This window comes from Pleurodeles waltl, chromosome 5 (assembly GCF_031143425.1).
Source record: "Pleurodeles waltl isolate 20211129_DDA chromosome 5, aPleWal1.hap1.20221129, whole genome shotgun sequence".
NCBI classification, from domain to species: domain Eukaryota; kingdom Metazoa; phylum Chordata; class Amphibia; order Caudata; family Salamandridae; genus Pleurodeles; species Pleurodeles waltl.
In genome coordinates, this window is record NC_090444.1 from 284,727,355 (window position 1) to 284,799,443 (window position 72,089).

Consider the following 72,089-nt stretch of genomic DNA (forward strand, 5'->3'; position numbering starts at 1 on the left):
TAGTGTTGGAAATTCCTGTCTTGCCTGTGATTGAAAAGTAGTAATAATAAAGATAAAAATAACCATATAGCCCTGAGGAGTGCCCCTGACCAACTACAAGCATTTTGTGTGGGCTGAAACATGTTGACACATTTCGAGAATGGTGGGGTCATTGCATCCTAGAACATCCGAGTATTGATCTTTTAATGTTTTTAACCATACCTAAGGTAACACTTAATAAAAGATATGCCTGTGGTATACCTTAAGGTATTCATAACTTAAACTGGATCCCTGCCATCTTCAGATGATTAACTCTCAGTGTTTAAGAACACCCTAAATTTTTGAGGTTGAGTCCACCCTGGTAGTATTATCTGGCCAGGGTGACATGAGGTGGCCAATTATGAAGCATGCCACATTACATGGGTGAGGCCTCCTCATCCAAATACATAATGACCCACAAAGGGGGCTTAACACCCAGGGGATGATTCATTCTGGTCCCCTTTATGATTTGGCCAGAAGAAATAGAATGCTTCTACTACCTCAACCTGTACTGCCCGATTAGGCGTGTGGGGGGTTCAGAGTCAAGTGGGTCTGCTAAAAGAAATACTGACAATAACTTTACCTCTGCTTGCAAAAAAACTCATTTTTGCAGCTGAGTCCACCCTGGTAGTACTATCTGCCCAGGGTGAGATGAGGTGGCCAAATGATGAAGCATACCACAATATGTGGGTGAGGCTGCCTCATCCAAATATATAATGACCCACGAGAGGTCTAACACCTAGGGACACTTGAGTAGGAATAAAAAAATTGCCCTCCTACACAAAACATTCAACATAACATTTGTGTTTTGATATATTAATTTAACATATTTAATATACATGTATAGTTTTCGTAACTTACCTGGATCCTCTGCTCCTTCAATGCCCTCATTGCTGTTGGGGTTTATAATCAAATTTACTGCCTCTTCCTAGGGCTGGTGGTGATACCTCTCGTGTGGCTAGACAGCCTTTTCAGGGTTTTGAAAGCAGGTCTCCTGCTCCTCTTTTGAGATAATTAAACCTCTTTTTACAATCATCCACTGAAGTTGGCTGGGTGGACACTACATTCATTTGTCAGTAATGTCTTGCCACAGACTTGTCCTCATTTTGGTGCTGTTTTCACTATGGGTCCTCCCATGAGGCATGATTTCTTCAGCCAAAACCAGAAGCTCCCTCTTTGAAAATGTATGCTTCATTATTCTTTCTGAAGCCGTGGTGTGAAATTCCAACACATATCTGGATCCAAGCTATCTCCAGGGAACAAGATGAATGTGTATTGAAAAGACAAAATTTACCCTTGAAAACAAAGAGAAAATGACTGCCAGTTAATTACTCTGCGGAAAAAACACATTCAATTTTAAAGCACTTGTTAATTCTGGGTATCGTAAAATTGTATGCGGTTTTACCGGTTCATTTCCTCACCCGGTAAATCCTGGTGGGAATTGACCGCCCTTCCTTGTGGAACCACTGTGATTTTCACCCACTTCCTCTCTGTCATGCATACTTCATAGGGGAAATAATACCTGATGTGTGGCATTCAGGAAAGAGCCAAAGAAGGGGCTGTCCCAAGTCATAGGCCACCACAATCCGAGTGAAACCACTTCCACCAGGTAGTGATCCCACTCAGGGCCACCAAAAGTCAGACAGTGTTTTCTATCTGCGTCATAGAAAACACAAAACATTCATTTTGTGAGCTGATAAAATGTTGCATTAGATTTTGTGACAAAATCCGAATTGGAAAGAAGCTATTGGATTAGGAGTCCTAGATCCTTTAATGAAATACATCGTTTTATATCACTGTGTAACAACAGCGATGTATATTGGTAATTTAATAAGGCTTCCACAAGTTCCTTATACTGAGTATCTTGGAATATGAATAAGTATGTGAAATGTAATTACTTGTGTTGCTGTTTTTTTGTTACTTGAAAGAATTCTTATTTTTGTGTGCATATGGCTTGATTTAAGATGTCACTGTTTTTGAGGACATTGGTTTACACACTTTGACCTATGGGATTAGCTTGATTACTGCCAATAACCAAGCCTTCGGCTTCGCGGTTTATAATGCCACAAGAACCCACTGATGGCAATTTCTTGCCATATTACACAGTTACTCATTATGCATTATCTCTACATATAAACTACTTCAAACATGCATAAAAACTTTCCTGATCTGCGAAGGTAAGTGTATGTTATGAACTCTGTAAATGATTCCCACATCCATTCATACATTATGTCTGAGTAGGGTATTTACTTAACCCCCTCCCCAGACTGGCATAACTGAAATCCAATTTACTAAAAAAAAAATAGTGGTTCCTGTTTTCCAGTGTTTGAGTGTGCCAACTAAACGCATTGGGAAAAATACTCTCTAGGGTAGGAACCAATATCCATTTTTTTTATTACCATTAGAAATTATTTCGTTTCTAGCCATGTTATCTTTTTCTTCACTCCCTCTAAAAACACGGATAATTGGGGCTGTAGAAAGTATGTCTAAACCTTTGAGTTAAAACTTAAGTATGCAGAACATTTTTCTTCCTATGCATTTTGCTACATTTGTTCTGTTTAAATGTGAACATGAATAATTACGAGATGTGCAGTTTTTCATTCACAATGTGGAATCCACATTTGGATCCATACTTCCATTTGCGTTTGGATCAGGATTAAGACATGACTGTGAATGAGCACCCGAGATTTTATGGGGGCTACAAATAGGGTTTGATAACATTGTCCGCTGAGAAGCCCCAAAACACAGGGAGTTGGTGGTTCTTAGTGACCTCCTTGCAGGTCCTCCTCACTGCCTTCTGGTCCACACACAGATTTGAAGTATTCCAAATATGTTTCACTGGCATCTTTGCATACTGGTTTGTCAGATGGGAGAAGGAATACCTCAAAGAAATCCTATGCTTTCAAATTTTCCATCAACGTAATCCTAGTTTGTGAGCAAAAACCTGACTGTTGAACCAAATAAAGAAAGATATCAGATAGCTGTTGTAATTGCCTCTGAACTTCCTGCACATGGACTGAAAGATGAAGTGTATTTTACTTGTGAAGTTCAATTGAAGAATAGACTGGTCGACTCAATGAGTCTTGTCAAGTTATTTCTGGCAGCTAAACTTTCAAGGAGACCACAAAACAGTGTGATGATAAGATTGTTTTTCAGTCTTACAATAGCCTGAGCGAAAGTCAGAAGTCATTGTACTAGGCAATGCCCCCCCAGCCCCTCCCCTTTCACTATACTCTGAGGCCTTCAACAATCTTCCTCCTCCCAAGGACCAGGTAAAAAGCCTTGGTTTTTGGGTGGATTCTCGCCTGACCATGGATTATCAAGCAAAAAGAGTTTCCTCTACATGCTTTGGCATTTTAAGAGTCCTTAGGAAAATCTTTAATCTTCTTCCCCCTATGGCCAGAAGAATCCTTGTTCAAACTCTGATCCTTTCCCGTCTGGACTATGGGAACTCACTTTTTCTCAGCGCCCCGGCTTATGTCATAAAAAGGCTGCAAACAGTCCAGAACGCAGCTGCCAGGCTTCTTGTCAATCTTCCCAGACATTTATCCGCTAAGCCTGCTTTTTCCATACTTCACTGGCTCCCTATTAAGCAGCGTATTTATTTCAAGACCCTATGCATTGTTCACAGAGCCCTGCAAGATAAGGGTCCAATGTTCTTTAGAAAGCGGCTATATCTTTATGTCCCCTCTCGAAGTCTAAGGTCCTCCTCCTCTCGACTTGTGACCATCTTGCGGTCTAAGAGAGCCTGAGGGGCCAACTCCTTCTCCACCAAGGCCGCTCGTCTCTGGAATGATCTTCCCTCTGAACTCCGTCATGAACACTCAGAACTGCTTTTTAGAAAAAAACTTAAGACCATTCTTTTCTGTAGGTAGCTCTCTGAATTCTCCTATTGCTAGCACTGGTCAGGTTAGGTTTAGCGCTGGGATGCCTTCGGGTCACTACGCGCTTTATAAATCCTTAAAACTAAACTAAATAATATAATGTATATTGGCTTAGGAAGTTTCAACCACACTTTTGTGGCATGCATCATCATAGGTATCCTCATTCCACCCTCATAAGTGCTTGTGCTCTCTCTCTAAAACATGATAAAAATGACCTACACCTAATTGGTATATTTAATTTACTTATAGGCCCCCAGTAAAGGGTACTATACGTACCCGGGCCTGTAAATTAAATGCTAGTAGTGGACTGCAGCACGAATTGTGCCACGTACTTAAGTAGCCTATTAAAACATGTCTCAGGTTTGCCACTCATTCTGTAGTGCAGTTTTAAATGGTCACTTTGTCCTGGCAAAGTACATCTTTTGCCAGACCTAAATCTTAGTACTTATAGGTCAACCATTATGTAGGCATTAAAGGCTCATATGGAAGGGTGCATGTTATTTAAAAAGTGGGTCTAAGTTTTACATGTCCTGGCAGCGAAAAACTCCTAAAGTCTTTCTTCACTGCTTTAAGGCAAACCCTCCCATACACCTACCCACTGGTTTACCTTATTACACTTAATAAGTGCTAACTTAGGTTTGGGTCAAGATGGAGATATGCTGCTTACACTCAAATTAAATGTAATTTAAAATTCTTCTTACAGGTAAGAGGGCATTTTGAGTTACTATTCTGCAAATCCAACTTTTAGAAAGTTGGTATTTTTCTGCCCACAACAGCTGTGTGTTTCTGCCAGTTTCCTTTCTTACATGACTGTGAATGGCTGTGCTGTTGTGAGTTGTGTATTGCTTCCAGACATTAAGACAAACGAGACTTACATGTGGAGGGAAAGGGTCTTCCTTACAGAATGGCTGGGGGAAAAGTTGAGCCCTGGCCTGGTTACACATCAAAAGACCCTGCTTGCAACACACACAAAGGGAACTGACACCAGGACTGCCCTTGCCTTTGTCACCCTAGAAAGTTGAAGACAAACTCAGGCAAAGTACTGACCATAACCAGTTTTGGAGTAGGCCTGGAAATCCCATACACAAAGGCTGGCACCTTGTATAGAAATGGTACCTTCAGAACCTCTCATTAGAACAGTCCTGGCCGGTGGAAGATTCAGAAGAAGCACTGCTTTGCTGTCTAAGGAACAGGGACTGCCATGCTGACTGACGAAGGAAGATTGGGCCTGCTTGCCTTGAACCCAAGCTACCCAAACTGACTTCAAGAGTCAGTTCACTGACCTCCTGGCTGTGCTATGGGGGCACAAAAAGCTTCCACAGAGCTCCCTGCAGCTGACCAGCACCCTCTGGACCTGCCTGAGTCCTGCTGCTGCCCTCTGCTGGAGTGATTAAGATCCCCAAGAGGTGTCCCCCAGGTGCTGGACCATTGTCTGCCATCAATGAACTACTCCTGAAGAAAAGGTGAAGATACAGATGTTTGGGCTCCTCGCAACCATGAAGTGACCTCTTCGCACCAATAATCTACCACCTGCAATGACCACCAAAGTGAAACTCCAGTGGGACCTACTCTTCACACTGACCTACTCTTGACACTGACCGTGACTGTCTGTGGTGACTGGCAACACAAAGCTCCAGTGACACCAGCTCTTTGTGCCAAGTGCAACAGCTAATGTCGACGCCCGAACGCAAATCTCCAGCGATGACTGGTTCTTCTTGCTACATCAATGACTGCCCACAACACTTGATCTGCTCTTCTGATCAACATCCACCTCCTTGCTGCTCCCGCCAAAGTGAATGTCACTCTTCTCACAAACTTGAGAAGCTAAGTCTTCAGCAGGACTAACCTGGTCTCTGTATCCAACCCACGCTCCATCGCAGTCAATCTGAACTTGTGTCTTTCCCCAGGTACAGCACGACCAGATAACCACAAGTGGCATTTTGTGCTTTTGGTGCTATTTTCACCTAAAACATTCAAATGTCATAACTATATTTCTACAGAATATATCTTTTGTCATTTTGGTGTAATTTTATTTATTAAAAATTAACTATTTTTCTAACATGGTTTTGCAATTTTTCTTGTGTTGTGTTTTCACATAATTATTCTATGAGTGCTGCATAAATACTTCACACATCACCTCTAAGTTAAGCCTGGCTGCTTTTGTGACAAGCTACCAAATGGTTAAGCACACGTTAGTTTAGTGACTTTTTGTAGTTTACTCGGTCAAGGATCGTGTTTATTATTTGGGTGGGGCTTTCTCCCCTTTCAACTAATAACCCAATTCCCTGCACTGGGGCTCGACATTTCAGGTTTTACAACATGCTGCATTGCAGAAATATTATTGCTTTCTTCTGAATGGCGTGTTTCAGTACTGTTTCAAGTCACATATGACCCCTACATAGTAGATACTGTGAACTGAGTTGCCTGCTGCATTCCAGTTGTTGGTGGGTATTCAAGATGGGGATCATCCTTTTGTGCTTTACGTAATCCTGCATTCCATAAAGCTTTTGTTTTTTCTGAATTGCGTGTTTCCGTTTTGTGTCATGCCACGTGTGACCCCTGCACAATGGATACTGTGAAATGAGCTGCATGAAGTTGTGATGTTGTTGGTGGGTGTTCATGGTGAGCCTCAAAATATCATACTTTATGCCATCCTGCTTTCCATAACATTTTTTGCTTTTTCGGAATGGCATTTTTCTGGAACTTGTAATATGACAGGTGGGATATCCGTCCCATTTGTGAAGGAGTAACCCCACCACCAAACTCTAAATCAGGCCCTATAAGTTTATTCAATTTTTGGCCTCTCTACCGAACACAATGAGCAAAGAACCCACATGTGCCAATTGCATTACCTTTTTGTGTGAAAGTGTGTGATGGTAGGGACAGTTTTTGAAATAATTGCAGCAGCTTAAATTGTGTTTCTACTGTGCTGCTCATGTTAATTACATTGCAACTGTCCATGTTGTGTTTGTAAGTGCTAATATATGTATATGTTTTTTTAGTAAATTTTAAGGTGGTAAGTTGTATTTTGTTAATGAGATGGTTTTTGTAGGCAAGAGTCTTTTGGCTGTGTTTAGAGTCCTTGTTATAGTGTTGTTTTTTTTGAGGTTTTGAAGTTGTAAGAATAATTAAACTGTTACACTTCATTAAATTGTATTTTGTTTAATCACCTCTTCTGTGAAGGTTGTATTGATCTTTTTCCATCACTACTGTTAGGAAGGTCTGATTGTGTTTTTGCGTTGAAACAGCGTCAGTACTTTTCTTCAGTAGATTTCAATGTGTTTCTTTTTCGAGATTTTCCCTTTGAATTCCTCCTATCAATTTTCAAATATGGCTTCATGCAGCATGTCTGCTGCTGCAGCATCGGAACTGGTTCTGGAATCCCGTTTACAACTGGAGCTGATTGTCTTATTTAGAGACTGACACAGCATCTGATGTTGAGGGTGGAAATGACAGTGGTTTCTCTGTCAGAGAGGATTTGTCAGAGGAATCTGATGATGGTGACACATCTTTTGTCAAAGAGTCAAGGTCTTTGTTGAGCAGAAAGTGGAAACTCTGCGGGTAATGGTATCCCGAGCTAACCCACAATCTCTTCGACTCTTACAGTTGTGCCTGATGGTGCAAGGTTCCAAGATTAGGGTTGCCTTTAACTGTAATCACTTGTTCTGTGGACACAACTTCACTATTATTGATTAATTTAAATGATGCATTTTTTAGAAAAAAAAAAATTCAGACAAACCTCTGAGCCAAACAGCATTAATCGCAGCACCAGAACAGACTTTGGCCCCATTCAATAGTGCACCAGTGGACTTCAGCCAATATTGAAAGATTGAGGACGTTTTGGGGTCTTACTCTTCTGTTGAGCATTATATACTAGGCAGCAGTATCCTCTTACAGGTCTCATGACCCAATGTGGTGCTCGCCATTGTTCTCTGCTGCTTAAGTAGACCCCACTTTTGATTCTGCAGCACATGCTGCATTCCAATGATAACACCTAAACCCTTCTTAGAGACTACGCAGACTGATTGGCTTGTCAAAGTTTGTCCTGTATAGGAACACTGTGTCGGGTGTTTCAAAGAAATTTATAGACTGGATAAAAACATAGCTGTGGATGGGTCCTTAATGTTATACAAAGGACGGCTGCAGTTAAGAAATATATCAAAAGCAAAAGCATGGTATGATATAAAATTGTACCTACATTGTGAAAGCTGTACTGGCTATACCTATAACCTACGTGTATACACGTGAAAGGACTCCAGCATTTTAACACCTGATTGTCCTGAGACATTAGCTGCCAGTGGAAAATTGTTTGGGATCTTTGAGTCCTCCACCGAACAATGAGCACCACTTTTATCTAGACAGTTTATACACTGTCATTCCAATATCAGGGAGTTGCTTTCCATGGCCAAACCTGCTTTTGGTACAATTCTTAGCAACAGAATAGGGTTTTCAGAGGAGCTGGTTAACAGGAAGGTAACAAAAGGGCAGTACCTTACGTTGGGAGGAACTTCTAGCCCTTAAATTCGAAGAGTGCAGGCAAGTTTAACCATTGACCGCCATACATGATGAGACAATGTCCTCAGTCCCCGTACATGGTCAGATGGCTAAAGTCCAGAAGCCTTAGTGCATTCTGGACTACAACAGATACATGGGTGGGGGTTTACAAGCATGACCAGATGCTTCAGCACTACAGTGCTGCAAGTTAGAACTGCATCTGATATAAGAAGCTGGCTGTGTACCTTATGCAATTGGCAGCATGAATACTTATGTTCTGCATTGCTGTTCACTTCCAGGATGCAAGATTTGTTTTCTTGACTTTGAAAAGGCAGTTGTTAGACCTGGCATCCTTGACGTGGTCTTCCTTGTCTGGCCTCTTTACCACTGTTGACCAGTGCTAAAGTGCAAGTGCTCCTATGTAAATTGTATGTGTAATTGGCTTTTCCATGATTGCCATATTTGATTTACAAGCAAGTCCCTAGTAAAGTGCACTAGAGGTGTTCAAGGCCTGTAAATCAAATGCTACTAGTGGGCCTGCAGCACTGGCTGTGCCACCCACATGAGTAGCTCTGTAAAAATGACTCAGACCTGCCACTGCAGTGTCTGTGTGTACAGTTTTAACCTGCCAAATCGACCTGGCAAGTGCCAAAACCTTCCCTTTTTTTACATGTAAGGCACTCTAAGGTAGGCCCTAGGTATGCCCTAGGTAGCCCCATTGGCAGGGTGCGGTGTATGTTAAAGGTGGGACATGTACTTATGTGTTTTACATGTCCTCACAATGAAATACTGCCAAATTTGGTTTTTACTGTTGCACGGCCTATCTCTCTCATTGGTTAACATTGGGCTGCCTTTAAATATCCTTAAAGTGCTGTTTCCCTTGGAGAGCAGCTAAAGATGTGGAGTTTGAGGTCTCTGAACTCACAATTTTAAAATACATCTTTTGGTAAACTTATTTTTTTAATTGTTTGTTTGAAAATGCCACTTTTAGAAAGTGGGCATTTTCTTGCTTAAACCATTCTGTGACTCTGCCTGCTTGTGTATTCTCTGTCTGGGTCAGATTGACAGTTGGGCTGTTTGTGAATCCCCTCTAGACAGTCACACAAAGGGAGCTGGGGTGTAGTCTGCATATCTTGATGACCCATCTGAACTAGAGTAGGGGGAAGAGTGGTCACTTACACCTGAATGGGCTGTGCCTGCCATCACACAATGCAGTCTCCAACCCCCTAGTATGTGTCTGGGGCCAGGCCTGAGCAAGGCAGGATCTTGTGAACAGCAGAGACTTTCTTTTGACGTTTTCCTACTTCAGAAGCAGAAAGGGGTATAAGTAGTGGGCCCAAAACCCCAGATTTGTAGATCACTTCTGGATTCAAGAGGAACCTCTGCCAAGGAGAAGAGGTAAGGAGCTGAGGAGAACTGCTACCCCTGCCTGTGACTGCTTTGTTGGGCTATCATGCAGTTGCTGCTTCTGCCTGTGAAAGGGGACAAAGACTGGACATTGTTGTGCATTTCTGCTTGAGAAGAATCTCCATGGGCTTGGACTGAGCTTGCCTCCTGTTTTGAAGTCTCAGGGACAGCAAAGACTTCCTCTGCCAGCACCTGGATTTTCTGCTGAGACTCCTGCCCTGCCAAGTGGTGCTAATCCAGTACCTGGGCCCTTGAAAGTTGAAGTTGGCAGAACAAGGACTGAAATCCATGCACAGAACACTGTGCGGGGAAATTTTCGAGGCACCACCTGCAACGCAGCTGAGAAACGATGCACCACCTGCATCGCAGCTGGGAGATCGACGCATCGTAGCTGGATAAACAACGCAACACCCGCTTGCGGCTCCTGATAACAACGCAAACCACATGCAGTCCGGTTTTCCATCACTGTGTGGCCAGATTTCACAAACACCATCCCTGGGCATCAAGAATCAGCGCAAGCCTGTGTGGGTCAAAGGTGCCAGTCTGGAAATCGATGCATTGCTCTCTTGTGTGAGAGAAAAACAACTCTTCACTGACCCGACCGGAGAAGAAAACGACACACGACCTCACTTGCGAGTAAGGAATCGATGCACCGCTGACTTTTCCGATGCACGCTCACTTGTGCGGCTTTATTTTTTACACAAACCAGGTACTTTATGTAAAATCAATAGTTCCATTGTTTTCTATGAAGTAAGACTCTTATTTGTTTGAAAATGTATGACTTGTGTATGTTGGATTTTTGTTGTTCTGGTCTTGTTTGATTTAGATAAATATTAACTATTGTTCTAAACTTGTGTGGTGTCCATTTTGCAGTGTTTCCACTGTATTGCTGTGTGTGTTGGTACAAATACTTTACAGATTGCCTCTGAGATAAGCTTGACTGCTTGTGCCAAGCTACCAAGGTGGTGAGCAGGGGTTGTTTTGAGTGTGTACCTCTATTGCCCTGACTAGAGTGAGGGTCCCTGCTCGGACAGAGTGCAAACTGACTGCCAATCAGAGACTCTATTTCTAACAGCAGTCATCCGCAAACTTGTTACAGTTAAAGCTGGAGCTGTTCCTACTGAATTGGAGTGTTTGTCACTCTCCCGAATGTTTTCATCCAACATAGAAGAAACACCAACACTACAGAAGATGTCAAGTTTTTGACGTGAAAGGAAGAAGAGAGACCAGGAATGACTGTCACGAGCGTCCCTCATATCCTTCCCTATGCCACCTAGAATGTATTTATTTCACCAGTCATCAGGATTTTGTATTACCATTCTGGCCATACTAAATATGACCTTGTTATTTCTTTCAGATCAGAATCTACCACTCAAACAGTATATGAGGGTAGCCCTAATGTTAGCCTATGAAAGGAGCAGGCCTCACAGCAGTGTAAAAACGAATTTAGGAGTTTTACACTACCAGGACATATACACTTCACAGGTACATGTCCTCCCTTTTATCTACATACCACCCTGCCCTATGGGTTATCTAGGGCCTACCTTAGGGGTGACATATATGTAGAAAAATTGATGTTTAAGGCTTGGCAAGTACTTTTAAATGCCAAGTCGAAGTGGCAGTGAAACTGCAAACACAGGCCTTGCAATGGCAGGCCTGAGGCATGGTTAAGAGGCTACTTATGTGGGTGGCACAATCACTGCTGCAGGCCCACTATTAGCATTTAATGTACAGGCCCTGGGCACATGTAGTGCACTTTAATGGGGACTTACAAGTAGATAAAATAAGCCAATTGGGTATAAACCAATGCCACCATGTTTAGGGTAGAGATCATATACACTTTAGCCCTGGACAATTATGGGAAAGTGTGCAGAGTCCTAACACCAGCAGAAAAATGGAGGGATGCAGGCAACAATTATGTGCAGGGTGATCACCTTAAGGCTGTAAGGTCTAATACAGCTGAAATCTCATCTAAGGTGAACGGAGAGTCAAGGGAGTTCTTATCTTCTTCAGTGATGGTAGGTAATTGTATATTCTTTAAGTACTGCCTACATTTATTGGAGATGACTCACAATCGTCTTTATACAGAGACTCATAAAGCTCTCTAAAGACTTTTAGAATCATCTGTGGGCATCACGTTTGAATTATCTTTAAGTGCGGTGATACCCCTTTGACTCTGTTTATGTTTCAGATAAGACGCCAGCATTTACCCGGGTTTATTGGCTTCACACAGTTTCAAGCTATTGTATATATTATTCCAAACCCCAGCCTTCTTGCTCAATATCCTATTGTATTCACATTTTTTATTTGTTAGGAGGGACAGCGTGTTGAGATCTGAGTTGGAGAAATGGCTGGTTCCTAGGACCTTGATTTCTTGTTCTAAACTTAATAAGGGTTATGGCCCTCATTACGAGTTTGGCAGTAAATACCACCTACCGCCGTGCTGACGGCCGGCAAAAAAACACCGTGGATGCAGGAAACTTACTGTCGTATTACAACTCTAAAATAAAAAAACACCAGAAAATATCGAGGTATCCGACCCTGCCAGGCCAAACGGCGGCGGGAAACATGTGGCTCTGAACCCGCCACAGCAAGAATAAACCACCCTCCCAATTACGACTCATAAATCAGCACACCGGTTGTTCAACGGCGGTATGCCATTGGCGATACGGACCACCGCCACCACAAAATGGACTCACTAACAACAACAACACCCCTCATTGGACATTTTGAAAGTCCCACACCTGATACACATAGACACACTTCACACATCCACACACACCACTTAAACCACACACCCACAATACCCACAATCCCTAGCTATGTCTACCTGCTGCCACACAACTCCCGGCCAACTGGAAAGAGACACCACAAACTCAAGACACAGTTTTGCACACCCTACATGCCTCATACAACTCACAAACATACAAACACGCATCCCACAACAGCACCTTCAAATATCTTCACACCTGTCATCAACTCACTCACACACTCCACTACCCCAAACACCACCACCCCGCCACAGCACATATCTCCCACATAACCCACTATGACACCCCCTAAAGATCCCTGTTTCACTGACAGGGAGTTGCAGACCATAGTGGAGGAAATAATCAGGGTGGAACCACAGCTGTTTGGTGCACAGGTCCAGCAGACATCCATAGCTAGGAAAATGGAGCTATGGCAGAGGATAGTCAACAAGGTGAATGCAGTGGAGAGCCATCCACGCACAAAAGCTTACATCAGGAAGAGGTGGAACGACCTGCGGGAGAAGGTACACTACATGGCATCACAACATCAGCCTGCCATCCAGAGGACTGGTGGTGGTCCCCCACCACGTCCCCCCGAGTTGACCAAGTGGGAGGACAAGGTCTTGGACATCCTGCATCCATAGGGCCTCACTGGAGTCACTGGAGGACTGGACTCTGGTAAGTCACTGACACACCCCTTCCACCACCTGCACCTGAAATGCATGTTTCCCCTTCCCCTTTTAACTACCCCAAAGCACTCTATCCCATCTCCAACCCACCCCATCAACCATCTACACCCATCGCCTGCATGTCCACGCACCCCACTAACACCTACCCAAACAATGTGCACGCAACTCCCAGTCCCTGCATGTAACGCATGAAACACTACAAGTCCAACAATGCATCACCTATCCCACTAATAACTATGCACTGCACCCATTCCAAAGGGAGTCCTGCATGCAGATGTATGGGGATGAAAGCACAAGAAACAGGTGGCAGATGCTGACAGGGACATGGGAATGACAGAAGGAAACACATGCTCCTGCTAATGTGTGACAGCATAACACATATGCAATGTCCACCATCGACAACTAACTGACTGTCAATGCCATATCCTCTGAAGCATGTGAACACTACTGCCACCCAGCTGACACACAGCCAAACACCCTGCAGGACACTCAATAACACTTCACAGGTACTACTGCTCATGGCAGCCACCAGGAGGTGGCAGGAAGTGCCAGTCCCCCAGCAGAAGAAGTCCCCAGTGATGACAGTCCAGCGGGATGTCTAGATCTGGATGACCACCCTGGCCCATCGCGAACCTCTGGTCAGTCACCCTCCAGAAGCTCCACCCAGCCCACCAGACAGTCCGCCACCACTTAGCCACCACCCACAGCTGTGGCCCAATGCCCATAACCAGTGTCCCTGGGTCAGCTACTGTGTGCTCACTTGTACAGGGACCGGAGTCACCACCCATCATCAGGCAAGAAGATAAAGGTCCAGGTGCAAGTGGGAGTGGGCACACTGTAACGGGGTCACAGGCACAGGGGTCTCGGCCTAGTGGGACGAGGGGCAAGCCAGGGAAACAACTGGCCAGGAGGGCATTTCCTAGGTCCTGGCAGCATACTACCACTCCCAGGACAGGATGGACCAGATCCTGCCCACTTTGCAGGAGATTGAGAGGCTACAGAGTGAACACCATCAGGAGGCCATGGAGGAATGGCAGGCCCACAATGCCACCATGGCCTCCATCAAAGGGGTGCTGCAGGACATGACAGCAGTCATGCGTGAGAACTCCACCCACATGCAGGCCCCTTCCACAAGCCATGAGACAACCCAGCCCTCCACATCTGCTGCTGGTAGTGGACTGGTTGCCCTGCCAGGGCACCAGCACCCCTTCCTCTGTAGCCCACGAACCCCCTCACAAAAATGGCCAGTGAGCCAGACATCCCTCAGAGACTGTAACCAAGACCAAACCCACTTCCATGAAGTGATCCTCTCCTGAACTGTCTCCCTTGTGTGCCACTGACACACCTTGTTGACTTTCTACTGTCATTGCTCCATTTTCCAATGGCCCCATGGACTCTGAACCAATACTACCAACAGCTGTGAACACTAAACTGACTATTTAGTCCACCATCTGTCAACTCTCTTGCATTTCCCCATCCCTTATGTTGATTCACTTAATAAACACTGTACAATCACACCCAATGTATTTGTGCTTTATTCACTATGCATGCATGTGATGAGCAACTTTATCAATGTAATATGTTGAAACAGTACCTGGCATTGGCTAGCTTGATAGTCTGCAGGTATGTTTCATTCCAAATCTGTGAAATGGGTTCCTAACAATTGCACCAGGAATGTCCAAATCCTCAAGGCATGGCAAAGGGAATCCCACCATAGAAAGATCTGTGAGGAACAAATTTAGGTACAGTTTGTTACTTGACACATGTAGCTGCTTTGTGACCAAAGTGTTACATCATTGCCAGAGTACTGTCAAGAAGTGACTGACCAGTATTACCATATGTCAGCTGCACTACTCACCAGTAACTCCAAAATGCAGCCTTGCACATTAGTACAACTGTAACGCCATCTACATCAGCTGAGGTTACCTCTACCCAAATTGTCAGGGACTCTACTTGGTGTGCAAGTACTGAGGAGATGTTGATTGACAAATACTGTCAGCACAACTGGCCCACACCCACTATCCACACAGCATGTCCAAACAGTCCATACATGTGAAGGCAGGAAACACATTTAGGAAAACATAACTTCTGTGTGTGAACTACCTTTGGGAGTCCTCAAACACATGAAGCAGTAAGGAGTATGTGACAGTACAGACATTGCACTACACACACACTCCTGTGTCTCCAGCACTGATTGTACAATATGTCAATTAAACACAAATCTATATAGGCAATTTTGTGGAAAACATTAGGCAAGATGTACCTTCAACTCATTGGAAGTACAGCTGAATGAACTGAGTTCTGGTGTTCACATCATCCTCCTCCCCTTCTTCATCGCTGTCCTCTGTCTCCTCATCTTTCACCGGTGGATCAGGTCGTTCCTCCTCTTCCAGTAGAGGTACATACCTTCTTAGTGCCAAATTGTGCAGCATACAGCAGGCCATCATGATCTGGCGAACCTTGTTTGGGGAGTAGCACAGAGATCCGCCTGACATATGCAGGCACCGGAATCTTGCCTTCACTAGACCGAAGGTCCTCTCAATGACTCTTGTCCTGCCATGTGCCTCATTGTAGCTGTTGTCACCCCCTGCCCTGGGATACCTCACTGGTGTCAACAGCCATGACAGGTTAGGATAGCCAGAATCACCTGGGAAGAGAGGGTACACATAGCACATTTCACCATTGTGTAGAGGGTAAAGAGTAGGAAAGGCAGGTTGTTAGCTACTGCACTCTCACATCTCACTCACCCACAAGTCAGGCTCTCTCTCTTTGTAGCTGTGCCATCAGGTGTGGGACACTGCTGTTTCTCAAAATGTAAGAGTCATGAACAGATCCAGGGAATTTTGCAATCACTTGGGAGATGTACTGGTCTGCAAGACACACCACCTGTACATTCATGGAGAGATACTTGTTCCTATTCCTGTACACTTGTTCATTTACTCTGGGAGGAATGAGGGGAATATGGGTGCAATCTATGGCCCCAATCACATGAGAAATGTGTGCAATTGCATAGAAAGCAGATTTTACAGTGGGCCAGTCAGCAGTTTGGGAAAATTGCATGTAGCTGTGGAGGTGTTTCAGCAAGGCAGTCAGGACATCCCTTAAGATGTTACTGAACATTGGCTGTGACACACCTGCTGTCAAGCCTTCTGTCACCTGAAGTGACCCAGTGACCAAAGAATGTAGCACAGACAGCACCTGCACAATAGGGAGATTACGTAGATATGGCTGTAGATCTGGTTCCATTTGGGCACACAGTTCACGTATAGTCATCCGGTTCAGACGGTAGGTCAGTAAATGTGTTGTTCCTCCATGGTTGCCAGGTCAAACAGGGGCCGGTACACCGGTGCATTCCTCAGTCTCCACATGGGTTGGTATCTAGGGAGGGCCAACACACATATGTCACCATAACAACTCATTACGAATCATGTATACGCGCACACAACTGCACTAACGTAGCCTTCCAATCATGGAAGGGTTGTATACAGCTTACATTGTGACAATCGACGAGTGATCACAGTGGTATTCAACCTACATTTGCATCCAACTAATGCCACACATCACATATGGCATATGGCATGTATAGCTGTGTCTGACTGATGTTCCTAAGATTTCCAATCTAATATGTTAGAATGGACGGCGTGTAGAGATTGAACTCTAACACATTTTGCACTTCAAATGGTACTCGCCTGTCCTATATGCACAGGACAGATAGAAGTGACATGACTCAGCTCGTGTTAGTCATCATGCCGTTAGGCGGTGTGTACCGCCCTGCAATTCCTCATTGGTTAATACTGGTGTCTTTGGGGAACAGGTACCAATCATGATCACCGCCGGCGGTGACGGGGAAAACCACCGCATTTGTCACTGCCATTTTGATTTCCCTTTGCCACTTGACTCCTGCACTCAACACAACCACAACTCCACTGCATGTGCTGCTGTGTCCTGCATCTGGTTGCGAAGATGGCACATGAAACAGGGAAGATGGCCCCAGCCTTCACCAAGGAGGAGCTGACCAAGCTTGTGGACGGGGTCCTACCCCTGTATGCAAAGTTGTATGGGCAACTAGAGGAGCAGGTGAGTGGATTAACAGTGTCCTAGCAGTGAGTGTGATTGCTGGGGGTGCGTGTGTGTGTGTATGTAGGGTTACCAAGCGTATAGGGTTAGTGGAATAAGCTATCAATGTGAACCTGTAGGAAGATGATGGAATGTATGGTGGACTAATGTCAGTATGATTGTACCCTATGTCAGCATGCGTGTGGTAAGTCTACATAAATGTGTTTTTCTATGTGTCTCCCATGCAGGTCAGCGCCCATCAGAAGAAGGGGTTATGGTGAGCCGTCACCAAGGACATGCAGACCCGGCAGAGCACCCACTGCAGGAAACGGTGTGAGGACCTGAGATGCTGGGCCCGGAAGACAGTGAAGGCCTAGGTGGGGACGTCCTCCCAATGAGGAAGGGGTCCATGTCGGACCCTGACCCCCCTAACAGCCCACATACTGGTGGTGGCCAACCCAGCATTGGATGGGTGCTTGAATGCACCACAGCAGCCACAAGGGGTTGAGTTCTCACACTGTCCTTCATGCCAACTGTATTGGGAGGATGGTAGGTAATGTGAAGAAAGGATGCTGTAACAGTGACTCATAGTTGTCAGGGTATGAAGGTGTTCAGCTTCTTGACCGGGTTTCATTACTTAGCTGTGTGAGTGGCATTTGTACCCAGGTAAGGTGAGAATTGGGTAGAACAGTCAGTCAGGTAGTGTTCTGTTGTCTTGCAAAGTGACGTAGTGGTACTCAAAACATCTGAGCACTTAATGGATTCCTCAGTTGGATTTGCAGGACACGTATAGTGAATCTGTAGGGCACCACTGTCAGTGTAGTGTACTCCAAAGAGGCAGGTGTAATCCCTATCAATGGCACATTCCTGTTGTGTAAAGGCTATGGTAAGGCGAGGCCTTGGACTGAGGTGTAGTGCATATGTGCCTTCCTGCATCATAGTTGAGTTACTCACAGCCTGCATACCTTTCTTTGTCTCCCCCCTCTGTTTTTTTGTGTCCTTGTGTGCATCAGCATCATCAGGCGACGGAGCAGAGGCACCAGTGTGTGGGGATGCTGCATCCCACGGGACCCAGGAGGCACAGTCCACCAACACGGAGGGAACCAGTGGGTTCGAGGGAGAGGGGATCACCACGGGGAGCCTACTACCTCTGCAACATCAGACTCTGATTCCTCCTCCGATGGCAGCTCCCTGGTAGTGGCTGACCTCTCTGGGACCACCCCAATGACATCTTCATCCGCCACCCCCCACCCCACCAGCACCGCCCTCCCAGTAGCTCCCCACTGAGTTGCCTGTGCTCACTCACCCAGGAGGAGGGTGGGCGTCTCCTTCGCCGCAGGCACCTCTCCCCTGCTCCAGTCAGCCCTGCTGCCCTCAGTGAGGAAGCTATTGGCATCCCAATAACCATCTCTGTGGGACAGACAACCATTGTGAATGCATCTTAGATGCAGCAAACAAATGCCTACCTGGAAGGCATTGAAGGTGTCTTGTCTGGCCTCCAGAGATTGTTTCAGGCTCTGGCCTCCTCTTTGATAACAGCCAGTGTCCCTAGTACATCCGACTCCCCTCCAACAACCTTTGCCCCATCCAGCACTCCTCTGCCCTCACCCATCCCAAGCACACAAGCCAAAAAGCACGCACACAGAACAACACGCAAGGCACACAAGGCACACATGGACACATACAGCCACCACAAGCCACACCACAGCTATGCACACACTCAACAGACAGATGCAAACACGACAACAGCCACGTCCTCCACTGTTTTCCCCACCCTGTCCTCCCTTACAGTGACCCCACCACACACACCTGCAAGCACTGCATCCATGCTCCCAGATCCTGCCCCCATTGACACATTCACCACAACAGAAGTCACCCAGACATGCACCCCAAACACCACACCACACCCGCACTCACCACAACAACCATAACAGACACCTGCAGCACACACACCAGACCTGCAGATACCACCACAACATCCATTCACACGACCTGTTTGTCCTCTCCCACCCTTTCTCCCCCCTCCCAAAACACATAAACGCCCCCACTCAGGCACCCATCAATCATCCACCACACAGAAGCAGACTACACACCCACCTGCATCCACATCCAGAACACCTACACGTCCTACGACCACTCCCTCTATCTCCACTCCCACACCTGTTTCCACAGCCCCTCCACATGCTCCTAAAAATATTTTCCATTGCCGCATTGACCTGTTCGAACCTCCTGGCCCACCCTGTCTTGTCCCTGCGCATTCCCATGGCCTCCCCAAACCCAGTCCCTCCACTTCACAATCCTCCCTAGACCTTCCGTCCGATTCTCATGTTCCTTCCCACTCCAAGAAGAAACTTGTGAAGAGGCCTGATCCCGCTCCCACCCACCAGTCTAAACCCACTCCCCCTCCATCCAAAGCTAAGGCCAAGCCCTCCCCTCCCAATTCAAAGCCCAATCCCTCTCAACCTGTGTTCCCACCACAAAACCCTCCTCCTACACCCTGAGGTGCCTGCCCCATTGATGCCCCTGCCCTGTGGAGACCATGGTCGTGTAAAGAGTCAAAGTGGGGCCTTGTTGGCACTGCTGTGCTACATGGACCTATGAACTGCCCAATGGGTATCTTTGTACATAGTTGCTGTTTCCCCTTTTGTTGTTCACATTAATATATCTGCCCAACCTGCCCAGTTGGTGCAATTTGGTTAAGTTGTCCTGCGTTTGACTATGTCTGCCTCGTGTACACAGGAATGTGGATCGTTTTCCTCATCTGTGCACGTGTACTGTGATTGCGTGGCAACATCACTTCTGTTCCTAGCTTTGCCCATGTCTGTATTAGTGTGTGAAATGGTGTATGTGTGGTGGTGGGTTTTGGAGTTTAGTGTGGATGGTATGTTTGGGTGATTGATTGTGATGTGTGTTCAGTTCTTGTGCATGATGTGGATAGCGTGAGTGGTATGGACGTGGGCGTCATGGTATGGTACCAGTGTATCTGTGGATGGCACTTGTGGACTTGTGGTTGTGTGCCGTATGTTTGTCTGGTGTGCCTGCCTTCATGCTGATGTCTGTGTTGGCTGTGGTTTTGTGATCAATTTGTGTCTGGCTCGGTATGAGTGTTGTGGAGTGGTTACGTGTGGTATTGTTTGGTGTGTGAGTGATGTGTGTTGGGCGTTGTGTGTATTCTGGTTGTGCGTGAGTGTAGTGTGACTGCGTGTGTGTGTGTGGGTGTGTATGTGTAGGGGTGTTGCTGTGTGTGTGTTTGTGTGTGGCCGTGGCAGTCATTGTCGGGTGTCTGTGTGTAATTGTCCCATTCCCTCCCTTGCGTGGTAGGCGGGGTACTCACTGTTGTCGTCTTCGTTGGCGCTGCAAGTGGTGGATTGCAAGTACTAGCATTGGGAAGATCTCCAGTTCACACTCCATGTCGTCAGCAGCCTCCTCTCTGTCCCTGCGGTGAGTGTTTCCTTATATACTGTTCCTTTCCGCCAGACTTTGGGTGGCGGTCAACCCTCCCCAGAAATCATGGCAGTGTGCTGAACCATAATATGGTGGGAGGTAAGGTCCTTACCGCCGGCCTGAAGATGGCAACCGCCGTCGGCCAGCCCACACTGTCGGTGCAGGCAGTGAACTGGGTCTGTTCCGCCCTGTTCACTGCTGCGGTCATAATATGGCAGTCTGCACCGCCAGCCTCTTGGCGGTCAGATTGCCACCGCCAGCGTGGCGGTCCTGTCTCCGCCAAACTCGTAATGAGGACCTATGTGTTTTGTTCAATTTAGTTTGTATCTCAATTAAGGAGCCTCTGACGGTTGCCTTAAGGGCATTTCAGTAAATGGTAGGAGAGACATCAACAGCTAAGTTATCGTTAATGTAGTTCTGTATTTTGTTTTTGATGATGTCCCTGGATGATGCTGGAAAGACTCATCATTGAAATGCCAGGCTCTACAAGATGTTCTCAAATTAATCCTCAATAGGAACAGAGACATATGAGTGATCGGGGACTAGTCTAGGGAGGATGTCTGTTTGATCGTTGAGATGCACATGAGCGTTGAAACTCAGAAAATAATAAATTCTTGAGCATGATTTGTGTGGATTGGAAAAAAAAGGTATAGTCCCTGGTACCAGTGAGTTGTAGTCTCAGAGAATCACACAGTTTAAATCTTGGTGTAAACTGTGCTTTATCAGACTTTGGTGTCTGAAATTAGGACTTTGATTGCCTATCTAGAGTAGCTTCTGGGGGAGATTAGGATCACCTCCCATGATGATCAATCCTTTGTCTGGAGCATGGCTTAGTGGGGTAGATAGGGTGTCCCAGAAATCCAGATCAGTGTTCAGGCCATAGACATTCTGGATATGAAAAGAGTTGACATTTTTGGAGAGCTTTGCTAGGATTCATCTTGCCTCGTCACCTGCTGCATGTGAGTCTACACCTAATCCCGATTTTCTGGCAGTCAGAGTCACCACCCCCCTTTTCTTGTTATGTGCGGGAGAACATAAAGTGTCACTGATCCAGTTATTCCCAAACAAAGCTATCTCTTTAGGACTGATCTTGGTCCCTTGCAAGAAAACTACATCAGCTTTGAGATTATATAGGCAGTTTTATCTTTTTACATTTAACTGGATGATTGATCCCTTTAACATTTAGCAAGATCACCTTTAGATTCTCATCAAGGGAAGAGCTAGCCATGTTGCAGGAATTAATGTACGGTTGTGAAACCCATGGGCTGAAGGAACAAATGGGTCTTGTCCTGTAACCAGGCGAGCAGGGTTCTAGTCATATCAAACAGACTTAGGCCCTCATTATCACATTGGCAGTAAATCCCGCTTACCACCATGCCGACTGCTGCCAACATAACACCGCTGCGGCGGATAACTACCAAGCATATTATGACACACACATACCAATCCATCACTATACAGCCACACACACAAGTCGCCAGCCGAAAGGTCAGTGATAGACTGGCGGTAGCAAAACCCACACCGTTACACCAACAGAACTACGCCCACAGCATTATGACCCACGAATCACCGCAGCGGATATTCAATAGCGGTAAACCATTGGCAGTACATACCGCTGCGCTCAAAATACACTCACGCAAACAAAACTACACCACATTGGACAATTCAAACTACACACACCTGACACTCATACACACACCGCACCCACATACCCACACCACTATAAAACACACACCCACACTACCCACAACCCTTTATGACTAGAAAGAATTGCGACCAGAGAGAGACAGCAAGAGCACACACACAACCAGAGCCACATAACCTCATCACCTATACACCATCCACGCACCTTACATCACACACCCCAACACATCACCCCACACACCCTCACCCTCACCCACACCACTCACAATACACCCATGGCACCACACGACACCCCAGATTCTCTGAGGAGGAGCTGAGGGTCATGGCAGAGGATGTCATCAGGGTAGAGCCACAGCTATTTGGAGCACAGGTGTAGCAGACATCCATTGCTAGAAAGATAGGGCTATGGCGGAGAATCGTGGACAGGGTCAACGCTGTGGGACAGCACCCCAGAACAAGGGACGACATCAGCAGCAAGACACCAACTAGCTGTACAGAGGACTGGCGGTGGACCCCCACCTCCTCCTCCACAGCTAACAACATGGGAGGAGCAAGTCTTGGCAATCATACATCCTGAGGGCCTGGCAGGAGTAGGAGGACAACAGGACTCTGGTAAGTCAAATCTCCATTACTATCGCCCCCCCCTACCTGCATGCCATCACAAACCCCCAACCTCACCCTCACTTCCATCACTTCACCACCTCTCACATACCCCACCATCACAACCCACTCATCCCAATACCAAGCCCTGCATGTAACACCAATGCATGGACATCACTCACAGACCTGCATGGACACCTATAACCAATGCATGCACACTGGAGAGAATTACCTAGCCCACCAAATAGCTACTCATTCAAAGGCAAATCTGCCAGGGCAACAACAACCATAGAGGGCACCACACCCATGCACAAAATGTCACACTCAGAAACAATAACACTGCATTTACATCCCCTCAGATCCCCCACCCAATGTCACAGGAGAAGAGGTGCCAGGAACATCCAGTCCCCCCCAGAAGAGGCCCACAGTGATGAAAGCAGCTCTGCTCGCTTGGATCTGGATGACCAACCTGGCCCATCAGGGACCTCCGGACAGTCGGTTACCAAGGCACACTCTCACACCACCACAAAGCCTCCCACCTCAGGAAACACCACCACAGCACCCACCCAGCGGGCCCATACCTCTGTCCCCAGGACACGTCAATCAGCAGTGTGTCCACCACTACAGGGACCCCAAGCCACCCCACAAACACAGGACGATCAGGGACCTGGGGTCTGGCAGTGGGCACACGGTTCAGGGGACAGAGGCACAGGACAACAGGGAAACTGGGAGGACTGCTGTGTGCCAGGGGGAGGACCGGCCCAGGGAACCGACTCTCCAGGAGGCACTCACTGCGATCCTGGGAGCATACCACCATTCCCAGGAGACGATGGGCCAGATACTGGACAAGTTGAAGGAGAACATGCGGCTGCAGGAGGGACAGTACCTGGGGATCAGGGAGGACTTGAAGGACATCAACACCACCCTGGTCTCCATTGCAGGGGTGCTGGCAGACATGCCCAACACTATGAGGGAGGCAGTGGCACCCAACCGGGCCTCTACCACTAGCCAAACTGATGAACAGCCTTCCGCCACCGCTGCCGCTAGTGGACAGGAGGCCCTGCATAGGAACAACAGGCCACCAGCACCCCTCCCCCTGCAGAAGGTGAACCACCCCGCAAACATTCCCTGCGATCCAGGCAGTAGCCAGAGACTATTGCCAAGACTCCTGCCAGGAAATAAGACTCTCCTGATTGTCACCCTAGTGTTCCACTCTATCACCCTGTCCACCTTGAACTCCCAATGCTCCCCTTCCTATGCCCCCTTGGACAATACACCTGTGATACAAATAGACTAGACTCCAACCTGGACTTTCCTCCATCATCCCCCAGCCCATTGCACATCCCCCTCTACATCTTAGCGCTTAAATAAACACCCTTCGAAAAAATACAAGTATGGAGTATGTCAAATGATTTCAGTATGTATTCGTTAAGCAAGGTTTAAACATTGAAAATCAACTTTACAGAAATGTATACATAGGAATGACCTGTAGTTGGCTGCAGTCAACACACCAGGAGCGATAGTGGGCCACAAATATCTGCAAATAGAGGTGCCAAAGGCTACAGTGAGTGGCCATAGAAGTGGGAAAATAAGCCTGCCAGTGACAATGTCAAACACAAAACTGTCAATTAAATGTGAAGTTACACTGCCTTACCTGTGTGTCATTGGAAGTATTAACGAATGATTGCACTTCTGTTGTCCTCATCCTCTTCCTCCTCATCGTCACTGTCCACAGGGTCCACTGCTTCCACACGGCCATCTCCAGCCTCATCCTGCTGCAGAAAAGGCACCTGGCGACTTAAGGCAAGGTTGTGCAACATACAGCATACCACGATGATCTGGCAGACTTTCTTGGCGAGTAGTACAGGGATCCACCTGTTAGATGGAGGCAACAAAACTTGGCCTTAAGGAGGCCAAAGGTCCTCTCTATAATTCTTCTTATTCGCCCATGTGCCTCACTGTAACGTTCATCTGCCCTTGTCCTGGGATTCCTCGCAGGGGTCAGTAGCCATGAGAGGTTGGGGTAACCAGAGTCACCTGCAAATATCGAGGGACAGCTGTTAGCCACACACCAACCCTGCGGGCCCACACCATACCCATACACCAACATCAATTAGGTGTGAACCAGGACTCACCTATTAGCCACACCCTGTGCCTCTGGAGTTGAGCCATCACATATGGGATGCTGCTATTCCTCAGGATAAAGGCATCATGCACAGACCCAGGATATTTTGCATTGACGTGGGAGATGTACTAGTCTGCCAGGCACACCATCTGCACATTCATGGAGTGAAAGCTCTTTCGATTTCTCCTGCTCATTTCACTGGGGGGGGGGGGAGAGGGGGCAAATGCTATATGTGTACCATCAGTTGCCCCAATAATGTTGGGGATATGTCTCATTGCATAGAAATCAGCTTTCACTGTGGCCAAATCCTCCACCTGAGGGAAAACGATATAGCTGCTCATGTGTTTAATCAGGGCAGATAACTCTCTGGTCAGCACTATTGAGAACAATGGCTGAGACATTACTGCTGCCAAGCCCACTGTCACTTGGAAGGAGCCAGTTGTCAGGAAATGGAGCCCTGATAGCACTTGCACAAGAGGGGGAATCCCAGTGGGGTCATGGATAGCAGATATTGGGTCAGGCTCCAATTGGGCACACAACTCTGTGATTGTAGCCCTGTCCAATCTATAGGTGAGGATAATGTGCCTGTCCTCCATTGTTGCCAAGTCCACCAGGGGTCTGTACACAGGGGATGTCTCCATCTCCTTTTCACCCGCAGCGGTTGCAATCTATGGGGCAAAATGGTGAGCAGCTGGTCAGTATCTCCTATTTCCAACCACTACACTTAAATGCATGTCGTTATTGTAACATTATTTTGTTGGAGAGGTCCAAATGGTGCATATGTGTACTGTGGTACATTTAGGAGCCATGGCCTGCACCTGCCCGTGAAATGGCGTCCGCCTGTCCTGTTTGGAGGGACAGGTGGAAATGAGGTAATTCCGCTGACGTTGTGCGCCGTTGCGGGAGGGGGTCAAAAACTGCTGTGCAACTCCTCATTGGTTAACCTTGACCCTATGGGGTACAGTGACCAATGGTGATGTACGCCGGCGGTGACGGAATACACCGCCGAGGACTTCACCACCATTTTCTATCTGTTCACTCACTTGTTACCTGACCTTCAACAGGAGAGGACCTACACTGCAAGTGCTGCTGTGACCTGTGCCTGGAACTGACCATAGCTGGTGTCACTGGGGAAAGGGCCCCTGCCTTCACCTCGGCGGAGTTGGAGTGACTGGTGGATGGGGTCCTAACCCAGTAGCGAATGCTGTAGGGGCCTTCAGACCAACAGACGAGTACACCGTGAGTACAATGCATGGGACGTGAATGCATGGAGTGCTGTGTGTGAAGGTCTCATGTGGGGGGGTTGGTGGATGGGCCCTGGGCAGCATGCTTCATGTATGGTGGGCCATGTCTGTGCTAATGGGAAGGGGCATGGTGGGCCATGAGTGTAACAGGCAGGATGGTCGGACTAATATCTTTCCATGTGTCCCTGTGTCCATTTCCCGGCAGGTCAGCGCCCATCAGAAACAGGGTATATGGTGTGGCATTGCCAAAGACGTGCGGACCCTGGGGGGCTACGGCAGGTGGAACACCCAGAGTCGCAAATGGTGGGAGGACCGGAGACGCTGGGTACGGAAGACAGCGGAGGCCCAGCTGAGGATGGCCTCCCAATGAGGAAGGGGTGCCCATCGAACCCTGACCCCCCCTGATGTTCCCCATACTGGCGGTGGCCTATCCGGAGCTGGATAGGCGCTTCGGGGCATCACAGCAGCCACAAGGCGATGAGTACAGTGCCCCAATATATTACCTGCGCCTGGTGGGGTGGCATCCGGGTGGAGGATGTGGACCTGTGGGTGCCCTTAGGCCAGGCCTGACATTGCAGAGTAGGTCCCATGTTGGGCAGGGTTCTGATATAAAATACCTCCAACCAAGATAGTAGGCATTCACTACGGGGTCTGTGGGTGTCAGGTATGCTGCAATTGGCATTAGGTGTCCCTATCCATGGGCTGGTGACTAGCATTGTGACTGGTAGTGCATTGCCTAGTGCGTAGGGCTGTTCCCTGTGTGTCTGTGTGTGTGTCGTGTACGCCAACGGTGGTGTTGTTGCTGCCATTGACCAAGTGTATCCTTTGTCTCCCCCCCCCCTTTTTGTTTTGTCACCCTGTCCTTATGTGCATTAGCTTCATTGGGCAGAGGAGCTGAGGCACCGGTGACAGAGGAAGCTGCATACCACAGGGCCCAGGAGGCCGAATCCACCGACGGTGAGGGCACCAGTTGAACGGAGCGCGAGGGGAGCACCACGGCGGAGACAGGAGGGGACAGTTCAGGCACGGAGTCCTCCTCCGATGGAAGCTCCCTGGTGGTGGCGGACACCTCTGTGCCCTCCCCAGCTACAGGTACATCCGCCACCCCTGTACCAGCACTGCCTTCCCAACAGCCCCTCAGCGTGTTTCTCGTGCCTGCTCACCCAGGAGGGTGGGCATCTCCTTTGCCCAAGGCACCTCAGGCCCTGCACCAATGAGCCCTGCTGCCCTGAGTGAGACTATTGACCTCTTGTGATCCATCTCTGTTGAGCAGTCAACCATTGTGAATGCCATCCAGGGGCTGGCAGCCCAAATGCAACAGACAAAGGCATTCTTGGAGGGCATTCACACTGGCATGGCGGCCCAACAGAGATCAATCCAGGCTCTGGCCTCCTTTCGGATGGAAGCCATTGCCCCTGTTTCTAGCCTCCCCCCTCCAACTTCCTCTACCCAATGCTATTTCCCTCAAACACAACCTATCCCAAGCACAGAGAAAGACGAGCAGGCACCCAGGACAACACATAAGAGTGGACATGACAAACACAAGCACCACACTTCATCCCACAGGCACTCACACAAACACCATCCAGATGCAGACACGACAACATCCACTGCCTCCACTGTGGTCCCCTCCTCCTCCTCGTCCACCTCCCTCCCAGTTGTGTCTACACTCACACCTGCATGCACTACATCCTCATCCACTACCAGCATCACCAGCACACCTATCAGCACCCGCCCCTCACTGGCAGTCACCACCCCCACTTCCATGCACACGTCCCCTGTGTCCTCTCCCACTGTGTCTGTGCCCCCTCCTCCCAAAGTACACAAACGCAAGCACTCAGACACCCAACAGCCATCTACCTCACAACAGCATCCAACCCATGCACCTGCACCCAAACACAGCATACAGACACCTCCTACAACCACTCCCTCTACCTCCACTCCCAAACCATTTCCCTCCTCCCACCCCAATGTCCCTAAGAAGCTTTTCCTCTCCGCCTTTGACCTCTTCCCTAGCCCTCCCCTGTCCCTCACGTCAGGCCAGGACCTCAGCCACCCAGTCTAAGGGCACATTAGTGTCCACAACTACACCAGGTGGGAGAGAATCCCGGGCACCAGGCAGCCACACTGATAGGGTGCCTGCACCAAGCGCTGCAAGGAAGGGCAAGGAGGCACCCCCAGCTGCTGCAAAGAAAGGCAAGGAGGCACCCCCAGCTGGTAAAAAGGAGGGCATGGAGCAATCCCCGGCTACTGAGAGGAAGGGCAAGGAGCCATCCCCAGCTGCTGGCAGGAGGGGCAAGGGGCCTGCACTAGCAGGCAAAAAGGACAAGAGGCCTGGTGCTGGGACCACCACTGCTAGCACCGCCACCAGCACCACCGCCAGCAGCAGCAGCATCAGTGGGCAGCGGTCCGATGCTGCAGGGGATGGGCTGGAGCCTCCCCTCACCACTGCCAGCACTGCCACCAGCACCACTGCCAGCAGCAGTAGCCCCAGTGGGCAGCTGTCCAAGGCTGCAGGGGAAGGGCTGGAGCCTCCCCCCACCACTGCTAGCACCGCCACCAGCAGCACCACCACCACCGCCACCAGCACCACTGCCAGCAGCACCAGCCCCGGTGGGCAGCCGTCCGAGGCTGCAGGGGAAGGGCTGGAGCCTCCCCCACTTCTGCTAGCACCACCACCAGCACCACCACCAGCACCACTGCCAGCAGCAGCAGCCCCAGTGGGCAGCCGTCCGAGGCTGCAGTGGAAGGGCTGGAGCCTCCCCCACCACTGACTGCACTGCCACCAGCACCATTGCCAGCAGCAGTAGCCCCAGTGGGCAGCTGTCCAAGGCTGCAGGGGAAGGGCTGGAGCCTCCCCCCACCACTGCTAGCACCGCCACCAGCAGCACCACCGCCACCAGCACCACTGCCAGCAGCACCAGCCCCGGTGGGCAGCCGTCCGAGGCTGCAGGGGAAGGGCTGGAGCCTCCCCCACCACTGCTAGCACCACCACCAGCACCACTGCCAGCAGCAGCAGCCCCAGTGGGCAGCCGTCCGAGGCTGCAGTGGAAGGGCTGGAGCCTCCCCCACCACTGCCTGCACCGCCACCAGCACCACTGCCAGCAGCAGCAGCCCCAGTGGGCAGCCGTCCGAGGCTGCAGGGGAAGGGCTGGAGCCTCCCCCCACCACTGCTAGCACCACCACCAGCACCACCACCAGCACCACTGCCAGCAGCAGCAGCCCCAGTGGGCAGCCGTGCGAGGCTGCAGGGGAAGGGATGGAGCCTCCCCCCACCACTGTCAGCACCGCCACCGGCACCGTCACCAGCACCGCCACCAGCAGCAGCAGCAGCAGCCCCAGTAGGCAGCCATCCGAGGCTGCAGGGGAAGGGCTGGAGCCTCCCCCCACCACTGCCAGCACCGACACCTGCACCACCACTGCCACCACTGATCAGCCGTCACTGCCGGCAGACAGTGTGTAGTCCTGCGTCCAGCAAATCCTGTGGGTCTGACACCCAGGTGAGAGACTGTGACCTTGAACTCTCCAAGACCTGCATCACAGGGCACAATGCCCCCTCGAGAACTAGTGGAGAAGCCATCCACTCACTCCATCCTTCCCAGGAAGAAGCACACTGGGCGCAATGCCCCCTCCAGAACCAGTGGAGAAGCCATCTACTCATCCTATCCTTCCCAGGAAGAAGCACACTGGGCACAATGCCCCCTCCAGAACCAGTGGAGGAGCCATCCACTCTCCCCATCCTTCCCAGGAAGAAATACACTAGGCATGATGCCCCCTCCAGAACCAGTGGAGAAATCATCTTCTCACCGCATCCTACCCAGGAAGAAACACACTGGGCACGATGCCCCCTCCAGAACCAGTAGAGAAGCCATCCACTCACCCCATCCTTCTCAGGAAGAAGCACACTGGCACAATGCCCCCTCCAGAACCACAGGAAGTAGTCACCCACTAGAGAGACTGTGGCCTTGCACTCCCCAGGACAAGTCAGTGGGCAAATCACCCACTTGAGAGACTGTGGCCTTGCACTCCCCAGGACAGAGAAATGGGCATGTTGCCCCCTCCAGATCATGTGGACAAGTCACCCACTTGAGAAATTGTGGCCTTGCACTCCTCAGAACCAAGCACAGGGCATGTTGCCCCCTCCAGAGCATATGGGCAAGTCACCCACTTGAGAGACTGTGGCCTTGCACTCCCCAGGACCAAGCACAGGGGATGTTGCCCCCACCAGAGCATGTGGGCAAATCACCCACTTGGAGACTGTGGCCTTGCCCTCCCCAGGACGGAGTGATGGGCATGTTGCCCCCACCAGAGCATGTGGGCAAGTGACCCACTTGAGAAACTGTGGCCTTGCACTCCTCAGGACCAAGCACAGGGCATGTTGCCCCCTCCAGAGCATGTGGGCAAGTCACCCACTTGAGAGACTGTGGCCTTGCACTCCCGAGGACCAAGTACAGGGCATGTTTCCCCCTCCAGGACCAGTGGCGTTGTTCCATCTTCCGGCTGATGTGACCCCCCCCATTCCCCGTCCCCCTGAGGTGCCTGTCTATTTTCGACCTGATGCCCCTGCAGTGTTCTCTCCGTGTTGTTGTAGTAGTGAGTTTGGGCCTTGGACTTTGTGATGTGGCCCTGTGGCCCACGGACATTGAGGACTGGGCAGTGTCCCTTGCATTGTAAATATGTATATACTTTTTGACTTGGATGCATGTATTGCTACTATATTTATCTAATTACACTCACTTTAATCAATTCATTTTGTCCTTGCATTATTCCTGAGGGGTACTGTGTGAATATGTAATGTTATTGGATCTGCTTGTGTGTATGGTGTTGGGGGTGGGGGTGTTGCGTGTGTGTGTGTTACTCACTTTTTCCTCCCCCCTCCCCTGTGTGCTAGGCAGCAGTACTCACTGTGGTCATCTTCGCCGGCATTGGTGTTTGTAGTGGAGCAGAAGGTTGAAGAGCAAGGGGAAGACATGCAACTCGGGCTCCATGGCAACGTGGTTCTTCCTTGAGTCTCCAGAGGTGAGTAGTTTCCCTTCTGTGCAGTGTTTCCGCCAGGCTTTTGATGTTGTTGGTACCGCCCCGGAAAAGGTGGCAGATAGGTGTGTCATATTACTGTGGGCGGTACATTGTTTTCCGCCTGGCTGTTGGAGGTTACCTCCGTGGTGCCTGTTGATTTCGCCCTGGCCGTCAGTGTGTTAAAGTGGCTGTCTGTCTGAGCAGTTTCCGCTGGGGTAATTATTTCATATTTACTACTGCTGGCCTGTTGGCGGTATTACCGCCTCTTTATCACTGACCCCCAGGGTTGTAATGAGGGCCTTAGTAGTTATGGAAATGGCTGTCTCTGGAGCAGGAGTAACTTTGTTACCCCTTAAGGGATCTGTATGTAGGTTCAGTGTTACCGGTAAGTGGATGTCAAAAGATCAAAGAAGCGTATTGTCATTCCAGTAAAATTGAGCAATACAAAGGAAATAAAAACACTAAGATAAATTATAACACAATCTATGAAAGGAAACCTATTCAATAAACCTCCCACAGCCCATCCAGCCACCCATCCCACCCTTCCCATTGTGGGGGGGAGACAGCAGCAGGGTAACCTCCCAGCCATCATGGGAGTGTGGAGATCAAATCAGGACATGTGTAAGAGTGGTCCTGTGAACAAGAACTTATTGCTGAGAGCAAAACAGTACTGGTAGAATAGACAAACGGGAACGTGGACAGTCAGTGGTAAGTGTGTGAAGGCTTAGGAAGTCTTCTTAAATTTTGCATGATAAAGGACAATCTATATGGTAGCATCTAGAACTTCGAGCATAAATCTACTGTGTGACCACATTATCTACGAATAGGTCTAACATTTCTAATTGAAGTCTTACGACTACTAACAATTCAGGAAGGAGAGATATCCTGGCTTCAGGTCGACTGTAACAGGATTTTCTTTTCATATATTACTCAGTAAGTGTGTATGTGTGACTTAGGATGTGGTCACATAGGATTCAGCGTAACACCAAGTCTCAGTGTGGCATAACTGTATGAGGCAGGACAAGGAAGAGGAGAACAAATAAGCCATAATATAGGGCATTGCATGGAGCATCAGTATAGGCTTATATGTTGACAGTATGCGAGAGAGGTTTGTTGGAGTAATCTTAATGGTAACAGAGGCATCCTCTGTGGGTTGTCTAAGGTGATGTTTTCACATATGTCTGAAGTCAGTGGGTGTTTGCTAGGTTGGAGTGTGAGGTCTCTGCTCATCAAGTGAGGGTTAGAGTTGGTTTGTACCATTGGAGCTCCCCACCCAGAGAACTGACATTCTAAGATAAAAGGCATTAAACTGCACCACCACAGTGACATAACAGTGAATAAAAAAGGCATGTAAAGTCACTTATATACAGTAGTGTTAGGAAAAGAACTAGTACTGTTTATATGAATGGATACAGAGCGAAGCAGTTGCAGATACCATCTACTGACTATGATAAGACTCAAAGTTTCTTCTTGTTGATCGGTGTATGTTGGTTATCAATTGAAATGCAGTCTCTTTTGTCGAATAAGGCCTGTAGGCCTTTGTGATCGTTGAATACATGATGCTTCCCTTCGGCAAAGACTCTAAATGTTGCTGGACTAGTAAAGGGGAACTAAAGGTTTGAGTTCTTGAGTCTGGGTCTGAGTGCCAAAAAGCCTTTTCTAGCATCGGCCGGCGATTTTGAGTAGTCCTGTAATATGAATATTTTGTGACCATTCCATATAATGTGATTGTTGTTCTGCATATAGTTCAGAATCAGCTCAGAGTGTTGATATTGTAATGGATGGCAGACTATCTGAAGTGTTATGGCTTTGTTTTTAGGTTTAAATGAGAGGACTCAGCGCACTCATTCTACTTCCAGATCTTTTTTTAAGGTCAGGCCCATAGTTTGTGGAATCCACTTCTCCAGAAAGATAATGCATGAATCTGATGACTTCTCCGCACCCTCAGGTACTCCGAAGATTCAAAGGTTTCCTCTGCAACTTCTATCCTCCCGTTTTGCTATGTCTCTTTGAGGGATTTGAATGAAGCTTGTAGTTTCTAAATGTCTTTATTCGAGTTGGCAGTCATACCTTCTACCGTGCTGATCTGTGTCTCTGCTTCAGCCACTTTGTTGTTGATGTCTGACCTTCCTGTGCAAAGTTCTAGTTGCATTATGTCTGTATTGGCCTTGGTGGACTTTGCAAGCTTGTGTACTTTGGCTAGAATCATGTCCATAGTATTGATGATAACCACTTCCACTTGATTGGGAAATCTGGGGCCAGAGGTTCTGTTTTGGAGCATTTCCGGCCTGTTTTTATTTATTTTTCAGTCTTGGCCAAGTTGCCAAGGGGGCGTCCAGAGGTCCTCAATGATTTAAGTGAAGGTGTGGGTGTAGTATGTTGTCTGAACTCCGTTATCAGTCACAGTTGGCAGGTAGTGTAGTTGTATGTATATTAAAAGGCAAGGTATATTGGAAACTGTGAGCCAAGGTAGATGAGTTGAGTCCTATTCCACAAAGTGACAATGTTTTAAGTTACAAAGGTCAGTGTTATGTTGAGCAGCGTTCCTAAGTGCTAGTATCAACACAAGTGATGTTGGTGAATGTGGTCTCTCACAATGTACTCAAGGTCTGAACGGGGGTTAGAGGCAATATATTGAGATTAGACGATAGTTTGATTTGGGGTGAGCAAAATTGCTGATATTCTCAGTAAATTGACATGCCGATTGTCTGGTTGTGTCACCAAAGAAACCCCAATGTTTTTAATGTCCTGTTATAATATGATGGTCTGAGGTATGATGTGGATATAGCTGACTTCTGTAGCAGTTTGAGGCTGCACGTGAGATTATGTAGCACTAATACTTCTTCAGAGATCAGGTTTGCTGAGGTGAGCCAGAGCTTGCCAGGGGGTGTTTCATCGTGTGTTTAGAGGAGTGCTGGGGAAGTGTTCCAGAGCAATGTGGTGCTCCGCCACGTTAGAGTCAGCAAAGTTGGGATATGACTTCTTGCTGACTGATGCTGTTAGTAAGTGCCGGAGGGAGCAAGTGGGGTACTGCTGGCAGACCAGGTTACAGGAGACTCACAGAGGCAAGGTTACAATATGAAAGATTGCTTACTTGTAGCCGAGTGGATCCAAGCGTCTGGACTATGAAGCCTGACGTCACTTCTTCCCGGCGACCATTTTGTAAGTCGATGGTAGGCTGCACTGGGTGAATAAACTCTGAGGCGAATCCAGGGGCCTAGTGTTGTTCTTTCTGGCATTGAGTGGGCTCTTCAGTTGCCCACAATGTTCCCCCGCTGGAATCTGTCATCAGTACTGCCAATGGTGCCCCAGGAACTGCTGCCGCTTCAAAATTTAGCCCGTGATGCTGGGAACAGCTGGGTCAAGTCGCCTTTCACCACGCAGTCCAAGCAACGCTCCCCACCACCCAGAATGTTTTATTATGTATCACACTCTTGCATTGTTCCTGGTTTGATTTGTTCCTGTTAGAGGCTCTAGGCCCAGACACACAAGTAGGGTAATATTTTATTGGGACAATAGTTGGAAGTCTTGGTGGTAGGAATTTTGTGGATCCCTGCAAGTTCCAGACGTTTTGGTCACAGTTAGTAATGTTAGTAAAATATGTGATTTTAGGCAAAGTTTGATGTTTGCCTGCCATTATGGGTTAGAACATTGTGTTGGATCTGCACAAAACACACCACCCTTGGCTTCCCGGAGTGTCCAGTTTTTAAAAATGTTCGGGTTTTGTAGCTTTCCTTAGGTGGGCATTGAGCCTGGTCCCAAATACCGCTGCTACCCCTGTAGGCAAATGAAGTAGTTTTTTGACAGGAAATGGTGATGTCTCAACATTGAGTTTTGGGGCCTCTTTTGCAGCAGTTGCTAGGTCTAAGTACCCTGGCCCAAAATCCAAAGATACCCACTTTGCAAAGCAGGGGCTGTGTTGAGTGGAAAAAAAATGTATCTGTCCATGTTGCATTTTGGACCCTTTTCTGTCGCTGGTGCTACGCTCACCTGCTCAAGTGGGGTACAGTTTTTCTCTGTAGGCTTGTGGGAATGTTGTGTCGTAAAGCATTGTTTGATCCTCATAAATCCTGGAACTTTCCCCCTTAGAAATGTGAAGTAACTGTTTGTTTTTAGTCAACTTTTGAGACCTGCAAATGCTTCTGGGTAAAAATACCTCATGAGATTCTCCAAAATGTCTAGTTTTTAGAAATGTCTGGATTTAATTGGTTTCCCTCAGTAGCGGCCAAGTCCAGGCACAAAGTCCACTGCTATCCACATTTTTTTTAAAAGGGCTGGTTTTGAGTAGAAAAATTGGATCTGTCCATGTTGCATTTTGGGCCATTCCTTTCATAAGCACTAAGTCAACTCACATATGTGGGGACCCAGTTTTATTGGGAGGTATGTCAATATACGCTGTGTGGTAGGAAATTTGTGGAACCCCACAGATTCTAGAACGTTTCCCCAGAAATATGAGGAAAATGTGTGTTTTTAGCCAAAGTTTGAGGCTGGCAAGGGCTCCTGAGTGAACAAATCCACAGAAATCCACAAAAGATACAACACCCTGGACTCCACCCGGATGTTTAGTTTTTAGAAATGTCTGTATTTGCTAGATCTCTATTGGTGGCTGCCAAGCCCAGTCCCAACTTCAACAGCTATCCACATTGAAAAAAAATGGCCATTTTTGAGTGAAAAAAGATCTGTTCATGTTGCATTTTTAGGCTTTTTTGTCGCGGGTGATAGGCCCACCACAGGTAGGGTAGCGTTTTATCAGGAGATGTGTGGTAATGCAGGGTGGTATGAAATTTGTGGATCCCACGAGATTATGGAACCTCTGTCACGTACATGTGAGGAAAATTGGTGTTTTAGCCAATGTTTCAGTTTGGAAGGCCTTCTGGGTTAAAAAACCTCCTGGTATCCACATGATGTAGACGACCAGGGATTACCCTGGATGTCCAGATCTCAGAAATGTCTCTGTTTGGTAGGCTTCCCTTTTTGGTAGTTGAGGTATTGTGGCATTTAGTGTCACAGGTGCTTGGCCCAGCCACACAAGTGGGGTGCTGTTTTTATTTATTTTACATGTGGGAACATGAAATAGTAGAACATTTGTTTTTACCTATTGTATTTTACTGCATTTTTGGCTTCCAATTGGATGCCAGTGTGCAAGAAATAATATCATTTGTAAAATGCCCTCTGAAACATCTGATAGCTTAGTAACCCCACATTCAGAGGTGTTCAAATAATCACTGTTCCTAAATTCAGTCTCTTTTGTACATTTCAGAAACACACAGGTTTCCTTCATTACCATTTTTCATTAATTACATTTTACGGTATGAATTGGTGTATGATCGTTACTCAATGAAAATTCATTATAATCTGCATCTCAGTTGTTGGCTCTGGGTATTGCGGGTTTTTGAAGGGCCTACACACCCTATATACCCCCTCGACCATAAGGGTGTATTGGACGCAATGGTTTACAGCTTTTGTAAATTGGCCGTCTTGCCAAAAAAATACTGGTAAAACATTCTCACCAAAGGCTATTTTTAATCAATCATTTTCACTACTTTTTATTTCAATTAGTTTCTTTGAGAAAACATTAAGGCATCTGCATAAATTAGCACTTGCTGAATTCAGAATATTGTCTACCTTTCATAAATGTATAGCTTTCTGCCATCTCCCAGGGGTTTCGTACCTGTTTTCACCACAAAGTGCAAGTAGGTTGAATCCACAGAAATTATGTAAAATCTGCAATCTCGTAGAAAAATGCAAAAACTGGGGTTAAAAATGTTTTTTCGATACAACTCTGTTGCTGAAAGCTGGGAATTTGGCGATCCTAGCACAGCAAACCTTTCAGTTATGCCATTTGTAGGAAGAAAAACACACATACTTTCCGGCACTTTTTTCCCCATTTTTTTCCGAACCCCCCAGAATGTTGATACACTTTGGCTATTTTCTCTATAAACTTTGGTTTCTTTGAAAATCCCCAAAATGTTGGGGGAAAAAGTACACAATTTGGCATCAACACCTTTTGTGGGAAAACAAAAAGTTATGCAAGTAAGTTTACACTATCACCGACATCCAAAAGAGGACTTAGCATGGGGAATGAGTGTGGAGGGAAGAAGGCTACCTGCTAAGTGGAAGAACACGCCAAAAACAAGTTACATATTTATTGCAAAAGGATATTGAAATCAGTTTAATACAAGTCAGAAAGTCCCATTTAAAAAACGATGTAGCTCAGAATATGTAGAAATAGCAGAAACATTCTGGCCCTCATTCTGACCTTGGCGGTCGGCGGAGAGGCGGCGGTCGGACCGCGAACAGACCGGCGGTATTAAAAATGGCATTCTGACCGCGGCGGTCACCGCCGCGACCGACCGCCACTTCCCCACTCCGACAGCCACGGCGGTCATGACCGACGGGCTGGAGTCTGCGCACTCCGGTCCGGCGGTCGACCCAAGACCGCCAACGGTATCATGACCCTGCTTACCGCCACGGTTTCTGGCGTCCGGGAACCGCCATGCGAACCATGGCGGTAGGCACTATCGGGGCCAGGGAATTCCTTCCCTGGCACTGATAGGGGTCTCCCCCACCCCCCACTGCCCCCCCGAGTCCTCCCCCCACACCCTCCACCCCCCTGCCACCCCCCAGAGGTGGTACGAACCCCCTCCCCACCCGCACCCCGACATGCACATACACGCACCCCGACATGCACACACCCCCAACATGCACATATACACACCCCCTACACACACATATACACAACGGGGACACATACCCGCACACATACATGCCGACATGCGCACCCGCCGAACTAAACACATTGCCCATAGGCACAGCAGCACTCCCCGCCCGCATGCACGCACTCACACACCCCCTCTACACACTCACACGCACACCCCCATGCACGCACACATCACACAACACCCCCCCACCCCCTCCCCTCACGGACGATCAACTTACCTTGTGCGTTGGTCCTCCGGGAGGTGACAGGAGCCATGGGGAGGTGACCGCCAACAGAAGACCGCCAACAGAAGACCGCCACACAGAAATGTGGGTCGTAATTCTGTGGGCGGTGTTTTGCTGGCGTGGCGGTGGAGGTTGACCAGTCTCCACTTTCCCGCCGACCGCCAGTGTGGCTGCTGGCGGTTTTCCGGCGGAACGCTCCCAGCGGTCAGAATGCGCACAGCGGCATACCGCCGCGGTCGGCGGTCTTCACCGCGGCGGTAACTCGGCGGTCTTGCGAAAAGACCGCCAAGGTCAGAATGAGGGCCTCTATCTTTCCTATGTTTTCTTAAAGAGTGGACGTTTTCGTTTTTAAAGTGCAGACTTAATTATGCTATGGTGCCTATCTTGCTTCTCAGCTGCTGGCTCTGGCAGAAGGCACTGAAACAGCAGAATGCAAAGTATTAATTTATTACAGTTGAGCGGCTCTGTAATTTCTTTATTACAGGCAATTTTGAATGTCACAAGTTGCCTATAATAAGGAAAATAGAGACGGGCTTTCATACGGGAGTGCAAGCTTCCATGTTTTAGAAAAATACAAATATGTAGTGGATTCTTAAATTCGTAACCATGTGTCATGCACCTGTCTCTTCCTCGCTGTAGTAAGCCAATGGGAAAGGCTTATGTCACTTCTCATTTTGGCAACGTGCCAATTTTCGTCAGAAACCTGATTGGTGGTATAAACCATGACCGGTTCGAATCACTTCACATTTCCGCAGGGAAATACTACAATGCTAACCCTAACACAATAAGGCCCAAATCTACTGTCATGAGGCAAAAAATGCATCTATTTACTTGCCACTGTAAATGCCTACGTGCGCAGCATAAATTGTTTTGCATCGCTCAAGCGCTCATGGAAACTTTTCTAAATTGGGGCCTAAATATCTTATCTATGTTCCAGCTAGTGCTGCGAAGAAGCCTGTAGGCGGTGATAGTATTCTGACAACAAGCGGACACGCTATTTATTTTCATGTATTACAACTGTTCTGTTTTCACCTCATCCTTTCTATAATGTTCGACTCAGTTTTATAGCACACACTCCATTGTTTCCGGAGGCCTATAACGTTTCAATTTGCGCAGGTCTTGTTCTCAGGTATACCGGACTGTTAATTTGAAACATATGCGTCATAAGAAATAACGTGGTTTAAAAGTATCTCGGCTTTTTCACATTGTTTTTCAAGCCACGGTTACCTTTAACAATATCTTTCGAGGGAAGTGCCTCATGGCACGCCCGCTTCCAACAGCCTGCCATTGCCCAGAAGTACATAATAAAATAAACAAAATAAACATGCATAAACGCAGCAAAACAAGATGCGAATCCTGACATTGCCCTAGCTCCACGAAAAAAACGAGGCACATCTATCAAAACCCACCTGAATCGGGTCTATTGGCAAGTATGCTCTGGCTTAGAGACAGCTTTAGTTGCGCACCATCCTGGATGTACGCATGTATGTATATGTATATTCACTAAAAAAACACAAAGGTTACAGGGTCGTTATAGCTGGGAAATAGAATTAAAAAAAATATAAAAATTCACTTATAAAACCAAAGGTTACAGAGACATTAAAGTTAGGTTCACATTTTAAAGGTAACAAACCATAGAAATTCACCTGTTAAGAGTTATCTCAAGTAACTATAACTCGTGTACTAAGGCAACTATAACTCGCACCCCTGCCAGGCATAGTTTTTTCATCAAAAATGTTACTGCAAATAGCACATTGATATTATCAATGTTGTTGTCAAACATGTCCTGAGTGACGTAATTTGTGGGGTAATTAGCAGTGCAAGGCAAGGGTGCATATACTCCTGATCTCATGCAGAGATCTGATTGGCTGCCAACACTTCAACCAGGAAGTGTTGTCAACCATTTTGAGACTTGGCTTCAGCCAAGTCTAAAAAACCCCATAAAAAAATAGAAAAGGAGGCAGGGCAACCCCAGGGCTGAAAAGCATAAAAAAAAATTGCTGGGAAAATCGCAACTCTTCACGAATTTCGCAGTGTTTTTAAAAAAAAAGGAAAGCGCTGTGTCCTGCACTTGCTTTTATTTTGCCCCCTGGTGGGCCAGTTCCCAGGGGCATTGTGAATACAAAGAAGGTGAGTGCCGGGGTCTCCCTCCTAGGGCTTGTGAAACCCTAGGACTGCCACCTCCCCGGGGCAAAAGATGTTCAATGAAAGTGGGGGGGCCTTTTGTGCCAACCTGCAGCCCCAGGGACCCCCACCTCCTGCGGCTTCAATAACATAATGTAGAGGGGTCCATCCTAGACCTCTGTCCCCGGGGACCGCCACTTGATCGGGCAGTCAGTTTAATATATGAGGGGAAGTGCTCCCCCCTGCCCCGGGAACCACCACCTTCCAGAGGCAAAAGATGTTTGGGGGGGGCCTGCATGGGCCCCCCACAATCCCAGGGACCACCACATTCCCAGGGCTTAAACAACATAATGTAGGGGGCCGGTGCCCCGGCGACAGCCTCCTCCCCAGGGCAAAAGCTATAATATATGGGGAGACCGTGCGGATTCCCCACACCCTGGGGATCGCCGCATCTCCGGGGCTCAAATAAAATAATGAAGGGGGTCTGTCACGGACCCCCAGCCCCGGGGACCACCACCTCCCCAAGGCTAAAATAAATGCTAGTGAGCATGGCCACAGGTGGCTGCCACCCCAGGGCTGGCTTCTGCTGCCTCCCAAGGTGCCCACCCTTGGGAGGTAGACGCACTGTAAGCAGCTCCTCTTTTGGTACGCATAAAATCCTTATTAATCCTGCCTATCCAGTTGCTTAATTCATGCAACCACTGTCCAGAGATGCCCAGCAGTCAGTGACCACCCGGACACACTCTCTCCAGCGCAGCAACAACAGGACTCTGGTGGATGTCGGAGGCGAGGAGACAGCCCTATGTTGTGGCCTGCCTGGATCCATTGAGCCCATGCCTGCACCAGAGCAGCTACTGTCGTAGCTGTCCAGGGTGCTCAGGCCCTGGAGACTCTACCTTGGAGGTGCTGGCAGCATTGTGAAGAGACCTGCTAGCCTGGTGACCCCCCCGCCTAGCACCTATATGACTGTGCACAGCAACCAGAGAACATTGAGGGGCCTTCGGTGATAGCGACCCTCCCACTTCCTGCTAGAAATGCTTACACTGCCCTGTGGTGAGTGCGGTCTTTATTGGTGGGCCCCAGCTGCATTGGGTTACCGTGTAGACCATTTGTTACTAACGGTGCAGGAGACGTTGCCCTCCAGCACTGCTGTCGAACCAGGGCTATGGATGCCTCAAGGCACGAGGTCCGAGACCAGGCTGTCAAAGAAGGTATTTGGCATCCTATTATGCTCAGAAAAATCGTATAATGGCGGTGAGTGCGGGGTCCAACTGGACTGAGGACCTGTCTGTACTGCCACAGTGCCTTAACCTGTGAACCTGGAGCCGTTGGCTTATCAACCCCCACTCCCTTGTTGCCGTCCACTGTGGATCTCACGACCCTGCCGGCACCTGGGGAACCTGTGCATGTGGGACCATGAGCGGCCCTCACTGCCTCGATGACTGGACTGATCCATGCCCTCACCCACAGGGGAAGGATACCATTGCACATACCTGCGTTTCCAGGAGCCATTGAGGAGACTTCTGTCCTCACTCACCGTGCAGACATGGACCTGCAGCTTGTATTTCATCCCGGCAGAAGGGGCCTCCAAGCGTCCTCCTATTTGCCCTGAGGAGAGCGGCAAGGCTCTACAGTTACCTGGCTCACCAAAGAGGGCCATTGCAGCACTGGAACAAGAGTTCACAGAAGCTTACATCTGAGACCCTGCTCCGGATCCTGCTGATGTCCCCTTCGACCTGTGCTCAGCTGATGCCCTGATGACTACACTTGCCTACTACCTGTAGAATGCGGTGTTTGTCTCTGGCATCCCATCCAAGTCCTTGCTGTGTAGTGAAAGATGGAGACTATTTCAAGCATCTGCAAGAGAGCCACCCCCTGCATCTCCGCAAGGCCATTGATGGAAGCACCCAACAATTCCTGCACCTCCAGACACGGTGCACGGAGCCGTATCACAGCAAGATGGTGAAGCCTAAAGTGACCAAGCCCCTGCCACAGGAGTGCTGAAACTCATTGCCTTCCATGGCCACTTCAGACTGCACCTCGGCTGCCCTGCACTACTCTTCACACACACTTTACCAAATTTGAAAAGGTCCTGCAGGCCATCTTAGGCACCAAGATATCCTTAGAAGTCAAGCTCGATACAGTCTCTCAAGCTGTCAACCTTCATCATGCTGACCAGCCCAAACTGACCAGTAGGGTGGAAGAGGCTAAATCCTCTCTGGTCGCCCTGAGACCCGCCGTTCATGAAATGCAGGCACAGATCAAACTCCTGAGCACGGAAGTGGCAACCCTATATCGTAGAGTGTAAGATGCGGAGGGGTGCTCCAGGAGAAAATATGTTTGCTCTATGGGCTTCCCAGAACGAGTGGAGGGGCCAAGCACTCAACTTTTCATCAAGAAATGGTTGATGGACACGGTGCTTGTTAACAAGGTGACAAAATTCTCCTCAACTGAAAGGGCACACAGAATAACTGATAGACAGCCCTCTCCAGGGCCCCCACTGAGACCGATTATTGTCTGGCTCCTTAACTACTGCAACCGAGATCTCATACTACAGTGCTTTCAAGCTCAAGGGTCCTGGAGTCTTGAGGATGCCTCCATTACTGCATACCCAGAATTTACAGCTAACGTACAGAGACAACAAAGCTATTATGCCAAAGTCAAACAGGCCCATATTTATACTTTTTTTTAGCGCCGCATTTACGTCGTTTTTTTATGCAAAATCAGCGCAAACTTACAAAATACGAGGCCCATATTTATACTCTTTTAGCGCGGCTTTTGCATCTTTTTTTTATGCAAAAGCGGCGCAAACTTACAAAATACAATTGGATTTTGTAAGTTTGCGCCGATTTTGCGTCAAAAAATGACGCACATGCGGTGCTAAAAAAGTATAAATATGGGCCGATTGTATTTTGTAAGTTTGTGCCGATTTTGCGCCAAAAAACGACGCAAATCCGGCGGTAAAAAAGTATAAATATGGGCCACAGTGTCTTCGCGACCAGAATATTAAATACGCTTTCTTGATCTGGGCAAAGCTCAGGGTCATAGATAGCGAGATGACCCATATCTTCTCTACACCTGAAGACATTTGGACATGGATGCATGCCAAGGGAATGGCCCAGCCATCATCGGAGGAGACTGCGGCTGGTGAATGGCTGACACCTTGCCCTTGCTGCCATCATCACAATATAACTAAAGGCAAATCAACTAAAACCCAGGCAGCAGAAGAGCACGCAAGAGTACTGCAAGATGTTACCCAATATACCACAAACTCCTTCACTGTCCTTACGGAGGGACACCTCACATGCTCTGGTACTGACACAGGGAGTTCAGGCACTTCATCAGTGGATCTTACCAGAGGTTACACCACGCACGGCGGATGATCTTTGAGATCTCACTGTTGACTTGTTTGCATTTGTCTCTCGTTCAACGATCCGGTGAGTCACTGACTACAGCCGTCACATTATACTAGACCTTTCATCTTTGAGTTCTGCACACACACCACATTGTGTTTTGAGAGGGCTTCCGTGGGTGCAGATAAGTGACCTGGACTGCTGGAGCACTAAGTTCCACTTGAGGGCCAACTGTTGGCACACTTTACAAGACACTGGATACGGTATCACTCACATAGGGCTGACAAAATGAGGTGAGAGGCCCTCTGAACTAGTACACCCAATCAAGAAACTTATTTATCAACAATATCCACCCCTTATGTCATTTGTATTGCATGTGTTGTTTTGGTGTAACAGGCGGGAAGCTCAGATGTCACCTGCCTTGGGGGGTATTGATTAGAACTGTTATATTCATTCTTGCATGTTTCTTTAAGCAAAGCCAAGATCTGTTGCTGGGAGGATGGGGAGAACGTTCACACTGATGGGATGGCCACTTCATTTGTATGCTTATTGACAAGGAAGGTGAATGGGACACATCATGGTGGGATTACTTCTTTTTCAAACCATCCACAAATAACAAGGACCATGAGCACAACTGCAGATACAGTTACCTTACACTACAACCTACTGACGTGGAATGTACATGGAATGGCAACTCCTACTAAGCGCTACCAGATCTATGCATACCTTAAATGTTGACATACGCACTTTGCTATCTTTCAAGAAACACACCTCAATGACACTGAGTTTCGAAAGCTCAAAACCAAGTAGAGGGGGCAAATATACAATACAACCTCATCAGCGTTTTCTCAGGGAGTGTTCATATGGATAGCACTGGGAGTCCCTTTCACCATGGACCACTACAGTGCAGACACATAGGGTAGATATGTAGTTCTAGAAGGTCAACTAGATGGGTCACCCTTGTCGCTGGTGGGTATTTACGTACCCAACCACAACCAGGAAGAATTCCTTGAAATGCTCACCCCTGCACTCTTCTGTGACCCGGCGGCTCCCTGCTTGTTGGGAGGGGACTTCAACTACATATTAGATGTAGACCTTGATCAGTCTAACCCCCGTTGCGTGGAGCACTGAGTAGGTGGATATCACAATACCTTGACTCCACGACTTGTGGCAAATTGGCCATCCTCTGGACCGCAAGTACTCCTTTTACTCCCCGGTCCATGACCTCCACATCAGGATTGATTTGATATTGGGCTGTACCTCTTTGGGTCAGATGCTCATGTAGTTGGAATAACTAGACCGCTCCTTATCTGACCACTCCCCTCAACAGTGAGGCTACAATGGGGTAGGTTGTGCCACGTATTCCCACATGGTGCATACAAACTGAGGTGCTATCACCCCCCCCATTTAGAGAAGATTATTTGCCATGTATTGTACAGTACTTTGACTGCAACAAGGGCACTGCTTCCCTTCATGCCACGGAGTGGGATGCCCACAAGGTGGTAGTAAGGGGTCACTGTCTGTCAGCCACCTGGAGAGTAAGGTGCATACTGCCTTCTGAATTGATGTCTCTGGAAGGGGAGCTTCATCCCCTGGAAAGAGAGGTTGCAACCCTGTAATCTGAACCCAACCGCCTTTGGGATTTCTCAAGGAAATACAGAGAGGCGGAGTTGCGACTTAGTAAACACAACTACAGACATTGCCTGACCATGTTTCATGCTGAGGGTGACTGTTTACGTGGCTCAGTAGGGAGGACCATCACCGCACCCCGACTGGGGCCATTAGGCTTGGTGATGGCTCATTGGCCATTACACAAGCTGCCATTAATGACGCTTTCTGTGACTATTACTGCACACTATATGCTGCAAATCTGACTCCTGCCCCTGCGCAGATGGGGGTCTTCCTGGGCTCTCTCCCTTTAATTCAGCTTTCTCTTCTGCAAATGTCCAAACATGATGAGCTCATCCTACTTGAAGAGATTAAGGCTGCCATATCACAGATGGCCCGTAATAAAACATTGGGCACAGAGGGCTTACCAGTCTAGTAATATGCCACATACTCCATGCTCCTCACCTAGCCTTTGCTGGAAGTATTCAACGTGGCTCAGACTTGTGGTCAACTCAGACCCCCAACACGAGGCACTGATATTAATTCTCCCCAACCCGTGACGTGATCCGCTCCTAGAGACCATTCTCCCTTCTTAACCTGGACTGTAAGGTACTGGGTGAGATCCTTGCAAATAGACTGCTTCCCCTGATTGGCAAGCTGATAAATGAGGACCAGTACAGATTTATTTCGGGCCATAGTACCTTCCTTAATATCAGGCGACTCCTGCTGATTATTCATGACACCGCATACAGCCGAGTACCAATATCCTTCGACATAGAAAAGGCCTTCGTTACCCATGGTTGGGACTTCCTACTGGCAACCTTGCTCCAATGGGTTTCGGCCCGGGATTCTTGAAATGGGTCAACATCCTGTACCCCCCTAAGCAGAGTAAAAACAGGATGCTTGATATCTGACAGTTTCCCAATATGCAGGGGCACCAGGCAAGGATGCCCGCGCTCACCACTACTCTTCGCAATAGCAATGGCGGCCCTTAGCTGCCGCTTGCATCATCATGCTCAGCATTGGGGGATTTGGGAACTAGATAAATACCATGTCGTGCCACTCTATGCCTGTGATGCACTGACATTGCTACGCAACTATGAGACCTCTCTAACGGACCTGGTGGTCCTATTGAACACCTTTGTGACATATCCAGACTTTAGTGAACTGGTCGAGGTTCTGTCTGTTCCCCCGTACGGAGATTCCACCACCCATGAGGGCTGCTCTCTCGATCCACCAACTACAATAGTTCCATGAATCCTTTAAATACCTAAGAATACAAAAATATCATTCTGATGATGCCGTAAAAGAGCACTCCGCTCTATCCACGGATCGCTCCCTTTCTCGTAGTCCCTGCCACTCTCCTTAATGGGACAGGTGGCAATAGTTAGGATGCTGATCCTCCTCGGGTTGCTGTATTTCTTTGCTGCGCTGCCAAGAGTGATTCCCAAATCCTTCTACTGTGATTTGAATGGCTTGTTGTTGGAATTACTGTGGGGGAAAGACCAGCGTTGTGGGGCTTCACCACAAAGCTCACTTGCACAGGGAGGCCTAGGTATGCCTAATTTTGAATTGTATTATGCTATGGCGCAACTGCAATGGCCCTTGCGCTGGCTCAGTGAATCAGCTATTTTGGAACTGGCGATAGTACATGCGAGACTGGGCACGACCAGTGTGTAGAACTGGCTGTCTTACCGCACGCGTCAAGGGGTCCAAATTGAGGGTGACGACCCGAGCATGATGGCTCTGATTTGTACAGGGCAAATCCCCCATTCCACCCTACTTTCTCGTAATCCGCGTGGCCCAGGTACCGGTAGCTGCGCACCACAAGCTTTCCCCTTGGAACTTGGCGGAACAGGCAAATGTGGGGGACTTCTTTACTGAAGAGTCATTTATGTCTTACATGGACATAATGGACACATGCTCCATGGGGACACTTCCTAACATACCACGCCATTCACCAATTGGTATGCGACACCTGGGGCTATGGCGAAGCGGAACCACAACAATCAGGCATCCTACATGTCTTGTTACTAGGGGTTGGGCAGAAATGTGCTATCTCACTATTGTATGGAACCTTAATCGCAAGTGCCCTCATTAAAGTCAAAAGTGCATTTAATCGCTGGAATGTGGTCCATCCGCAGCCAATGACGCTCAACGCATGGACATAAACCCTTCAACAAGTGAAAGGAGTCGTGCGTAACTCCAGATTCCACTTTACCTAATTTAATTACTTACATCAGAAATACCTATTCCCCCACCACCTTAAAAGAATGTTCCCTACATCTACACTGGAATGCCAGTGGTGAGGGCTAACAGAGGCAGTGTTCTTCCATATGACACAGGACTGCCCCCACTGCAACACACCTGGCTAGAAATAACTGCCACAATAAGGGAATTGGCAAGCCACCAGTTGATGCCCACCCCTGAATCATGCCTTCTCAGAATTAGCCCTAAAGCCAAGGGGGACAAACAGCTACTCAGATTCATTGATCTGGCATTCATATTGTTTAAAAGACAAATAGCGATGTAGTGGAAAGCGGCCATAGCACCAGACACTGCCATATGGTTCCTGACATTACTACAATGGGCAGGGCAGAGGTGAGGAGGTGAGAATGTTACACTTCCTACAAGACAAAGGATTGGTCAGCACAGGTAGCGAGAGCTAGGATCTGTTTGTGGTGAATATGACACCCGCCTACCCTGAAGGGAAATGTGTTGCCCCATGGCTGCATGAATCAATACACTCACAACACAGACAGTACTCCACATACCCCAAGGGTTTTACCCAGGCAATAGAGCTCCAGACCACGCTTACCTGATCACCTGAATGCATAATTATCCTCTCCTCCCACGCATGCTTCTTGGACCTTACCCCTCCTTGCCCCACAACATGAATATGTACATTTTGAAATTATAAGTCACTAAGCACCAATCCTGTTTATTCCTATGTAATGTACGCACAGGTTATTTTGAGTTATGTAATGTGATTGTCAAACATCTTAGATTGAGGGTTTCTCTCTTTCTTCCTTCTCCCTCTTCTCCCCATGGCTTTGCAGTTGTTGTTGTACTTGTAAAACAATAAAAAAAGATTTACAAAAAAAAAAGGTCTCAGGGTTGAGGGTTCCAGTCTAGGTGTGTCAGTAGTTACATTCCTGCTTTAATTACTTTTCATATGAAAATACTTAAAGTATATACCGAAATGTGATCACACTCTTTTTACTTGACAAATACATGTTTCTTTTCAATTTGTCCTAAAATATTTCATTCTGAGTATATCATTCATCAAAATGTAGAAAAACTCTCTGGGTGGTTATAGGGAGTTGGCTGCAAAGCCTGGCCATAGGCCAGGCCCTGCAGACAACCCCCACCGGGCAGAGGCCTGCGTGGTGTGGGCTTCGGTGGTTATAGGGTGTTGGCTGCAGGCCCTGTGGCCAAAGCCTGCCATGCACAGCATGGAGTTGGATGGTTATTTTAAAAAAATGAAGCCACCGGGTTGGCCAGGTCCCGGGGGGCGTTGAAAAAAAAGGGGGCACACAGGGCCCTCCTTCTAGGACTTCTATTAGCCTCGGGGACCGCCACCTCCCCAGGGTGATCAGAAAGAATAATGCAGGGGGCTCCCTGCAGCCCTGAGGACCACCACCTTCCCAGGGCAAAACAATGTTTTAACGTGGGGTAGGCCCTGGCCTCCTCCAGAGCCCTGGAAACTACCACTTCCTGGGGGCAAAGATGGAACTGTATACAGGGGGGCGTGTGGACCCCCCACAGCCCTGGGGACTGCCACCTCCCCGGGGCAATTGTTGAATTGCATGTGGGGCTGTGCGGCCACTCCACAGCCCAGGGACTGCCAGTTCTCTGTGGCAAATGTTGAATTGTATGCGGGGGACCAGAACAGCCTCCCCACAGCCCTTGGGACCACCACCTCCCTAGAGAAAATATTGAAATATATGAGGGGGGCCACATGGCTCCGCCACATCCTGGGGACTACCACCTCCAAGTGGGCTAAAATAGAAGAATGAAGCTGTCTGTTGCAGACCCCCAGCCACAGGGACCACCATCTCCCCAGACCTAATACAGCATTGGAGGGGGGGCCCATGGCCTCCCTTGTGGAGCCATACATGGCGCTGGGGACCGCCACCTTCTACAGCCGGCTCCTGATATGTCCCGGTGTGCCATCCTCTGGACATAGCTGTTTACATTTGCATGGTGGGAGCTGGCATTTTTCACCAAGCAAAAGCAAACATAACACCGCTTTCTGCAAGCGGGAGCTGTCAAACAGCTCCTGTTTGCAGAAAGTAAAGTTTTTATCTGTTTCCCTGCATGCAAGTATGTGTGCAGGGAAACAGATGAAAACATTGGTCTCGCAAGCAGGGAGCTGCCTTTCCAAGCAGCTCCCTGCTTGTGGGAGCAATGCCGGCGTGCGCAGGATGCTGGGAGCCAGCTAAGACCGCAGGGCCTTGAGGCTCCTCTCACAGTCCTGTCACTCTCTCACTCTCTCTAAAGGTATGGAAGAGAGAGAGATTGTGATTGCAGTTGTCTCTCCATGCAGTAACTTCAAAGGGCCACACTGGCAACATGTTTGGTTCAAATGGTACAGTTATGTTTTGATGACCAACAGACCAGGTACACTTCTGGCCTAATAGTAAAGCTTTTGGGCTGTCACTCAGTAGGTTGAAAGTTCAAATGCTAGTATCTCTTGGCAGTGAGTCTGTTTATTTTCAAGTGTTTTTACTGTTAAACATTTCTGGTAATGGAACACTTGAAGTCTTTTTCCCATCAAAATCCGTAAGCTGAATATCATAAGTAAGTCAGGAGAAAGCATAGTAAGCAGTCACTTCTGGCCTAGTGGTTAAGGCTCAGACCCTCACACCGGAGGTTGAAGGTTCTTTTCTAGGTGAGTCTGTGGTCATTTCCCTGCCCTAGGTTCTTCTCAACTTGAAATATTTAAGGTGCAAACAGAAAGGTGATCTCGCTCTTCTTAGTTGACAAATACATTTTTCTTTTTAATTTGTCCAGAAATATCTCATTCTAAGTAATCATTCTTCAAACCCCAAAAAACTCTCTATCTCTCTCCCTCTCCCTCTCTCTGAAAGCCGTGCGCAGCACATGAATGGGTGGTTATAGAGGCTTGGCTGCAGACCCTGTGGCCAACACCCACTGCGCACTGAAAAAGGCCATGCACGCTGTTGGGTGGTAATAGGGGTTGGCCCAGGTTCATGGCCAACCCCTCCACTCATGGCCTTAGAGAAGCACGATGCAGGGCTGGTGGTTATAGGGGCTTGGCTGCAGGCTCTGTGTTGGTCTAACATACAGTAATTAAAATTACTTTACGTTAATAAAACCATAGAAATTCACTGAAAAAAACAAAGGTTAAGGGGACATTATACTTAGGAAATAGAATTTAAAAAGCCTTAGAACTTCACTTACAAACCAAACGTTACAGAGACATTATAGTGAGGTTCTGAATTTACTTGCATAATTGGAGTTACTTTAAGTAATTATAACTCATTCCCACGCACCCCACAAATGACAGAACTCATGACATCTTTGATAACATCATTGATAATGTCACTGTAACATCTCCAGTGACACTGTCGATCACATAACTGTGCATGGCGGGGGCGTGACTTATAGTTACCTTCAGGCGCATTTTATAGTTACTTGAAATAACTCTAACTATAACTGCTGAATTTCTCTGGTTTTGTGCGAGTAAATTCAGAACCTAACTATAATGTCCCTGTAACCTTTGTTTTTTTAGTGAGTATATATATATATATATATATATAAATATATATATATAGTACTTAGTGTCGGTCTCCCACTAGGTAATTATAGTTAGGACGTAGTTTCTTTATAAAAAGCATTTTTTTACTTGTCTATATCTTTGGCATTGCTTGACAAATCTTCACAAAACTTTCCCAAAAAATGTGCAGCCATGTCAGCTGCTGTCTGGAAAGTTTTGGGGTGATCCGTCTGTGGGGGAGGGAGGAAAAGGGGGCGTCCCAAAACACCTTTTCCCCATTAATTTTTCCATAGGGATTGTGAACAGCAATAGCGCAGAAACTACTGGACAGAATTACACCAAATTTAGCAGAAAGGTAGGTCCTGGTCCAGAAGGAAATCCTTTGTTTGTTTTGGTATAAGTCTGTTCAGCAGTTTTTGAGAAATTAGGAGGAAAAAAATTGGTATATCTAGGGACGCAAAGGATTCGTGACCCCTCCTGATCTCATGCACTTCAACCAGGTAGTGTTGGCAGCCATCTTGGGACTCGACAGCCAAGTCCCAGAATTTTTTTTATAAAAAAAAGAAAAGGGGGCCAGGGTAGAGTCACCCTGCACCATTAGCTCTGGTAGTGGGGTCCCAAAGGGACCCCTCCAGGGCTAAAAAGCTTTTTAGACATTTTTGCCACAATTTGCCGCGGATCAGGTGAAAATGAAAAAAAAACACGAAGCACACTTTGTGTTTTTTAAGCCCCCAGGTGGGCCAAGTCCTGGAGGCATTCTTTAAATGAGTGCGGGGGGAGGCTGCCTGGCCCCCCTGCATCCCTGGGGGCCACCACCTCCCCGGGGTAAATTCTTAACAAAAGAAAGGGGTCCATTTCAGACCCCTTTAGCCCTGCACTAGGTAGTTATAGTTAGGACCATGTTTCCATAGAAAAAGCGTTGCCACTGGATAGTTATAATTAGGTCTGCTTTTCCATCGAAAGAGCATTATTTGGTTTGCTAATAACTTTAGTCCCATTTGGCCAATCTTCATAAAATGTTCCGAAAACAATTTCATACACCTCAGCTCCTTTCTGGATGGAAAGTTTCAGGGTGATCTGTCAAGTGGGGACCGAGAAAAAAGTGGGGTCACAAAAAGCAAAATCCCCTGCATTATCCATAGACTTTTTTAAGATGTGCTACATCAAAAACTGCTGAGCGGAATTACACCCGATAAAGCAGGACGCTAGATCTTGTCTGCAGATTGTGCTTTTTGTGATTTGGTGTAAATCCATTCAGTCGTTTTCAAGAAATTAAAGGTAAAATATGAGTGTATATTTTGCCAGTTGGCCTCGCTATTCTCAAGAGACTCTTGCTGGAGCACCTGTTTCAAAATAGAGCACTCTCATTTACCCAAGGAGCTTTATTTCCCTTGGGCTAACTCGCTCCTGCAGGAGTCAGCCTCCTATGCGAGCGAGGGTTCTGATTGCCTACCAGCAAAATGAGAAAAAAGTTGCTGGCAGGCATTCCAGGACCTGGGGACTTATTCCCCTGTCCTGAAGTTATAAAAAAATAAGGATATAAGGATATGTATTAATTGTATTTGGCCCCAAGTCACTCTTTAGGCAAGTTTTTCATGAAGTGTACACTGGTCAAGTATATATTTGTTTATACTATGTGGTGTTGTTCTCATGGGAGTTTCACTGTCTGCAAACAGTGTGGTACAGAGTAAACTCTCTACATAGAGTAAACCCTTTTTACAGTACCCATTTTTCTATTAATGTCAACTTCTTTTCTCAATGTAGGTTGCGTGACTATGAGGGGTTTGATACAGATAAAGGTTGTCCACAGTAGGGCACTAGTGTTGGAGCAGACGTTGAGTATCATGAGGAACGTGATTTTCATTGAACAGTGTATCCAGGTTGAATACCTTTTGCAGTAAGGGTTACCCTTCTATCTGTGGTAAATTTCTAATATGAACTTCGCTACCCATGAACTGTATAGTATAAGGTCAATGTTTCACATAACACAAGCTTTCTTCACCTAAGGGAGTTGTATGTGTGATGGCATTACTATTTTGCACTTACTTTCAGACCTCTAATGCCATACTTGTTTATGGAATAATGTTTAAGAAAGAAGCTTGGATGATGTCATCAGTGATTTTATCAGTGATGTCATCAATGATGTCATTTGAGATGTCATCAGTGATGCCATAAATGATGTCATAGAACATATCCTCAGTGATGTGATATGTAAGGTCATAAGTAGTGCATGTCTGGGGCACAAGTTATAATTAGCTCTGTTAACTGGTGAATGTATGTGTTTTTTTAGTAGAAAACATCAATGTTGTCACTGACATATTCACCTATGGCACTGACACATTCACCTGACTATATATATGTGATAAAGTACCCCCTGCCATACATTATAAGGATATTGCAAGTCAACGACCAGTTCCATAGCCATATAGAGGAACAAGGCTAAAGGCTGAGTTTCTTTATAAGGTTATGGAGCTTAGAGGTGGCTTGCAGTATCGTTATCATGTACATCAGTGGGTGCTTTATCCTGAACAAAATACATGGTCACACTATCACCTTTACTACAAACCACTTAAAACCTTGGTGCATAGCTCTTTCATATGAAAGAGTGAGCATGTTTGCAAACATGAAGAATGTAAACAAAACCTGTAGTGCAAATTAAAAACATCAAAAACCTGCTAGATATTTGTTGCAGATATTAAAACAGTTCACTACAAGACTTATTTAAAAAAGAAAAAGCTGCAGTAGCTCACAATGTGTAGAAATATGGAGAAAGATTCTACTGTTTCTCTAATTGTGCAAAAAATAAACATGTTCTCTCTGCGTGTCACTGTACGGTAAAAAATATAGCAGAAAAAATTATGTTTTCATTGCTTTGAACAGTTGCTTCAGTTATGCTCTGTGATCTGACCTGCCTTTCTCCTCCGCTGCTGGCTCTGGCAGCAGGCGTTGTGATGTCAGACCTCAACTATATCTTATAAGTCAAGTTCTGACATCCTTTCTTTATAATCGCAGACTGGATCCATCACAAGTCAACAATTATAAAGAAATTAGAGACAGACATTTATACAGCGATATTTATGACAGGACAACGCATGCCATAACCATGCATTCCTTTACAACACAGTTTTTACAATGCATCTACCACTACAACACACATCTTTACCACACGTCATTACCATGCACACTCATAGAGGTGCATTATAAGTACCATTACCACACATTCAATTACCATGCTAACATTTACAACACAGTTATTTTATGTATGGAAAATGTTACTTTACTAGTTAAAAAGTAGTATAAATAGATGCAACACAACCAAAAACAAAGCACTACAGGACATGATCGTAAACATTTTCTAAAATAAATGAGTATAAAAAAATACATATGAAGATAGAGCAAACACCTCAAAAAACGGTTCTTTATTTCTTCGTGTATACAGTTGTCCTTCCTTCATTTTAACCATATATATGTACCTTGTCCCCAAACAACATGGCTGTCGCAAATTCTGAAGAATGTCAAAAGCATTTTTTTACACCAAGCAAATTAAATATACTTACATTCTGAATTTAAACCATATTAAAAATAATTTTCCAAAATATAGTTTATTATGAATTATCGAATACACCAACAAAAATATTAAGTCTGCCATCCACCATTTTGTGCTAAGTGGTACACTGACTTTGATCAAGAAGACAGACACACACCAGAGAGAGGAGAAGAGAAAGTTAGATTGGTGTCTCACACTGCCATCTGTATAAGTACATTCACAAAATCCAAAAACTATTAACAACATTTTTTAGATTTACATAGATTATCCAGAGTAGCTCCATAGTTTATCTTAACTACATTTACTGGAATCCTAACAATGAAAGCAAATGTACAAAGCTTTTTTGATGTAAAAAAAATAATGAGATTAAACCTATATTTAAAAAGAAAACATTGCATGACAGGAATTGAGGTGTATAATTACTAATTTAAATCTGCTTGAGTTTTCACTTCAGGGAAGGTTCTAGACAGAGACTGGGGGGCAAAACCACTATTTTAACTCTGCCAGGTACTTACCCCAGGGAATGTGCTGGGCACTGACTGGAATGGAAAAAATACTGCTCTAACTTGGCCAGGTACTTACCTCAGGGAAGGTGCTGGAAAGTGTCTTGGGGGCAAAATTACTACTCTAACCCAGCCAGGTACTTACCTCAGGGAAGATGCTGGACAGTGACGGGGGGCAAACTCACTAATGTTACACCCCCACTAAATACTTACCATTTACCTCCAACAGACTCTACAATTAAAAAAAAATTGGAAACTCCAATTGGACATTAAATAGCTGATCAGATCTATTAAAACACTGCATACAAAGTTAAAACCCTTTTCAGGTAAATAGTCTGTTAAAATATATACATAACCAAATATTAAAACTTGCTTTCCACAAGCTCCACAAGAATAAAAGTTATTGTAATGTTTTTCCCACGATTAATACCAATATTGTTACAAATAACAATAAAAAATTATTTTCTTTTAACAGGTACAATTAAAAGAAACCACAGTTTTGCAAAATATCAATCAATTGACATCTTTTTTTAAAATTTAACAATAGATCAAAATGAAAAACACTGAAAACCAACAATCCAGCCTCTGCGAAAACCAACAATCCAGCCACTGCCAGAACCCCCCAAATTACACCAAAAAACAAAAAAACAGTTTAGGAAACCATAAAACCCATCTCAGGTAAAGGCAGTATAAAATTCAATTCCTAACCAACTATAACAACTTTCTTCCTACAGGTATCAAAGCATAATATTTAAAATTCTCTAATTTCCCACAGGAATAATGATGTTTGTTTCAGCCTTACCGCAGTGTCTCAAACAATCAATCAAATCTTTTTCCTTCAGCAGGTACATTATTCACAAACAAAACAAAGCACAGTTTTAGACTACAACATTCACGAAACTTCAATTTTTTCCTATATTTTTACAGATCACGTAACCATGGCAAACAGAAACCATGCTAGCAATGTCCAGTCTTAGAGAAGACATAGGCTGCTGAAATTGGTGGCTAGCTTTATTATATGGACAGGTTAATTAAGCCCAGGAGTCCTTGGAGGTATGTGCCGTATTTTACATCCCATTGCAAAGGCAGAGCAGTTACCCTGGGTGACACCGTGGAAAGGACCTCTGAGCATAACCACTCTGCTTCTGAAATGGAGACAGAGAAAATGTGCAACAGATAAAAATACTAGCATTCACCTCCAATGAACCCTGTAGCTCTGTTTTGAGAGAGGTAGCCGCAATTATCCACATGCATGTAGCTAGTAGTATGCCCACAATACCCAATTTGAGGGGAATGGTTCAGAGGCAAAAAACAGGGAAGTAATCCATGAAAGAGTAACACCACAATCCTATTCTTAAATTAACAGCCCCTTGAATTAACAGTTTCTTACACTAATGAACATTTTCTCCTCTTTGACAACAAAATACCTCTTAAAAGAATACTAATATTCAGTATAACCCATAACTTAGTAACCTTGAGAGTAGTGAAATATGGATGATTGATGGGACATTTAAATGCACACCCTATCAATTCACCCACATTTACACTATTCATGCTAACATAAACCACACAACTCATCCATTAGTGTACAGTTTACTGCTTGATAAGCAATCCTCAACATACATTGCATTTTTATCAGTTCAAAGAGCCAAAGCTATGAATAAAAGTCCTAGGAAAGTGATAATGGACTTTGAATTGCAAATGATTAATACTTTAGTTAAAATGTACCCCAAAAACCAAAATTCAAGGATGTTTTTTCACTTTTCCCAGTCATATTGGCATACAATTCAGAAAACATCCTTAGTTGAGGAGTACATATCAAACAGTAAACTACAGTATGAATTGCTAACTAACAGCTTTGTGTTTTGTACCACCTGAGTGTATAGATGAGTTCTACACACCAATTACAGAATCTGATTTTTTTGCTCAAAATGTAGAACAAATTGGCCCCACTCCTAAATTACTTTGAGAATACATGGATTGGCTATTTAAGCAGGTCTGGTCACAGGAGAAAGCCAAGGTTTCCCAAGAACTTGTGGAACTGTTCCTTGACCTTCTTAGAGAGTGGTGTAAAGACAAACAATGCAAAAAGGGATAAAGCAATTCTGTTAAGAAATCAATTTGAAGATCCCATCCTAATCTTTATCATTTCTTGGAAATTTTGAAGAAAGAACAAAGTTTTCAAAAATTGAAAATGACACAATCATTGTCATGTTGTCTGAACCCTCAGGTTAAAAAAAAGTAAAGAAATGTCTGAAAAACTAATTGGCCAAAATCCATCAATTTTATTTGATGGGAGTTCCAGACTACCTGGACAATATTGTGTATATCATACATTTCTAACAACCTGTAGAATTATTTTCCTCGTTTACCTACACTTACTAATCCAATTGACATTTTTGCAAATTTTACAACAAATTTTAAATGATAAATAGTGTTCCTACCTGCAGTTGTCTTAATTTTTCAACTCCTGGTGATATTTCAGTTCACCTGTAATGTCATCAGGAGTCTTAAGTAGTCTAGTTATCCAAAGAGTGAAACCATCATCCAGGGCCGGCTTTAGTGCTAGTAGCGCCCTGTGCAATGGTCTTTTTTGGTGCCCCCACCCCATGACCACCTCCTTGTATTCTCTCACTACAACACAGCAAATGTGTCCCTCATCTCTCCATAGCCCCCCTTTCACATATTCATTTGTTTTAAAAGGCTGGCTTTACTAATCCACTGAGCTATCCACATAAAATATAGTTCTGTTCTTTGAAACAGGCATAGTTACCCTCTGCATGTTAACCTTCTACGCTACTTTATGGCGAGTCAAAGCTGCCACTGAACAAAACTCCCATCTCTCTCCCTAGCAGGAACATTAATCACAAGAGTTATCTAGATACTTCAATTGCTTACTGAAGGCTGGACGCACAAGAAACTTTTCAAGAGGTGCTTTTAAATCGCAAGCTTCTAAGTTATTGCTAAAGACAGCGTCCTCTGAGGTCAGCACCCGGTGCGGTCACACCGTCCTAAAGCCGGCCCTGCCATCATCCACTGAAAAACCCAATTCCAGAAAAAATATGTCAACAAAGCAATATCCAAAGTTCTACTGATTGGCAACCCCAAAAAATTAAAGTAATTCCAAAACCAAATCCCCGAAAATAATGAAAAGTTTTAAAAGCATTCCAGAAAGCACATCCAATCTCCAAAACTAAATTCTCAGAAAATGTCCAGTAGAAATTCATCCACGAACCTCGAGTTGCTCCAGAAACAATGTGGTCTTTGGGACTCATTACGTGTTTGGCGGTCACTAAACCTCCATGGTGGTGTTGGCGGTCCGATCGCCATCAGGTTGGAGGTCTGACTGTCGTTGGGTTGGCGGTCGGACCGCCGTATTATGAGTCATGCTGGCCTATGGAGCAAAGGCCGCTGTGGTCCCGCTAGCACCACCAGGCAGCATAGACCACCACGGTCATGAGGCAGCACAAACAGGCCGGCAGAGATAGTGTTTCCGCCGGACACATAATGAGGTTGCACACACCCAATGTGACCGTGGCAGCCCAACCACCACATCTCAGCAGGCAGAAACCGGGAGTATAAAGGGAGACACCCACATGCAGACAGCCGTTCACATCCAGTGTCACCTTGGAGCCCATCACACATGTCCTGCCACTGCTGATGTTCTTCAAAGGTGCTCAAAATCCACACCTCCGTTGGCACAACTGACCGTAAGTACACACACCTACCTGTGTTATTAACCAAAACAGCAGATTGTCGCACCGTCAGCCACATCATAGGGGGATCACGCTATGGGCATCAAGTACACCTGTGTTTGTGTCAGAATCAGACACAAAGAAGGGCACATGCACAATCATAATATGCCCCTTTGGGTAAGTCACTCGCACTGCACTACAGTACTACACAAAAACACACGTCTGCTCTTCTCAGGCACAGGGACAGAACAGTGTACACAACATTGTCTCACACAACATCAAGAACACACCAACATCACAGCTACAAATACAACTCATACACTCATATTCCTCACATGCCATGGACTCTTGTGACATTCAACACAAATATGTATGGATGTGGCATGGAACACAAACAATACTCCCAGTAAACAGTCCTGCAATGGACACACACACATCACTCACATTGCAGCACAATGGAATGGACAATGGGATGCACATTAGTCAGAGTCAAATATGCAAAGCCCGCCATGCAATCAATACCTGCACAATAGGGATGGAGCCACCAGAAGCACTCAGGGAAGGAGGCTGCACTGGGATACATATCACTTTGCACATGCACCAAAAAACAACATTTGCACAGGAACCTGCCCTACATGTATCTCAGAGACAAACAATACTAGACCCAAATGACATGCCTGGCTGCACAATGTAGAAATGCAAGTCAACAAAGCACATACAACTCTAACTGCATGGGACATACCTCTACATGAAGTCGCTGCAGGGTACACACAGCTAAAGGGACACATGCACAGATTAATTGTCACAGTGCTCTTTCCTCGGGATCTGCACGTTGCCGAACAAAAGGCCCACCTCCTATGCATTCATAAACATAAAACGTTTGATCTCAGCCTAGAAATTCACAAAGACTTAAAGATGTATCTCACATATCATCAAAGACTTAAATATGGCTTCCACTGTAGGAGGCTGGCCTGGCTTATAGTGGGTACCTTGTTGTACTTACACCTTGTTTCAGGTCCAGTTATCCCTTATTAGTAGATTAGAGGTGTTCTAGCAGCTTAGGCTGATAGAGGTAGCTATAGCAGAGCAGCTTAGGCTGAACTAGGAGACATGCAAAGCTCCTACTATACCACTTATATCACTTAGCACTATATCATAAAAAAACACAATACTCAGAGTTACTCAAAATAAAGGTACTTTATTCTAGTGACAATATGCCAAAAGTATCTCAGAGGATATGCTCCCTTAGGAGGTAAGTAATATACACATAATATACACACACAAACCAAATCAGGTAAGTAAACAGTTAGAAAAGTAGTGCAAACACTGTAGAACACAATAGAATGCAATAGGGAAAAATAGGCCTAGGGGCAACACAAACCATATACTCTAAAAGTGGAATGCAAACTACGAATGGACCCCAGGCCTAGTGTAGTGTGTAGAGTGTCGCTGGGAGTGTAAGAAAACACTAATGGTGTCTAAGATACCCCACCCCAAGACCCTGAAAAGTAGGAGTAAAGTTACCCTACTACCCCAGAAAGACAGTAAAGTCGAGATAGGGGATTCTGCAAGGACAACAACTGACTGCAAAGCACTGAAGATGGATTCCTGGACCTGAGGACCTGTAAAGGAAGGGGACCAAGTCCAAGAGTCACGCAAGTGTCCAGGGGGGGCAAGAGCCCACTAAACCCCGGATGAAGGTGCAAAAGGGCTGCCTCTGGGTGAAAGAAGCCAAAGATTCTGCAACAACGGAAGGAGCCAGGAACTTCTCCTTTAGTCAGAAGATGTCCCACAGCGTGCTGGAGGATGCAGAGTTGTTTCCACGCAGAAAGACTGCAAACAAGCCTTGCTAGCTGCAAGAGTCACGTTGAGGATTTTGGATGCTGCCAGGGCCCAGGAAGGACCAGGAGGTCGCCCCTTGGAGGAGGAGACAGAGGGGGCGCTCAGCAGCACAGAGAGCCCATGCAGAAGCAGGCAGCACCCGCAGAAGCACCTGAACAGGTGTTCAGAAGATCTGAGCACGATGGTTGACTCAGCACAACAAAAGAGGGTCCCACGAAGTCGAAGTCCAACTCAGTGAGTTGGGCAATGCAGGACAGAGTGCTGGGGACCTGGGCTAGGCTGTACACCAAGGAAGTCTTGCAAAAGTGCACAGAAGCCCAAGCAGCTGCAGTTCAAGCGGTACACAGGATTACTGTCTGGCGTGGGGAGGCAAGGACTTACCTCCACCAAATTTGGACAGAAGGGCCACTGGACTGTCGCTCACACTTGGACCCAGCTCCTGTGTTCCAGGGACCACGCTCGTCAGGATGAGAGGGGACCCAGATGACCGGTGATGCAGAAGTTTAGTGCCTGAGTTGGCAGGGGGAAGATTCCGTTAACCCAGAGGAGATTTCTTCTTGGCTTCCAGTGCAGGGTGAAGGCAGACAGCCCTCAGAGCATGTACCACCAGGAAACAGTCGAGGAAACCGTCAAGATGAGGCGCTACAATGTTGCTGGTAGTCTTCTTGCTACTTTGTTGCGGTTTTGCAGGTGTCCTGGAGCAGTCAGCAGTCGATCCTTGGCAGAAGTTGAAGAGGGAAGTGCAGAGGAACTCTGGTGAGCTCTTGCATTCGTTATCTGCTGAGATACCCACAGGAGAGACCCTAAATAGCCCTCAGAGGAGGATTGGCTACAGAGAAAGGTAAGTACCTATCAGGAGGGGTCTCTGACGTCACCTGCTGGCACTGGCCACTCAGAGCTGTCCATTGTGCCCTCGCACCTCTGCATGCAAGATGGCAGAGGTCTGGGACACACTGGAGGAGCTCTGTGCACCTCCCCTGGGAGGTGCTGGTCCGGGGAGTGGCCACTCCCCTTTCCTTTGTCCAGTTTCACACCAGAGCAGGGCTGGGGGGATACCTGAACCGGTGTAGACTGGCTTATGCAAGGAGGGCACCATCTGTGCCCTTCAAAGCATTTCCAGAGGCCAGGAGAGGCTACTCCTCCCAGGTCCTTCACACCTATTTCCAAAGGGAGAGGGTGTAACACCCTCTCTCAGAGGAAATCCTTTGTTCTGCCTTCCTTTGACTGGGCTGCCCAGGCCCCAGGGGGGCAGAAATCTGTCTGAGGGTTGGCAGCAGCGGTAGCTGCATAGAAAACACGGAAAGTTAGTTTGGCAGTACCCAGGCTCTATGCTGAAGACCCGGGGATGCATGGAATTGTCTCCCCAATACCAGAATGCTATTGGGGTGACAATTCCATGATCCTAGACATGTTACATGGCCATGTTCAGAGTTACCATTGTGACGCTACATATAGATGTTGACCTATATGTAGTGCACGCGTGTAATAGTGTCCCCGCACTCACGAAGTCCGGGGAAAATGCCCTGAACAATGTGGGGGCACCTTGGCTAGTGCCAGGGTGCCCACACACTAAGTAACTCTGCACCTAACCTTCACTAAGTGAGGGTTAGGCATATAGGTGACTTATAAGTTCCTTAAGTGCAGTGTAAAATGGCTGTGAAATAACGTGGACGTTATTTCACTCAGGCTGCAGTGGCAGTCCTGTGTAAGAATTGTCTGAGCTCCCTATGGGTGGCAAAAGAAATGCTGCAGCCCATAGGGATCTCCTGGAACCCCAATACCCTGGGTACCTAGGTACCATATACTAACGAATTATAAAGGTGTTCCAGTGTACCAATCAGAATTGGTAAAATTAGTCACTAGCCTGCAGTGACAATTTTAAAAGCAGAGAGAGCATAAACACTGAGGTTCTGGTTAGCAGAGCCTCAGTGATACAGTTAGGCACCACACAGGGAACACATATAGGCCACCAACTTATGAGCACTGGGGTCCTGGCTAGCAGGATCCCAGTGAAACATATCAAACATACTGACAACATAGGGTTTTCACTATGAGCACTGGGCCCTGGCTAGCAGGATCCCAGTGAGACAGTAAAAACACCCTGACATATACTCACAAACAGGCCAAAAGTGGGGGTAACAAGGCTAGAAAGAGGCTACCTTCCTACACTCACATATCCTCAAAGACTTAAATATGTATCTCACATATCCTCAAAGACTTAAATATGTATCTCACTATTCTGTCACGGTGCCCTTTCCTCGGGATCTGCACGTTGCCGAACAAAAGGCCCACCTCCTGGTGTCACCAACTCAGAAAGCTATTATAGCACAGAGGTATGATGAAGCTAGGTGGGGGTCAGGGAATTAGGGTAAGGAACTGCAGGGAGAGAGATCTGAAAAGAAAAGGTTAGAACAAATATGCATATGCTCATTCATAGCAGTATAACTCACCAATAGATTCTTGAATAAAGGCGTCTCTGTAATATCAGATTGAGACCCTTTATGAATTGGGCGTACCCCCTTCTTTGAATCATGGAACAAGAACGAACTGAGACCTCTGAACCTTGAGAAAGCAAGAGCCTTGGACTATGGACATACTCTGAATATCAATCCTGCAATTACTATGCATTCATAAACATAAAATGTTTGATCTTAGGCTAGAAATTCGCAAAGACTTAAAGATGTATCTCACATATCATCAAAGACTTAAATATGTAAATCACATATCTTCAAAGACTTAAATATGTATCTCACATATCCTCAAAGACTTAAATATGTATCTCACATATTATGCTTCCAAAAACAATGAAACTATGATTTGCTTATCTTTGAAACTTTTACACATTTGCCACCTAGGCCTGAAAGTTTTACTCATGTAAACTGAAGCGCTTTGATTACTGGACCAAGGGCGCTTTACTCATGTGAACTGAAGTGCTGTGATTGCTGTGCCAAGGGCGCTTTACTCATGTGAACTGAAGCCCTTTGATTTCCATGCCAAGGGCGCTTTACTTCCTGTGAACTGAATCGCTTTGAATGCTGTGCCAAGGGCGCTTTACTCATGTGAACTGAAGCGATTTGATTTCCGTGCCAAGGTCGCTTTACTCCTGTGAACTGAAGCGCTTTGAATGTCGTGCCAAGGGCGCTTTACTCCTGTGAACTGAAGAGTTTTAAATGCTGTGCCAAGTGCGCTTTACTCCTGTGAGCTGAAGCGCTTTGAATGCAGTGCCAAGTGCGCTTTACTCCTGTGAACTGAAGTTTTTTGAATGTCATGCCTGGGGCGCTTTACCAGTGTGGCCTGAAACGCTTTGCTCATTATTCTAAGGGGCGCGTTACCTTTGGAAGTAACAACTCCCTTCTAGATTGGGCTCATCAAGACCTTACCGCTACGAGTACGACCTACTCGTATCTGAATTCACCATGGAAAAAAGAATACTCCGAGTTACTGCTAATCTGCCATGCAGTAATTCTACTCTTCTTCAAAGGAAACCCCCACGAGGTCTGACTGCATCGAAGTCTTCAAAATAGTGAGCAACGTGCTTGGGTGTGGCTGGGCTTTATAGGCCTGCCACACCCCAAGATGGCTGCTGCCTCTAAAAACATGGGAATTGTAGTCCATAGATAGCACTGATAAGTGCATCTTGTCCACCAATGTCCTGAACCTGCAGCTACATGAGCTTTACCACAGGGCGGACGTAGCTGATGGCCACTTTTGGAACAAGCATGGGTGGCAAGTCGTGCGCATAAAGTGCAGCAAATCTGTGCAGCGGAGTTTTGGGCATTTCGGGCGGGACCTGGACCGCACACAGCCTTATTCCTGACATTACACCCCTCTCCCAAGCGCGGTCCAGGGGCCGGTTTATCTGGATGGAGGAGGTGAAATTGTCGCACCAAACGTGGTGCATGGACATGTCTCGCAGGTTCCAAAGAGTCATTTTCCGGTCCACATCCTTTCCAGGACACCAAGTACCAAAGCAACAACCCCCGATATCTGGAGTCTAAAATAGATCACACCTTATACTCCCAATGACCTTGGACTCATAGAGGAGCAGGTTGTGTGACACTTGAGGGCGAAGCAGGTTTAAGAAGCGAGGTGTGAAACACTGGATGAATTTTCAAAGACGATGGTAATTTTAGTTGATATGTTACTGGATTTACTTGTCGTAGAACTTCATAGGGCCCTATGAATTTTGGATGAAACATATTTTTATTTTTGAATACAACGTTTTTTGTGGATAACCAAACTCTATCTTTGTCTATATATTGAGGACCAGGCTGGTATTTTTTGTCATATTGCATTTTATATTTTTTCTTTGCTTGGTGAAGATCTGTTTACAATTGTGAATGCACCTTTTTCATGTGTGTTAGCATGTCCACGACTGCTGGAGTGGTTTGAGTAGAAACAGGTAACGTAACTGGCAAAATGTGCGGACGACGCCCATATAAACCAAAGAAAGGAGTTGAGTTTATTGAAGAGTGGTGAGAGTTCTTATAAGCCAGTTCTGTAAGCCACAAAAGATCCAGCCAGGTTTTAGGAGACATTGTTGCATAACATCGTAAGTATTGTTTCAGAGTTTGGTTTAGTCTCTCTGTTTGACCATCCGTTTGTGGATAATAACTAGTAGATAAGGTCGAATCACTTCATAAAGCCTTGCACCATTGTTGCCAAAAACGTGCAGAAAACTGTGGTCCTCTATCAGAGAGGATGACTCTTGGAAGCCCATGAAGGCGAACAACGTTTTCTAAGATGATAATTGCTAAGGTGTCGGAGGTTGGGAGCCCTTTACAAGCAATGAAATTAGCATATTTAGTAAGGCTGTCCACCACCACTAAAATGGTTGTAAATTGCTTTATTTGAGGAAGACCAGTAATAAAATCCATTGAGATATGTTCCCATGGATGATTGGGAACAGGTAGAGGTATCAGTATACCTTTGGGCTTGCTATGTTCACTTTTGCATCTTGCACATACTTCACATGATTGTAGCATTTGCTTAAGGTCGTGAACGAATGTAGGGCACCAAAAATACCTTTTCATGAGTTCTATTGTTTTTTGAGGACCTGGATGACCTGCCAGAGGATGACTATGTAACCAATGAAAAGCTGTTTCTCTTAACGCCTCAGTAGGCAGGAATACTCGAGATTCGTGTAGGGGTAAACCTTGTTGAATGGACCTTTTGGTGTCTTGTTGTAACCACTCTTGCCACTTGGTGAAATAAAAATGATTATGAATGAGATCAAAGAATTTCTCGGCTGCTACTAAACACAACACTTTTGAAGGCGTCATAATAGGCATGGGTTTTTGTTCAGTATGTGTGATCGAAGAATCTTGCCTAGACAATGCATCAGACTTACGATTATCTACTCCTGGTCTAAAAGTCACTATGAAATCAAATTCTGCAAAGAATAGCATCCATCTCGGTTGTCTGGGAGTTAGTAGTCTGGCAGAACTCATAAATTGTAAATTTCTACAATCAGAATATACAGTTATGGTGTGTTTTGCTCCCAACAGATAATGACCCTCATTACAACATTGGCGGTAAATCCCGCTTACCACCGTGCAGAAGACCGCCAACACACCGCTGCGGCGGCAGAATTGTGCTACAGCTATTACGACCAACAGCCCGGAATCCGCCAAAAGCCAGACACCCACACAAGTCCGCCACACCAAAGGTCAGTGATAAACTGGCGATAACAAAACCTCCACCGTCACACCAACAGGAATACGCCCACACTATCACGACCCACGAATCCACGCAGCGGTCTTTCAACCACGGTAAACCATTGGCGGTACACACCGCCGCGCTCAAAACACAACCACATTGGACAATTCGAAATACACACTCCTGATACACATACACACACCACTCCCACACACCCGATCCAATATAAAACACACACCCACATCACCCACAAACCCTTACAACCAAAATTGAGAAAGAAGCCCAGAGAGAGACACCACCAGAAATAACACTAGCATCCACAGGCACACAACACCATCACACACACAACATCCACGCACCTCAGGCAACACACACAAACACATCCCCTCACACATCACAACACACACCACCTCACACATCACCCACATCACATCATGGCACCTCAAAGACACCCCAGGTTCTCTTAGGAGAAGCTCTGGGTCATAGTGGAGGAAATCGTCCGGGTAGAGCCACAGCTATTCGGATCACAGGTGCAGCACACCTCCATTGCTAGGAAGCTGGAGCTATGGCGCAGAATCGTAGACAGGGTCAACGCAGTGGGACAGCATCCAAGAACACAGGATGACATCAGGAAGGGGTGGAATGACCTTCAGGGGAAGGTGCGTTCCGTGGTCTCAAGACACCAGATTGCAGTACAGAGGACTGGCGGTGGACCCCCACCTCCTCCCCCACAACTCACAACATGGGAGGAGCAAGTCTTGGCTATACTGCATCCTGAGGGCCTCGCAGGAGTAGCAGGAGGAATGGACTCTGGTAAGTCCAATCTTAACTATTACATCCCCCACCCTACCTGCATGCTATCACATACCCCACCCTTACCCTCACCCCATCATTCCAGCACCTCACAAATGTCCCACTATCTCAACCCACCCATCCCAACACCAAGCCCTGCATGCAACACCAAAGCATGGACACCCATCACCAAAGCATGTCCACTACAGATACCCACACACACACCAAACCAATTATCACACAAGGTCCTAGACAAGAATGCAAGCACTGGAGTACAGGGTCACCCACCCATTGCACATGATGGCACACACAGATGCAATAATCATGCCTTTAAACCCCTGCAGGACCCCTACCCAACGTCACCGGACAGGAGGTTCCAGACATGTCCACTTCCCCCACAGAAGAGGCCCACAATGATGACAGCAGCTCTGTCCAACTGGATCAAGATGACCAGCCCAGCCCATCTGGGACATCGGGACAGTCGGTTCCCCTGACACTGGCACATGCCACCACAGAGCCTCCCCCTCAGGAAACACCAGCGCAGCACCCACCCAGCGGGCCCATCCCTCTGTCCCCAGGACACGTCAAGCAGCAGTGTGTCCACCACTACAGGGAACCCAGGCAAACCCACGACCCCAAGAAAATCAGGGACCTGGGGGCAATGGCAGTGGGCACACGGTTCAGGGGACAGAGGCACAGGAAAACAGGGGAACTGGGAGGACTGCTGTGTGACAGGGGGAGGACAGGCCCAGGGAACCCACTCTCCATGAGGCCCTATCCAACATCATGGGAGCGTACCACCATTCCCAGGAGACGATGGCAACGGTACTGGCCAGCATTCAGGAGACCAACCAGCTACACGAGAAACAGTATCTGGGGATCAGGGAGGAACTCAAGTCCATCCACACCTCCCTGGTCACCATTGTAGGGGTGCTGAAGGACCTTGTGAACACCAGGAGGGACACTGTGGCACAACAAGGGGCCCCTGACACTAGCCTGGATGATGAACAGCCCACCACCTCCGCCGGCGCTAGTGGACAGGAGGCACCACCACAGGACCACAACACCAGCACCCCACCCCCTGCAGATGGAGAACCACCCCACAAATGGTCCCTGAGATCCAGGAGCAAGACAGAGAACAATGCCAAGACCCCCGCCAGGAAATGAGACCCCCCTGAATGTCATCCTTCTGTCCCACTTTGTCACCCTGTCCATCCATCAACTGCCCTAGCTCCACTTCCTATGTCCCTTTGGACAATGCACCTGTGAAACAAATAGACTGGACTCTGCCATGGACATTCCTCCACCATCACCCCTGCCCATTTTACAACCCCCTCCACTAATTAGCACTGAAATAAACACCCTTGAATCACAAAACAATCTGGAGTCAGTCTGTGCTTTCACAAATGTGTATTTGCAATAACTGGAATATAGCAATGCCAATTGTGTTGTCAACATACCGATATAACACAGCTCTAGTCCATGAGGTAATATAGTAAAGGTCACACAGTGGGACCCACATCTGTGAACTGGAAAGGCAAAGTGACAGGTCAGGGTCCATACATTGGGTGAAAGTGACAGACTTATGCTAGCTCAAACAATAGTATGAGATGTGTGAGGCAGTGATATCTTCTTACCTGTGTCTCACTGGAAGTATTGCTGGATAACGTTGTATCTGTTGTTGATATCCTCTTCTTCTGCCTCCTCTTCTTCACTGTCTACAGGCTCCACAGCTGCCACAAGACCGCCTTCTGGACCATCCTCCTGCAGAAAAGGCACCTGTCGTCGCAAAGCCAGGTTGTGCAGCATACAGCATGCCACGATGATCTGGCACACCTTCTTTGGTGAGTAGTAGAGAGCACCACCTGTCATATGGAGGCACCGTAACCTGGCCTTTAGGAGGCCGAAGGTCCTTTCAATCACTTTCCCAGTTCGCCCATGGGCCTCATTGTAGCGTTCCTCTGCCCTTGTCCTGGGATTTCTCACTGGGGTCAGTAGCCATGACAGGTTGGGGTACCCAGAGTCACCTGTAAATGTCGAGGGACAACTGTTAGACACACACTAACCCTTAGGGAAAACCCCAGACAACTATTCACAGGCTATAGGGTCATTGTCCTCACCTATTAGCCACACACAGTGCCTCTGGAGTTGCCCCATCACATAAGGGATGCTGCTATTCCTCAGAATGTAAGCGTCATGCACTGAGCCAGGAAATTTGGCATTCACATGGGAGATGTACTGGCCGGCCAAACACACCATCTGCACATTCTTAGAATGGTAGCTCTTCCGGTTTCTGTACACCTGTTCACTCCTGCGGGGGGTACCAAGGCCACATGTGTCCCATCAATGGCACCTATGATGTTGGGGATATGTCCCAGGGCATAGAAGTCACCTTTCACTGTAGGTAAATCCTCCACCTGAGGGAACACGATGTAGCTGCGCATGTGTTTCAACAGGGCAGACAACACTCTGGACAACACGTTTGAGAACATAGGCTGGGACATCCCTGATGCCAGGAAATGGAGTACTGACAGGACTTGCACTAGGGGGGGGATCCCTGTGGGATGGCGGATTGCTGACATCAGGTCTGGCTCCAACTGGGCACACAGTTCATGGATTGTTGCACGATCAAGTCTGTAGGTGACAATTACGTGTCTCTCTTCCATTGTCGACAGGTCCACCAGTGGTCTGTACACCGGAGGATGCCGCCATCTCATCACCTGCCCCATCACGGACGTGCCCAATGGACGAGAACAGCGAGCAGAGAGTCAGCCAACACTGAGGTATTACAAAAAGTCATTAGCACACATTTGTCAATCGGCAATGTGCCTGTTACTGTGTGTATGCAAGGCATAGATAGGTGTGACACAGTTTTTATTAATGCCATGTGGCCCCCTGAAATGGCGGCTCCCTGACCTGTACGGTGGGACAAGGGGATATGATGTAACTGCGCTGGCGTTCTGAACCGTCGCGGTAGGCGGTCGATGACCGCAGCGCAATCCTGCATTGGTTAACATTGGACCCTATGGGTCTGAGGAGCCAATGACGATGTCCGCCGGCGGTGACGGTATGCACCGCCGCAGACATGACTGCCATTTTCTGTCTGTTCACTCACTTGATACCTGACCTTCGACAGGAGAGGACGTACACTGCAAGTGCTGCTGTGACCTCAGTCTGTAAGCGACGATGGCTCATGTGTCTGGAGAAAGGGCCCCTCCCTTCACTTCGGAGGAGTTGAAGAAGTTAGTGGATGGGGTCCTCTCCGAGTACACGCTACTCTACGATCCTCCAGACAAACAGGTGAGTACACTGTGAGCATGCTGCATGGGCAATGCCTGTTTGGAGTGGTGTGGATGGAAGATACATGGGGGTGACTGAGCACTGCATGAGCTGACGGTGAGTGTATGTGCGTCAGGGCAAGGGTGGGAACGTGAGCCAATGACTTTGACGGTCCGGACGGTTAAAGTTTTTCCTTTCCCCCTGTACTATTCCTCTAGGTCAGCGCCCACCAGAAGAAGGATATTTGGCATGCCATCGCCAAGGACGTCCGGACCCTGGGTGTTCACCACAGACGGAGCACCCACTGCCAGAAAAGATGGGAGGACATTCGCTGCTGGAGGAGGAAGACGGCGGAGTCCCAGCTGGGGATGGCCTCACAACGTGGGAGGGGTGCTCGTCGCACCATGACCCCCCTGATGTTCCGGATCCTGTCGGTGGCATATCCGGAGTTGGATGGGCGCTTGAGGGCATCACAGCAGCCACAAGGGGGTGAGTACTGTCACATCCATCTGACTCTGGGTGCATTACGAGGTTTCTGGATGGGGGAGGTGGGCAGTGGGTTACCCTAGGCCAGGGCGAGCATTGTAGGCAAGGACCCTTTGTGAGGCAGGCTATGTGGCACCCCAACCCCACCAGTGGTAAGAGCCATCTACACCTAGTCAGGCTCCTGTGACTTCCATGTGTGCAGCAATCGGGCATAGGCCTTGTACCCCATGGGCATGTGATTAATCTAGGAACTATAAGTGCATGGCGTAGTGCAGAGGGCTGCTGTGTCTGTAGTGTCCGCCAATGGTAGTTGTATTGCATGCACTGAACATGTCTTTCTCCTGTCTCCCCCCCCTTTTTGTGGTCTCCCTCTTCTTGTGTGTAATAGCATCATCAGGCGGAGGAGAAGTGGCACCGGAGCAGGAGGGAGCTGCATCCCACTTGGCCCTGGAGGGCGAGACAACGGAGTCTTGAGCCATCCGTGGGACAGAGGGCGAGGGGAGCTCCATGGCGGGGACAGGAGGTGACAGCAGTGACAGTGACTCCTCCTCTGATGGGAGCTCCCTTGCGGTGGCGGGCCCCTCTGTGCCCCCTGCATCAACAGGTACAGCCGCCATCCCCCCTACCAGCACCGCCCTCCCGGCAGCCCCTCAGCATGTGTCCCGTGGCCGCTCACCCAGGAGGGTGGGCGTCTCCTTCACCCCAGGCACCTCAGGCCCTGCCCCAGTCAGCCCTGCTGCCCTCAGTGAGGAGGCTATTGTCCTCCTGAGATCCCTCACTGTTGGGCAATCTACCATTCTGAATGCCACCCAGGGTGTTGAGAGGCATTTGCAACAAACAAATGCATACCTGGAGGGCATTCATTCTGGCCAGGCAGCCCAACAGAGAGCATTTCAGGCTCTGGCCTCAGCACAGATGGCAGCCATTGTACCTGTGTCCAGCCTCCCCCTCCAACTTCCTCCACCCAGACCCAATCCCCTGTACCTCAGCCTATCCCAAGCACACCATCAGACCAGCATGCACACACCACAACACACAAGGGTGGCTCTGGCAAACATAAGCACCACACATCCCACAGGCACTCACACAAGCATCATACCAATGCACACATACCAACATCCACTGCCTCCACTGTGTCCCCCT